The sequence below is a fragment of the Cannabis sativa genome, chromosome 7 (genome assembly GCF_029168945.1).
Source record: "Cannabis sativa cultivar Pink pepper isolate KNU-18-1 chromosome 7, ASM2916894v1, whole genome shotgun sequence".
Classification (NCBI taxonomy): domain Eukaryota; kingdom Viridiplantae; phylum Streptophyta; class Magnoliopsida; order Rosales; family Cannabaceae; genus Cannabis; species Cannabis sativa.
Window position 1 is genome coordinate 39,464,115 of NC_083607.1, and position 72,089 is coordinate 39,536,203.

The following is a 72,089-nucleotide window of genomic DNA, read 5'->3' on the forward strand; positions in this document are numbered from 1 at the left end:
GGTCCCCATACTAGTAGAGACCATACTGCTTGTAAGACTCAATTAATTGATTTTAATTAATTAATTATAATTCTAAAAGTTAGACTATGTCTACTTTATGAATTCTCACAGTTTAAGGATGAAATCGTAAAGAAAAGGGTTTCTAGGTTTAATTATTAATTAAGAGACTTTGTATGTCTAATTAATATTTATTTTAAATGACAATATTATTTAATAATCTATTTTAGTTATTAAATAATTAGTTTTGGCATTTAAATGATTAGAATTGGAAAAATGGCATTTTTGGAGAAATTGAAATAAAATTGAGGAAACTGCAAAATCCAAGTGAGGCCCATATCACCCTATGGCCGGCACCTCTTTGTGTGTTTCCCAATTATTATTTTCAATTTTAATTACCATGTAATTTCTAATCAAAGCCTAGCAAAAATAGGAAAGTGGTTGATCACACTAAATAATGCAGTTAATTGATTACACAGTAAAAGAGGAAACTGTTTTATTTGTAAAGTTGTGCTCTCCCTTCTCCCTATATAAAGCAACCTTTGTGTCTCTTCTCTTGCATGCATGAAGCCATAAGCCACGAAATTCAAGAGAGAAAAAGAGAGAAAAATTCGAAATCCTTGTGAGATGAGTAGTGCCCACACACATCAAGTGGTATCTCAATCATAGTATGTAAGACTATGGAAAATCTGCATCAAAGAAGGAGAAAAGAAAATTCAGGTTCAGATCTTGGTGATGCTCTGCTACAGAAAGGAATCAAGGGCTAGAGATCTGAACGGAAGGAGTCATATTATTTCGCTGCACCCACTGTAAGGTTTTCTAACTTTATATGTGTTTATTTTCATTGTTTTAGAATTCATATTAGGTTGTTAATCCAACATACTTGTTAGTAAATCTAGATCCTGGTAAAATAATTTCCAACAACTGGCACCAGAGCCATGGTAATGATTTACTTTCATGTAATATGAATTAAAACGATGATTGATATGTTCTGTGTTGATTTGGATGGTTTCATGTGGTTTATGTGTTAATTGATGATTGTTGATGTTGTACAGTTTCGTTTTCCATGAAAAATATTTTTTCAATTTTTGAAAATATTTTATTTGGATTCCTTGTGAAAAATTAAGCAATTTTTTTTACGGAACTCAATTCCGATAAAAATTGAGAAAGTTATGAATTTTTGAATTTTGGATGCCATGGCTGTCGAGTGGGTGCATCGAGTGCACCAGGCACTCGGACGAGCCAGGCACGCGCGCGCCCATCACCCTGCAGCTGACCGAGGATTCTCGGTCAGGCACCCTGCAGGCGTCGAGAATTCTCGGCAGTTCCCCCCCATCCGCGCGCGCATGAAGGCTGTGTGCAGCCTGTTACACGCCCAATTCTGGGCAGTTTCCCAAAAGTTGCGATTTTTGGGGTTTTTCCCCAAAAATCAAATTTTTTCATGGGTTTGTTTCCCAAAATTCATTTTTTCCTTTCTTAAATATTTCTAAATTGAAATGTTTCCAATTTTAAATATTTTTAATTTGGAATTTTTCCAATTTTTAAATATTTCTATTTTGGAATGTTTCCAATTTTAAATATTTCCTATTATGGTCAGATTTAAAAATTTGTTAACTTCTTTAATATTTATTTATTATTTAATTATAAGATTAGATATTTTGATATTTAATATATTTTAAATTAAAAGATAACTTTGTCTTTTTATTTAAAATATTATATTAAAATTATCTTAAATGACAAATTAAATAATTAATAAATTTGAAATTAACATAGATATTTTTATAGATATACTTACCATAATGTTTTCAAATTCAAAAATTTGTTATTTTGTTAAATATTTAATTATTTATAAATTATAAGTTTAAAAATGATATTTTTTTTATATATATCATTTTTTCCTTATTAGAAATTTATAAATCATATCTTAAATATTTAAATAACATAGATATTTTTGTAGAGATTTGAATATTACTTAATTTGAGATATTTTCACATATAATTATGGTAATTATTATTTATTTATTATTTTATTCCTAAAATAATAATTATCTAACCAAATCTATTTTAAAGTTGGTTTATTTTATTAAATTATAAGATCTGAAAATGATATTGAAGATTCTTTCCTTTCAAATCATTGATCTTATTAGATATTTAATTTAATTTGATTCAAATAAACCTAGATATTTTAAAATTAGTTTCCTTTATTTGGTTAGTTTAAGAATAATAATTTAATTATATTAATATCTTGATTCACATCTGTTACATGGACAATGTTTGTTTATTTATATTATTTATTCAAAACTTTTTAACAAACCTATTATTTATCTGATTTAAATTGCTATGATTAACTTGTTGACAGATCATGATCCAATGATCTGATTTTAATCATAGTCCAATTGACGATAGATCTTATAAATAATTTGTAACAGGTAAATTTTGTACTTCTTTCATCTGTGTAAACCTAGTAACATGATAGGGCCCATCCAAATCATTTGACCTGTGTGAACCTATATGTTTGCTTTTGGGCTTAGATGCATATAGGAAGCCCATTTAAGTTTTTACTAAGAAAATGGACTAGGTTGCTAAAATAAATTTTGACATAAGGAAATTTATTTAGGTCCAATTAGATTTGGGCTTATTCAATGAATAACAATTGTTTATTTTAAGGTTAAATTCCTCTCTTTTGGGCCTTGTGTGAGAGTTGGGGGCCATAGAAGTGGGTACGACATACTGGACCCAGCTCCCCCTCACATGAACTACCCCAATTGTGAAGGCCCATTTGCCTTATTTAAATAATTGTATTAGGTTAATTATATTAGTCTAACCTAATTAAAATTGAATTAGCAACATAATTAACTTTTAAAATATATGAAATTTATTTTTCATGTAATATTTTAAAGTTAATTTTAGAAAAACACTTAGTCAATGATATATTCTAGATAGTTATTTCTAGTACTAGTTATTATTTCTAATATTAAATAGGAAAATATCATTGATTGTGAAATTAATTGTCTCATAATTAATTTTGGTACAATCTAAGTTTACAATATTTTCCTAGTATTAAACTAGAATTAATAATTAAGTTTCCTCTTTACTTAATTATTTATTTCTTGAATTTAATACATTTAATTAAATTGAAAATTTCAATATCTAAGTTGATTTTCATCATGATACTTAAATATTGTTATTTTCATGTTATTTAATTAAAGTTGAAAATTATTTTAAGTTTGGAATCTTATTTCAGAATAACTTAAGTTTGAATAATTTTCAAAATATATTTTATTTTCTTTTATTAATCATTTCCCAAAATTTCGAAATTGCATCACCTTGATGCAGAAATTTCGAATTTTATTTGAAAAATAGATTAAAGTTGAAAATTATTTATTTAATTTTGGACCAACTTAAATCAATGACTTTTTCATTTAATGGTTAATTAAAATAAATGAACTAAAATATATTATAATTAGAAATTGGATTAATTAGTCTATGAAAGTCTAGATAGATATTATCTGTTTTGCTTGAAGTATTTTTTTAGTGTATTTAATTAAATAGAAAATTAATATTTAAGTTGATTTTTTAATCATGATACTTAAATATTTGAAATTTTTCTTAGATATTTAATTAAATAAGGAAATTATATTTTTTGTTGAAAATTAATTTTGGGCCAACATAAAATTAGAGTAATTTTCCAGGATTTATTTTTATTTTATTTTAAAGCATTTTTCGAAATGCAATATATATTTATAGAAAATTAAATTTGAGTTGTAAATTAATTTAAATTAATTTTGAAACAACTTAAATTGAATAATTTTCTAAATATTTATGGAAATTATTACTAAGATGGAAATAATTCACGTTATTTTCATATCCATCTAAGTATAATTTATAAATATTACATTAAAATTTATATTTAGAATTTTTCATTCTAAATTGGAAATTTTAATTAAATAAATATATATATTTAAAATAAATTGATTAAAATAAATATTAGAAGAAAATACAACCCTTCATTAAATAATGAGCTTTATTATAAGGATATTAGATCTCCATTGTTGGTTTTACATAGCTATTGTTTTAGTGAGTAATCCTCCCTAATGGAGGAACGTTCATTAGCAAGTTAGCACCGTTTAATCTCGAAAGATAAGTAATCTTGTAAGTTTTTTATATAGTTTATGACCACCCTAATGGTGGCGACTGTATAAGACTTGCAAGAATATGAAACAATGGTGGAAGCTCATAAGATAGAATAGCCTTGACTCTCGCCTAAACGGGACAACGCAGATTTCAATCTTGATCGAATAAAAGGTTGCTAGAATGTTGATCATTTTAGATGAGCTGACAACTCTATTCAATGGATGGTAGCTTTGACTCTCGCCTAAACGGGACACTGATATCATTTTGTTGAAAACCTTGGAAATTATTTAGGATTGTATGTTTTAGTATTTTCACTTGTCATTCCTACTTGCTATGTGCTTCATAATTTCTGAATTGTGTATGAATTTGTATTGAACCATGTTATTTTCTGTTATTAAATTGTAGTTTAATTTCGAATCTTCATTGTTGGTCTAACTTGATTTGTTTTTCTAATGAGATAAATCCCTAATGGATTTTCACCATTAGACTAACATAATAGTGTTAGATCTCGAAAGATAAATATTGTATATGCAACATTTAGTTGTTCATCAATTGATGACACCTTAGACTAGTGTTTTACAATATGAAACAAAAAGATTGTATAAATAAGATTACTTTGACTCTCGCTAATCGGAGCATCGTTGGATTCTTATTTAAAACGAAATTATCCTAATTCCTCTTAGCTTATTCATTTCGAATCAGCTTAATGACATATCATTGGATGAACGGTCTATAAATCATATAAAGTCTTATTTTCTCTTAAGAAATTACATGACGCATATGATTATATTCCCGGAATTCTATCCCTAAATGATATAAATCCTCAATCTTAGATATCTCCTACTTGTATAGGCAAATCATAGAGTTAGATTAGTAGTGGTGGTCCAAGAAAGAATTACTAATTATACAGTTACACTTTCACAAGTGTTTCATAACCATTTTCAATCAATGGATTTAAACTGTATGAGTTTAGTATTCTGTGACCAGAATCCTCTTGCACTATTCTAAGAACTCTTTGATGTAACTAACCTAAGTCATCAAAAGATACAACCACATATTTTATAAATCTATGGCATTTGTATCTTGTTCATAGTGGTTTTGACAAGATCATTCTCTGCAAAGAGTTAATATGCCTATATCCACTGAAAGTAATTTCATCTCATTCGCAGATGGATGTACATTCAGGGGTGGATATGAGTTTTCGTTGTATTCTTAAAACGATCACTCTAGATTTTACCTTATGCAAAAGAAATTTGAAATGCTTGAAAAATTTCATGAATTTCTAGCAATGGTGAAGGTAAGTGGTTAAAGATCTTGCGAACTGATAGGGGTGGAGAAAAAGTTAGTAGATATGCAGTTCAAAGATCGTTAATTTGATTTTGAATTATATCCAAACTTACCTCCCCAGAAACTCAAGTTGCATATTGATGATTAGTTACTAGTCGTTGCCTAAATCCTTCTATGGTAATAAAATTTCAGAATGATGCAATGGTTGTATACTTAATGTAAATCATTACTAGATTCATGGATGACCTAATCGAAATCTTAAGAAAAGCTAGAACTGCTAACCTTGGTTTGCATGTTTGTTAGCTATTCTAAGTGATTAGGGGTGGAGCATCCCATAGTCATTAGATAAGAAAGTGTTTGTTTAAACAAATACCAACTTTTCTAAGAAAATGACTAAATCTGAAAATAAAGTAGCAAATAAAGGAGATATTTTTTCTTGATTCCATAAGTGTTCTATCATCTTATTCGTTACAAGATGATCTCACTGCCTCTGTAGTCTTAACACAACTGAAGAGGTCTATACCATTTAGTTTTCTTAGACATAGTTCACGGTACCTTGTTGTAGTGGGAGAGTTTCTAGGAACTCACCTTCTCATAACTTGGAAGATACTAGTGATTAAAATCCATTGTGAGTTTAAACAAGTAATGGATTGTCAAGATAAGAAACTAAGAAGAAAGCCCATAGAACTATGGTTTGATCCATTCACATGGAGTAACCTAAAGTTTTCTATTACAAGGACATGAAAGGAAATTTTCGTTAATGAGTCTATTCAATGGACTTAACAAAACTTCCTGTTCCTAGTATTATAGGTATGAGTTTATCTAAACCTATGGCTTGTGGTATACCTGGTAATTACTTACTTTAATGCAAGCATGAGATGCTGATGCATTTTCTTTCCAATGGAAATCTATAGAAGCTTCACAACTTCTTAGACATAGATTTTATTTATCTAAGGAAAAGTCTCAACTATTCCAGAGAAGATAAAGCCATGAAAGAATTTCTTAAATCAACAGTGAGAGGTCTCAGATATGCTTTAGTATGCCTTAGACCAGACACCTACTGTTGAGTGGGAGTAATGAATAGGTATCAGATTAATCCAGGAGAAGAACATTGGAAGACAATCAAGTAAATTTTAAGATTAAGAAGAGGAACTATATGTTAGTCAATAAGGGTGGTTTTGAAACTCTTAGACTACACCACATCAGATTTCGAGACTTGCCTGTGTGCTAGAAAGTCAGCTGATGAGATGGTGATTACTTTGGGGGTGGAGTAGCGATTTTTTGGAGAAGTGTAAAAACCTATCTGAAATCTCTTGGTCTACCAGAGAGAGACTGAATGTTAAAAGTTGCAGGAAAGATACTTATTCAGTCTAAGGAAAGTTCTATACTTTTGTGGCACCGTTCCAACTTGCCTTAACTACTGGGGTTACTTTCTGAATAACCAAAGAGTAGTTGCCGAAAAGTATAGAATCCAGTATCCCAAGAAAGTAGACATATAGAGAGGAATTTCACATTATCAAGGATTTTGTGATTAAGGAAGAGTAATGGTGGAGAAGAGGTTGTGTTTAATTCAACCTGTCAAATCTTATTACGAGGAGTTTACTACTATTACACTTGATTGGTATATCAAGGTGTTAATGATTATTTGAAATGCACTTTTTGTTTTATATTAGTGCAAGTGGGAGTTTGTTGGGTTTTATGCCCTAAATAAAACTCATTTCATATAATCAGATTTACTTATTAATAAAGATCAGAAATAACATTTTATGTTGCATGGTTCACATGATTTATTTCATGATTATATGTATATAATGTATGAATTCCTTTTAAGTCCAGAACATATGAGTTTGTTAAAGATTATAGTGTTGTCAAGACAAAGGAATATAATCTTTATTATATGTTCAAAAGTTTATTCCCCGATTTGTCGAACACCGGATTTAGACTGACATGGTATAATCAGCGATAGGTATTCTTACACCTTGGAAAAGTGTTATGTCCTTTCCAGGACATTGGCAAAGTTTACCAGTATCGGATGTATGGAGTATACATCGGAAGGGACCGATATTGAACTTTGATTAGATATGTTAAAATTTACCGTAATATCTATTCAATTCAATATCACCTGTTGATCCTAGATCACATGATCGAAATCCTGATATGGTTAGGCTCAATTTCAAGAGTGTTACTCGTGTTCTTTGATTTGTTAGTTAAGCCTAGTTTTGTATCAGGGTGATACGTACATTTTGGGAACACGGTAATGCAATTGAGTGGGAGCGCTAACATAAATATGGAATCTATAGCTTCTATTTGGCAAATAGAAGTAAAGGATGATTTCCTTCGAGCTTAACCAAACGAAGATAAATGGTGGAGATCTCATTTCACTTAGGTGAAATATCATTTATACAGGGTTAAGTGTTTTAAGGATAAAATACATTGTAGGGTGTGACGGTAATTTAATCCCCGTACGGTAAATCATCTATATAGAGGATCATTGATCACATTAGGGTTATAACAATGGATAACTAATGACGTGTCTATATCGTGGAACATATAGAGCGTTTCTATATGACTGAGAGTGCAATTCCAAGTTCTAAGTGTGGATTCAATGAGGAATTAATAAGTTAGGGAATTTACTTGGTAAATTCGGTTCGACTTATTGGAAGCTCGGTTATATAGACCCATGGTCCCCATACTAGTTGAGACCATACTGCTTGTAAGACTCAATTAATTGATTTTAATTAATCAATTATAATTCTAAAAGTTAGACTATGTCTACTTTATGAATTCTCACAGTTTAAGGATGAAATCGTAAAGAAAAGGGTTTCTAGGTTTAATTATTAATTAAGAGACTTTGTATGTGTAATTAATATTTATTTTAAATGACAGTATTATTTAATAATCTATTTTAGTTATTAAATAATTAGTTTTGGCATTTAAATGATTAGAATTGGAAAAATGGTATTTTTGGAGAAATTGAAATAAAATTGAGGAAACTGCAAAATCCAAGTGAGGCCCATATCACCCTACGGCCGGCACCTCTTTGTGTGTTTCCCAATTATTATTTTCAATTTTAATTACCATGTAATTTCTAATCAAAGCCTACCAAAAATAGGAAAGTGGTTGATCACACTAAATAAGGTAGTTAATTGATTACACAGTAAAAGAGGAAACTGTTTTATTTGGAAAGTTGTGCTCTCCCTTCTCCCTATATAAAGCAACCTTTGTGTCTCTTCTCTTGCATGCATGAAGCCATAAGCCACGAAATTCAAGAGAGAAAAAGAGAGAAAAATTCGAAATCCTTGTGAGATGAGTAGTGCCCACACACATCAAGTGGTATCTCAATCATAGTATGTAAGACTATGGAAAATCTGCATCAAAGAAGGAGAAAAGAAGATCCAGGTTCAGATCTTGGTGATGCTCTGCTACAGAAAGGAATCAAGGGCTAGAGATCTGAACGGAAGGAGTCATATTATTTCGCTGCACCCACTGTAAGGTTTTCTAAATTTATATGTGTTTATTTTCATTGTTTTAGAATTCATATTAGGTTGTTAATCCAACATACTTGTTAGCAAATCTAGATCCTGGTAAAATAATTTCCAACAGAAGATTGTGTAGAATCCAATCAAGAAGGAGAATCAACATCAAAGGAAGGAGAGAAAGAGATCCAGGTTCAGATCTTGATTATGTTCTGCTACAGAAAGGAATCAAGGGCTAGAGATCTGAACGGAAGGAGTCATTATATTCCGCTGCACCCAATGTAAGGTTTCCTAAACTTTATATGTGTTTATTTCATTGTTTTAGAATTCATATTAGGATGTTAATGAAACATACATGGTAGTAAATCTAGATCCTGGTAAAATATTTCCAACAACAATGAGGACTACTCTACTTCTCTTGAGAGAGAGCTTTCTTGGAATTTCAGCAGAGTGACTGTAAGTAAAAAAAATTCTCTCTCTACCTGAAGAAAGATAGGACTATTTATAGGCACACATGGGGTAAAGGGCATACCCTTTACCCACCTAGGGTTTCGTACCCCATACGCTACTAAGGTTAGTACTGTGAGATGACGATCTGACAATTGGCTGGTAAGAACCTTCTTCATTATGTGGTGTACAACAGCTTGTGAGGGCTTTTGTACGAACCTGGACACGCATTGCGCAAAGGTCTTTCCTTACAAAATACTCCCTAACCAAGTCGTTGGGCAAAAAGCATATTTGAGGGTGCATACGCTCACTATCATGACCTGACACGGGGGACAAAATCTGATCCTTTGTTAGAAAAAGGTGTAATCGTCTATGGAGTGATATTTGCAAGATGCTGACGTGGCCAATGTCTCTAAGACCCTCAACGCCTTCTGGGTTCTTTACTAAGGGAAGTTACTTCCGAAGGCCATCGCCTCTCGTTGCCTTCCAGGTCCGTAAAATCGTTCCTTTTCTTGGTTACCTCAAATAATTCTTGTTGTGGCTGTATCCTTCCCTCTGATCATGGCTAATGAAAACTTGGATAACAGGCCCCATGCGTATTAAAGAGTTGTCACTTCATTATTTTGCCACCAGTTGAGTTTCCCAGCAACAAACGCACTTAACATAGGCACGTATGACTCACGGGTTTGTGAAATATTTGACACGCATGTACCATTAAATAGTTCACGAAGGCCCTTAGACTTTTCAACTGCCAAGTGTCAAAGAGATACTTCCGCATCTCCAGAGTTCATCCACGTATCCTAGAGCATGTCCTAACAATTCAAAGGGAGGTTGCAAACTTCCACCACTCAAGAGTCCTGAAAGCTTGGGGGCTAAATTTTATCCGCATTTCGAGATGAAGGACACGTGGTGAACAATAGAAGGGAGTCTCCAGAATAATGCTGATTAAGTATCCTTAATCACGGAAGGTCATGGAGAGTTCGTAGAGAGTCGCCACAAAGAAAATGACCATTCGGGACCCAGAAGCTTTACCATTGCTTAGGGATCCAGAAAAGAGAAACTTACCTATAAGTGCAGACAGATGCCAAAGAGCCATGCTAAGAGTCTAAGACAGATACCCTCTGCGGACGGAGAACCAGAAGCCACTCACGAGGTAAAAGTCAGATGACTTTATGACAATTATTCTTTTCTAATACATGATCAAATCTTGTCCCCTGTGTCAGACCATGGTAGTGCGCACAACACCATCTAAATACTCTTCTTTGTCTGACGGTGCCTCCAGGTATTTTTTCCACCCAATGCAGGCCTTTCCCCAACACATGCCCTGCACCAACAATGGTCCTCACTGTATGGATGACTCACCACACGAGAAAGAACCATCTCGGGGGTCCAATAGTCAATTATTTAATGTATTTTACCCTAATAGTGGGCCTTTTTTGTAGAAACCCTGGACGGGTCATGGGTATGCCCATGCACGTACTTTAGCCTATAAATACCCTTTTATTCCCACACAAAAGGGGGATGATAAATGTAATAGTCGAAGCTCTGCCAAAATCTCTCTAAGCTTTCTTCTTCAAGAGAGAGACCAATAGTACATAGGGTTTTCCACTGTAAACACCACTGTAATCCATCATATAAGTCTTCTAAGGCCAATATACTGATTCGTGGACTAGGGTTCATTAATGCTCGAACCACGTAAAAATTCTTGTCTATTTTCTTTATTGGTTCATTAATTTTTTAAGCTCTAATTAAATTTGTTTATAAAAATCTCAGTAAACAATGCCTAATAAAACCATAATGAGCACAATCATACCGAAAATAAATTGTAATTTATTTCTGTATTAACCACATTGTATGGTGTAATGATTGAGATGTCTTTGTTGGCATCCTTCATCCTCTTTGCTTTGCTTGAGTCAAGGGTTTAAATCGCACTATAGCCCCTCTTGGCAGAAATTATACTTGAGCATTTGAAAAGTTAGCTTGTTGTAGCAAGGATTAAAACCTTTAAGTGACGTTTGGTTGGAGGTAATGAAATGGAATAGAATTGAATGGAAATAATTTTCATTCCATTCCTTTGTTTGGTTGCATATAATAGTATTGGAATGTCATTTCAATGGAATGACATTTTCACTATTTTAGTGGAATGGCTATTCTATTTTGAAATGGAAGGAAAGATCATTCTAATGCATGATAAGAAAAAATTTAATAATTTCTTTTATCAATTTTTTTAAACATTTTAAATTTTATTCCATTCCTATTTTTATTTTCATTCACATTCTTATTTTTATATTTTCATTCCTCCCAAGGCTTTAAGATGCATTATTACGAGTCTCTTAATAAAGAAAACAACACGTAAAGAAAACCAAGAAGGTATATTTTACACGTGTGCGATGGATAGCGCCAAAAGCTAACGAAAGATGTTTCAATCGTTGCAAAACTCTAATGTTTAATTTTCTTATCTCATCATCTCCTCCAACAACACTAAGGAAATACTACTATTTCCGTAGCCATCTCCAAAACTTGATTAAATACGTACTTGTTTATCCAGTTTTCTCAGCCAATTTCAACAATGGCGTGTTCTCGAAACCCAATCTCCGCACTTTCTTTCACCAACACGTCACTGCCCAAAAGAGTTTCTTCACTTTCTATTCTAAACCCAAAGGCAATGGCCAAAGAAGTCTACTTTAATCATGACGGTTCAACGAGAAAAAAGCTTCAGGTAAATTCAAAAGACACTTAACTATTTTCTGTAAATTCTTTTATCTGGGTTTTAATGGAAAATCAAATATAATCGACTAGTTTTGGTTCTCTGCTTCAGGCAGGGGTGGACATGGTGGCTGAGTTGCTTGGGGTTACATTGGGCCCCAAAGGAAGGAATGTAGTGCTGCAGAATAAGTATGGACCCCCAAAGATTGTCAATGATGGAGAGACTGTTCTCAAAGAGGTCCTATTACTACTTACTCATAATAGCATCGAGTTCTTTTATTATTATGATGGCTAGCTCAAATTTTGCATATGAGTTGCTTTTGCTTTTTGCAATCTACAGTACGAAAGCTTTCATAATTTAGAAAAAAGGATTTTACAAATGAAAGTAATTACCATAACGTGTTGTGAATTTTGTTTATTAATTTTGAAGATTGAGTTGGAAGATCCTTTGGAGAATGTTGGAGTAAAATTGGTAAGGCAAGCTGGGGCCAAGACAAATGAACTTGCTGGTGACGGTTCTACCACATCCATAATTCTTGCTCAAGGCCTTATTTCTGAAGGCATGAAGGTATGAAAATTGTAGAAAATTCAATCCTAGTTACACGATCAAACACTCACTCTCTGGCCTCAAGAACAATGGCAGTTATGCCAATTACACACACAACACAGATCACACACTCTAGCTCACATAAATTAATAAGTAACTCTCTTTATTGATCTGAAAATGTTTACAAGAGGTTAGTTTTACACTGAATTAGATTGGTCCTATTTATAGACATAGGCCTTAGAGTACATCCTAGAGGAAGTGGTTACGTTGGTTGTTTAACTAACTAAACCGCCACTATACAATAGATAATGTACACGTGTAAACTAACACAATACATTGGAAGCCAGCACCTATATACTATGAAAACACATAGTTTGCCTCTTTAAGTATAGAGAAGAAATCTTGTATCTTTTAATTTCATGTGTTCTATCAGAGAAGCGCTTGTACTGGACTTATAAAAAACCATGAACCACAGACTAAAAGTAGAGATGAGAGACAGAAACAAGAATCTGAGATTTTTTAAAATTAATTCTAAAATGAGCTACTGAAATCTCATTGAACTAAATAGAAGCTGAAATGAAAATAATAAAACACTAGAAACTTGTCTAGCAATAATCTTACTAACTGAGAACAGGTAGCATACGATTGGGTATAATGCAGGATTTCAAGTAGGATGTTATCTTATTGTGCTATGAAAAACTTTCATTTTTCATAATTGAATGCTGATTAAATATACAAGCGTTGCATAGGTTATTTCAGCTGGCATGAATCCAGTTCAGATCGCTCGTGGAATCGAAAAGACTGCAAAAGCCCTTGTTTCTGAACTTAAAATAATGTCCAGAGAGGTAAGAAGTTTGTCATTCTTTCTTAATCTTATTTTGAGGAATAAAATTACTAGATATGTATTGGAAGTAAAAGTCAAGCTGAGCCAAACTATTTGATAAAATAGTAGTAAATTTCACATTTAACAAATTTTAATGTTTCAGGTTGAGGATCATGAGCTTGCACATGTCGCTGCGGTTAGTGCAGGGAATGATTATATGGTTGGGAACATGATTTCTGATGCCCTTCATCAAGTAGGAAAAAGAGGTGTTGTCACAATTGAAAAAGGGAAGTCTACAGAGAACAGTCTACAAGTTGTCGAAGGAATGCAATTTGATCGTGGGTACTTATCTCCTTATTTTGTCACCGATAGACGGAAGATGATGGTTGAATTTCATAATTGTAAGGTAAGGACTGAGGTTTTATTTAGCCTGAATGTGCCTGCTGTATAGAGTGATTAGAGGTCTTTAAATTCTTTGGCTGCAGTTGCTTCTGGTTGATAAAAAAATTACAGACCCAAAGGAGATGTTTAAAATATTGGACAATGCAGTAAAAGAAAAGTATCCCATTGTAATAGTTGCAGAGGGCATTGAGCAGGAAGCTCTGGCTCCAGTTATCAGAAATAAACTCAAGGGTGTGCTGAAGGCAGCTGCTGTTAAGGCCCCTGCCTTTGGTGAGCGTAAGAGCCATTACTTAGATGACATTGCCATCTTAACTGGAGGTAGTATATTTAATGAGAACTTGGATTTTAAGTTTATTTCCTTTTTTTCCTAATTCTATTTTGTCAAACCTTACATTTAAGTTTATTTTAAGATTGTGACTATTTGGAGCAATACGTATTTATAACAATTTAAGCATTGATAACATTTGAAAATGTATGATTAATTGGGAAAAATGGATATAACTAGTACTCAGATGTTATGTACCTAATATTGAGAACATTGTTCTGTTTGTTTTGGCCGAATGAACACTTACTTCACTGTCACTCCTGAATGAAGTGGTCTTTCATGTATTGTGCAGCAACTGTAATCAGAGATGAGATGGGTTTTACTCTTGATAAGGCTGGGATAGAGGTATTGGGCACTGCTACAAAGGTTGTGATAAGTAAGGATTCTACATTAATTGTGACTGACGGGAGCACTCGGGATGCAGTCAATAAGAGAGTTACTCAGATCCAGAGACTTGTTGAGGTTCAGTTAACATCCTAAATCTATGCCATGTTGAATGTCATGCCTCATTCCAGCTCCATTTTACATAACAAATGCAACACTTGTCTCAATACATGGTTTTGTATTCTCTTAATGTGTAGAACACTGAAGAAAATTTTCAAAAGAAGATACTGAATGAAAGAATAGCTAGACTATCAGGAGGAATTGCTATTATTCAGGTAAGGAATTTTTTTTTAACATATCTACTAGAGATGTAAACTTTGTGACTGCCCTCTAACCTTATGGTGTTGTTTATGTCAATTAAATCACAGGTTGGGGCCCAAACACAGGTTGAGTTAAAGGATAAACAACTTAGAATTGAAGATGCACTGAATGCTGCTAAGGTAGCTTCTGCCTTCTCTTTATCAACTCCGATATCGATATCTCAATTACCAAAGTCTTTTTCAAGCTATGTTTATCATAGGCTTCAATTAAGGAAGGAGTCGTAGTTGGCGGTGGCTGTAGCCTTTTAAGGTTATCAACCAAGGTGGATGGTATCAAACAAGACTTGGATAATGATGAACAACGGGTACTTCTTGTTTCAAATTTTACTGACCACTGGCCAACTGGCTCTGAATATTTACATTGTTTCCTTTATATATTGGTGCAGATTGGAGCTGAGATCTTCAAAAGAGCTTTAAGTTATCCAGTGAAACTGATTGCAAAAAATGCAGGTGTTAATGGCAATGTTGTTGTGGAGAAGGTTTGTGCAATTACTGCATCCTTGCTCTATGAATACGGAACTGAAATTTTTCATGTCTTCCATGGCTTCCATGTATATTTTCATCTAGATTTCCATGGCTTTCAAACATATTTGTGAATTGTGCTCTATTATATATCATGAATCTAACAAACTACCAGCTTATCATTGCCTACAGATTCTACAAGATGATAATACAATGTTTGGGTACAATGCCGCAAAAGATTGCTATGAAGATCTTATGAAATCTGGGATTATGGATCCAACAAAGGTAAATCACATTATCATTTTTTGTTTAGATATATTATCAACATAGACTTTCGACTTTGGTGGTAGGAAAACATATATTTAATTCCAATTCACATAAGAGTAAGTAACAGCTGATGAAACGATAACTTTTGGAGAGTTTCCATGAAAATATCTCGCAAGAATTTCAATTAAAGAAAAACATTTAAAGAATAATTAGCCTTTTGTCCCTTAAACTTATAATATTATCAGATTGTGCCCTCTAAAATATATAATTTTTTTATAAATATGCCTCTATATTTAACACTCATAGAAATGTTGTCCTTCTATTAGTTTTATATACATTTTGTCATTATCTCAAACGACAAGTATCCACCTATTTATTGGTCCAAAAAAAGATATTTTCAAATTATTTAATTCATTAAAAATATAAACTTAATTAAAAAATACATAAAATATTATATAATATAAATTAATTTAAAATAAAATATATAAACATTAAAAATTAACCATTTTTTTGAGTATCAACCACGTTTTGTTTACTGTTTTCTTCCCTTTCCACTCTTTTGTACTTCCTCAATAACAAAAAAACAAGTTATTCTACCTCCCAAAAATATATTAGATCTCGTCGCAAGAACACCCTAACTGCTTGAGCTTCCATTGAATCCCTCACTGAGCCCCACCCATTCTCTGTCGTTCACACCTTAACAAGTAGAGGGCGAGATTGGGAGACAAAGAGGGGAGGAGAGAGACGAGAGATTAAGAGTTTGAGCAAATCTAACGGGATCAGGACTGACTACTTATATTTCTCTTTCATAATTTTCTCATCTTTTCATTAGAGTTTTATGTGAACTCCATGTGAATCTTTCATATATATGGGGGCATTGATGGGAATGATGGATTCTTCGGGTTTGGGGGGTTTTTGTTTTTTGTTATCCGTATTTTTAGCAAGCGACACGTGGATTCTATATAGAAGTCAAGGTCCATTAGTAGGCCCAAACGACATGAATTGGGCTGAGCCCAATGCCAACCTGGCCTTCCAGGAAGACAATCACACTTCTCGTTCAAACGAGTCTCCGCCAAGGCTTGTTCGTGTCTGGGAAGATCCTAGCTCTGTGTAACTAGAAGAACCCTCCAGTGTGTACCTGGAAGCCATCTGTAGTTTCCTATTTATTGTTCGTGCAGAATTAGAAAATCACTTTCCTAAGATCTCTAACAGAGAATAAATATCAAGCTAGAATAGGAAACTATATAATTGAAGATTAAGTAATTGATATTGCATTAATTATCCACAATCAGAAGACACAGTATAAATAGTTGTAACCGTGATCAACATACCAAGTCAGCATACAGTCACTGCCTCATGAGCTAGGCTTCACTTGATAAGTCCAAAGAAATGTATTATCTATAAACACCCCATTAGAGGAAAAGAGTAACTAAGTACAACCTCCATACTCATAAATACGCATTGAATCCTTCATGCAAAGGATTAGAATTTCTTACCTCACAAGCTTGAGAAGAGAATAGAGGGTTCATATTCATTGTAATCCTTTAGGCTTTTGTAGCCTATCTGATAATAATGATGACTCGTGGATTAAGGCTCATTACTACCCCAACCACGTAAAATCTTGAGTGTTCTCATATTTGATTCTTTTAATCGTATTTTCTTTAGTCCTAATATTGAATAATTCGTTTTTCAAAAATATCAGTAAACATTTTAATTTTGGATTTAATTGATCTTAGATTTAATATAATTATTTGTATTTAAGGGGCACAATCTTATAGTATCATAAATTAAAAGGGTAAAAATACTCATTATTCTTTAAAGAAAACTCAAAATGAAATGTGAAAGAATATGCAAGTATGGTATACTTTCCACATTGAAGAACGTAACCAGAAAGTGTGTTAATAAGAAGTTTAGATCTAGACACCTATGTTGTTTAATATTTAGTTCAGTGATAACACTAATGACAGCAAAACATTCGGATATATATTTGAATTCCAATTTGCAAATTTCATATTCTCTTCCTGTAAAAAATTATGGGATGAAATCACATTTTGCAACATATATTTAATGTATTGACTATTGAGCAGGTAGTTAGATGTTGTTTGGAGAATGCAGCCTCAGTAGCCAAAACCTTTCTGACGTCCGATGCTGTTGTAGTTGACATTAAAGAACCACTTCCGTTTCCAAGGAGAACGCCAATGCCCATGCCAGTTTCTACAAGAACACCAATTCCATTGCCCACAAGGGCACCAATACCAATGCCCACGAGATTGCCAAGACAAGCACCGATGCCGATGCCAATGCCACCACCAGGTAATTTCTTACTTATTATTTTCTAATTATTATCTTACTTATTGAACTGTTAATCTATTTGGTCATCACATACCTAACCAAATGAGTTTACTTCCAAATTATTCAGGTTTTGGACCAACTGGTTTGTAGAATGACAGATTAATAAATGGATATTACTCGATAAGAGCTCAAAATACCCTTATTCAAATTTTGTTCATCCACGGTAAATGTCAAAGGGGTTCATACATACAAAAGGATCTAGTATTGAATATAAGACTTCTGTTTATTGGTTCCTATGAAAGTTTAATTTTTTCATTGAGTTGTCATTCGAGCAATGTAAATATGTCAAGAGCCCGTTGGTGGCAGGTAATATAAGTGGCTTGTTACCACTATCGCTAAGTGTAAAGAATTTGATTGGTCATGAAAATGATCAGAATTAAGGCTCCACACTGATTTTATTTAAAAGGAATGAAAATTTATTGTATGGTATTCATTCCCAGGAGAATTTTGTGGGTACATATAGATTAAAGAAAAAAGTGAAATAAAATAATTCGCCAATATTTTACAAGGAATGACATTCTATTTCATGATTTATTTTATTTTAATTTAACTTTTAATTAATAAAAATTGAAAACATATGTTAAGTAAGAACCATCAATTTGTAAAACATACGGTAGTCATGAAGTTGAACTGCATTTTATTTGATGTTTTAAAATATCAAATTGTTAACTTCCTTACCCAAAATGAAAAAAAGAGCAAAGTACAGAAAAGGAAGACAGGGGCTGGTGGAAGTTACTCGTATAGTTTTTCCATTGTACTTTTCAAGAGTTGGGCGTCAGCTCCTATTACTTCGGCTGCCTTCTTCCCATTTTGGAAGAATTGAAATGTTGGCTGGCATAAAATGCATGATTCAGAATTAGTATCTTTTGTGAAGTTAAAATGATTAAACACATTCCATTCTCTTGTACAGTATCCCTAACCCTATTTTCTAATCAAAGTATGTGTCTTAACCTCTTAAAAGATAATAAGTGAGATTTGCAAAGCTAGTTTCTGCTTGTGAAATTTGAGTAAGACGTGTAAATTGACTAAAATATAATAAGTATAACAAGGTAACATCTTGATAAAATTCTATGCAAGTAAAAGATCACCCAGAAATATAAAAGAAATAACGTACACAATTGCAAAAAGTCAAAAAGAAACATCAACCAAAATAAATGTCCAGGAAAAATGCTTGTCCCTGTATATCCTTGTGATCTATTAAAGAAACCAATAAAAGCTCCTATTTACTTGAGATCCTACAATTCTATATTTTAATAATCAATTGAAATTAAATTAAAGAAATCAATAAAAGCTCCTTGTGATCTATTAGAAGAAACATGAGGTTTTTTTTCACACACATACACCCATCATTTATTCCCAGTTATCAATGATATACTGGTCAAGATGTTTATAACATTGGTAAAAGGTCAAGAATTGACAATGGATCACAACGTCTGGAAAGGAAAATTAAATTTTTTTAAGAGAATTAGAGGGGATTGGGCTAGTCTTTACTCAAAAGAATCAAGTATTGGGTGGCTCTTTGGGGTGTTTGATACCATACGATTTCAAAGATGATATCATTTTCCGAATTTATTAGGGATTGGTGTACCTTTTATAAGCCCTAAGACATGACATCTAATCATTTATCATTTATAGCTTGTGCTAAATTATATTAAACTTTTGGCACTCGCCTATTATCACGTATTTCAGCTAGCTTTTTAAGATTTATGGAAATTTCTATTTGCTTCTGAAAGATTCTTTACTAGCAGCTTGGGTTAAGTATTCTATCACTTCAGTTAGTTGCTTGCAAATAATGCAATGACACAAACACAGCAATATAAGTAAGCATGTAAAAAACAAAACAAGTAATTTACCACAGAGGTAATATTCAACTCGCTCAAAGTCTTTCCCAGATCTTTCTGCATAAAGAAATAAACAAATATTAGATCGTAACTAAGATTATGGCTTGCATTCCCTCAAAAAAAAAACATTTGAAAAATTTCCAAATTAGTTCACTATGAAATTGTACAAAGAAAAATCGTACAAGGCTATACACAACCAATAATTTAAGCATATTTTAATACCACGTTTACAGAGTCTATCAATATTCCAATAATAACAGATGGTTTCTTTAAACTGATTAACCTTTTGCACTGCAGATATATACTAGTTGCTTCTTACACAAATGTTCTAGTCTAGGTTGTTCAAGAATTCCTTCTAAAAAGCAAAATAAAATTATGTTACGGCCATTAGAACAAACAATGGTTTAAGTTCCGAAAGAAAGAACAAACACAATTTTAAGTCTCAAAGCAAGAGTAGAGCTGTGATAAATAATGACAAATTTCTTGCACCAATAAAAAAAAGGTCATTATATTAGAGTCCTCATACTATCCCTTCCTTCTCTAAACCACAAAAGCTGTAAAATCAGTTTGATGCTTGAATGCTTCCTTACAATTTCAATTTTTCAGAGAACAAAAAATCTATCACATAGAGTAATTGAATAGTAAGGTAAGGGAACAAAACAGTAATTCAGATGATTTAACCTTAAGTACTAACAACAATAATGGAAAATACTTATCCTAAAATCTAGTGATTGTTAACAGACCACCATTTCATAAAACCACAGAACCTTCATACCTCATCAATGTCAATCTTATATGTTGTTACATGAGGATACTGCTCGCTTAACTGTCCAATGATTGGAGATATCAACCTACCTAGACAAGAAAAAGTATAAGTGAACAAGACTTCAATCAACATTTCATAGAGAACATATTAGAAACAAATCAAGATAAACTCTAAACTTAACATTCTACATGGAAGTGCATGATTAACAACTTACAAGGCCCACACCACACTGCAGTGAAATAGAAAATTGCTGGCACAGACTCATCTGTTATGATAACAAGTTTAGAGACAGAGTGAATTTAATGATTTAAAGCTGATAAGATTACATGTATAAAGCAGTACCTTGAACTTTTTTAAATGCACTTTTAAATCCCTCCTCGGTATTAATCATAACAATGTTTGAAGAACCTGGATCAAACTCAAAGACATTGTACATCATATTTTCCTGATAAAATTGATTTTGACACTTTATTTAGTTGAGACTTTGTCGCTTGCAAAAACAATTATAGATAGAAAATTATAAACTATGACCTGAAACATATATTCTCCTATATTTGTATATGCCATAATGCAAAATAATGGTGAGAGAATTTAATATTAAAATGTCAGTGCATATTCAATTAAAAAAAATAATGACATAAAACACTATTTTTTGTAAAAAATTTATTTTTACGTTCAAATATATTTTTTTTTTTTTTACACTTTCAAGGTGTTCTATAAAAACAACATGAAAAAAACAAAATAATTATATAAAAGTAATAAAAAAATAACATCCAAACAATATCAAAACAACAACAAAAAATAACATACAAATAACAACAAATTAACAATAATACAACATAAAAATCTATAAAAAAAAGTATTTTTTGTAAATAAAAACATAAAAATATTTAAAAAATTTTACAACCGTATTTCTGTAATTTTTTTATTGTTTTCGTGTATTTTTTAAATAATCCCTTAAAAAATCCTAGTCAAATAAAAGGTTTAAATCCATTTGTGTGTGTATTTAAATCCAAAAGCTCTTACTTTTTAAACCATTTCGGAATTAAAATGGTAGGAAGAAGTACCACAGGGGACTTCCAGTGCTTTGCCCTCTATTTTACAAGGCCGTTTATTTCGTACTCGTTTGGTACGTTGTATTAGGTTGTATTGTATTATATTATATTAAAGGGGTTTTTTCATTTTTACACTTCAAAATAGTTTTTTTTTTCTATTTTTACGGAACTCTACGTAGAAATTCCTATTGCAACTAACAGAGCAACCTAAATTGCAACCAAAATCCATATATCACAAGAAAACTAACCAGCTAGTAATGCATTTAAATATATCATATTTTTATATATTATATAAAATATAATAGCCGTACCAAACGAACTAGCACAAGAAAACTAACCAGCTAGTAATGCATTAAAAAAAAAAGAATGTGAATTATCTCTTGATTTATATTGTCACAGGTTTGCCCATATGTATGTATAAGAATATAATTAAGCCTACACTATGCATATATGCATATTCATAAATCTATATAGATAGATATCTAAATGGGCACATGTATATCAAATGAAGAAATGAATACAAGAACCAACCGAGATCAACGTGAAATTAGCCCTTCAATAGAATCCACGAAATTAACTTCATATTAAGTTCATCTATACAAAATAACAAAGGAGACCGACGGAAATTCATAATAATTATAATGAATACAAAATCTAGAGAGCAATTTCTATGAATATGTTTCCTAAAGCACGCCCAATCGAAGAAACCTAAGAGTCAACAGAGTTAGAGACGAAGATAAAATAAAGAATACCTGAGGAAGTTGATAGGAATCGGCATGGCGGAGAAGGAAGGCTAGAGAAGTGAGAGGTTTTGGATAAAGGAAAGGAAGTAAATGTAATCGGTGAAGATGAAGTTGCAATTGAATTAGAAAATTGAGGTGAATTGGAAGGAAGATAAGGAAGACGATAAGCTGAGCAGCAGAGCTTGCTACGGTTGGCAATCAGTTGTCTCAACAGCAGTGCTGGGTTTCTCCCCATCTCTCTCCTCTTTTCTTACTGCCTGCCTTAGGGTTTGATGTTTAACCACCGTTTTATGCCTACGTCCTCAATTTAACACAAGCGTTTGGTAGGGGCGGCCTATTTAGGGAAATTTGCTAAGCATACTTAAAAATTTAACAAATCTCTTAATATAACATATTTAAATAAATACACTAATATTCTTTAAAAACAGATATCCATTATTTGACCCTAATAAAATACCTCATATCAAAATTTATACTCTCCATTAATTTGTACAAAACAATTTTACTATTACTCATTTCTACCCAAAATACCCTTCAAATTTAATTTTCCTATTCTCTCTCTCTTTCCGTCTTTCCCTGTCGTTCCCTCTCTCTCTGTCGTTCCCTCTTCGACTTCGACGCTGCCCCACGACGATGACCCAACGACCCAACAACGCAGTCCACGACCACGACCCCTCTCCGGCCATCCACCCACGACCCCGACCCAACCCTCTCTCTATCTACTGTTCTCTTTCTCTCTTTCTCTCTATCTCTTGCTCTGGAGTTCGACCCACACACCCACGGCCGACATTGGAACCCAATCAAATTTCAGAGAAACCACCACGAAGTGTCGCCACCACCAAGGACCGTGTTCGTCGAAACCGAACAGAGGCCGTAGCCACCACAACTACGAACCGTCGCCACCACAACCACTAACAGTCAAAGGTAAGTTTTTTTCTTATTAAAAAACAGAATTTTCATAGATTTAGATGGGAAATTGTGTATGTTTATTATGATTAGATTGTTTTAGATTGTGTATACGAATTTAGATGTTTTTCTGCATGTTAATCAGTAGTGTTTGTTGTTCAAACAAGTTATCGATAGGTTATCGATATAATGTCGACCAAGATTGAAAGTTGTTTGACTATTAGAATTGTCTGTGTTGTTAGTGTATATCGATAGGATGTCGTTGGTGTATCGATAGGATGTCGACCTATTTTGGAATGAAAGTGCAGGTCTATAATGTCGATAGCATATCGACCGTATGTCAATATCTTGTCGACAAGTTGATTGAATTACGTTATGTTGGTTATATCGACTTCATGTCAACATGATGTCGACAGGTTAACGATACTTTTATGTAGTTGATGTCTGTTTGATAATGTCGACCGCATGTCGACATGATTTTGACCTTATGTCGACGATTTTTGTTTACTGCAAATATAGTCCAGTTTTCTTTGGATGTCGACAGTTTGTCGATATGCTGTCGACAAAGTTATTTTGTTGCTGCTTTCGTGATAATGTCGACAACATGTCGACAGTATATCGACAGTTTGTCGACCAAATTATGTGTTTACTAACTGTTTGATAATGTCGACTAAATATCGACATGATGTCGATGTGATGTCGACCATTTTTTTAATTTTTTTGGCAGTATTATTGATTTGTTTTTTGTTTTTTCAGATGGCTCCAGGACTCATAATTCCAGCACCTGAGCATTTTACTGGCCGCGTGACATATAGAGGAACCAGAATTTTTGCAAAAATCAAGGCTCGGTTTGAGGAGTACAACTTGAATAACACGGCGAAGGAAAGCCGTTTCGGCAACTTTTGGAATGCCGTACCCCTGACATTCTCCTCGGTGTTATTTCACCAGCTGATGCTCCACAAAATGAAGGTGGATGCTCAGGAGGAGTTGAAGATGCGGTTTTACATTGGTCGGAAGGAGGACAGATTCGGAGTGCTTGAGTTTGCCCTCATTACAGGCCTGGGCTTCTCCTCGGGGCCAACAGAAGAGGAGAAGGCTGCGCAAGTTGCTCGCTCAGAGTCAGACCGATTGATCAACAAATATTTCAACCGGTCTGGTAGTGTGAAGACAGAAGCACTCCAAGATAGGTTCACAAACTGTCAGAACTTGGAAGACTTGTACAAGCTTGGCTTGTGCTTGTTTGTCGAGTCAGTGCTTTTGGGTCGCGAGGCTAACGCGCTGATTACGCCTGACATACTTAGATATGTCGAAGATCTCGAGTTCTTCTTCTAGATTCCTTGGGGGAAGCAGTCATTCGCCAGACTCATGCACTCGCTTCAAAAAGACATGTTGAAACAGAAGGCCAACTACGAGAAGAAGCTGAGTTCGGATGTTCAGCATGAGTGCAAATACACAGCTTATGGCTTCGTACCTGCAGTACAATATTGGGCGTATGAGGCCATTTTGGAGGTTGGGAAGAGGTATGGCACGAATCATGGGATTCGGTTTCCCAGGATGCTTAGTTGGACGAGCAAGGGTGATATTGGGAAGAAAGAAGTCAGTTCGATATTTTCTAGACGGGTATGAGTTTCACTTATGTTTAGAGTAATTATTTAACATAAATGCTTGTGATAATTGCTAAATAGTTTTACTCTGATATTTTTTGAACCATAAACAGAATCTTGAAGTGGTGAAGGGGCTACTTCCATGGACAGAAGAGGAGGCATTTGTGAGGACCATCTCTTACGATGGTGTGGAAAACCTGGTTGATGATGGTGTGGATGACACAGAGGCTGAGGCAGATACTCAGGTACCAGACACTCAGGTACCAATTTTTGGAACTTTTTTTTATGATTGTATAACTTGATTGTTTTATTGTTTTTGTTCTGTGATAAAGGTTACATTGTGGAATTGTCGTATGCTTACCGTATTTTTTTGGTATATATTTTTTCAGGCCACTGATTCAGACCCTTAGCCCAGTGCACCATCTTCATCAGGCGTTCGCGGTGCCGAGTACAATGATTTAGTGGGGAGGTTGGATAGGATCGAGGCTGACCAGAAGGGTATGTACGTTTGTCATGTCGAGCTGAAGAAGGCATATGAGACCAGCCATGTAGAGTTGAAGGGTGGTCAGAACGCAATTATGGAGCAGCTCAAAAATATATTGGCCATGTTGAATCGTCCGCCAACGACAGCTTCAGCACCGGAGGCCCCAACAGATCCATCTACCCCACTACCAGCTGCATCACCCCCACTACAAGAGGAGGAGGTCTTTCCTGACGGGTACGATCCTTATGAGGGAGCTCCAGCGACTCCCATCGATACAGGTGTTATCCATGTACAACCTGCAGGGGTTAAGAGTCGGAAGAGGAAGAGAAATCCTCCTGTATGGTTTCGTGACTACACGAGATGAAGAAAAAACAGAGGCCTTCTTCGACGTTTGATCCCTTGGCGCCACTGGATGAGAAATTGTTGGATACTTTCTGAAAGTGGTGTTGTGGACTCATTCCGAACCACCGACTTCAGGATTTGAGAAGTGGTGATTACGGTCCATCATTCTTTTGGAAGCTGCTGATACCACAGGAATGGCTTACAGATGACGTAAGTAAAGTATTTTATAATTTTACTTTACTTTACAACTAATGTGCAATTAATATATTTTGTTGTCTAACTAATTTCTCTAACCTTTATATGCAGCATATAGATGCAGCAATGCATATGCTGAGGAGGCGACGCACTGACTATCCACTGACATTTCCTCAGAAGGGTATCATTCTCTCTACATTCGTGACCACCATGATCAGCAGTGCATGGACGAATCACAGGGGTGCGAGGAGAAACTTTGTGTGGGAGGATTATATCCTGGAGTACTGTAGAGGGGTTCATAAGATATTGTTTTAGTAAGATTTTAAATGTTGAATTATTATTATAAGTTTATTATGGTTTGTTAATTGTTTTAATTTTCTCCATAATTACGGAACCAGTTCTTTCCGAGATGGATGGGTAATGAGTTCATTTACTTCATTTTGCATCTTCCCGACCAAAGGCACTGGGTCACAGTTGAAGTTGACATAGAGTTGTGGAAAATTAATGTGTACGACTGTGATTCCAGCGTTTGTCATTGGTTCGCCATGGCACCCGTCTTGAAGACTTGGGAAGAACTGCTGCCCTCGCTAATCCATGCAACCGGGGATTTTCCACGTAACTGTTGGAAATTTATTTTACCAGGATCTTAGATCTACTCACAAGTATGTTGTTTAAACACCCTAAATATGAACTTTCTAAAATGATAAATTAAACACATATAAAGTTAAGAAAACCTTACATTGATGCAGCGGAATTAATGTCTCCTTCCACTCAGATCTCTAACCCTTGTATCCTTTCTGTAGCAGAGTATAATCAAGATCTGAGCCCGAATGTCCTTCTTCTTCAAGTTTGATCATTCACAGTCTTCCAATCTATGATTGAGTTACTGCTTGTTGTGTGTGGGCACTTACTCTCTCACTAGGGTTCGAAATTGATGAAGGAGAAAAGATAAGAGAGGGTTTCGACCAGGTATAGAAAGTGGGGAAGGCTCAGTTTTTCTGAAGAGAGAAAAATCTGTCAGAAGATGATATGAAACTTGTGATTTGACTGAGCCATCACTTTCTATTTATAGGCAACTACTAGGTTTAGGTTAGGAATTATTTGGCATTAAAATAATGAAAATATTAATTGGAAAAACCCTTAATAAGTGGCCGGCCATGGTGTTATAGTGGGCCCCAATTGATTTTGCAGTTTTATCAAATTTTATCTCTATTTTCTCAAAAACGCCAATTTTCTAATTCTAACATTTTAAATGCCAAAACTAATTATTTAATAACTAAAATAGATTATTAAATAATATTGTCATTTAATTTAATTATTAATTAGACATATAAAGTCCATTAACAAATAAATAAACCTAGAAACTCTTTTCTTTACAATTTCACCCCTGCTTAGTGAAAATTCATAAAATTAGACTTAGTCTAACTTTAGAATTATAATTGATCAATCACGAATCAATTAATGAGTCTTACAAGCAGAATGTTCTCAACTAGAATGGGGACCATGGATCTATATGCTGAGCTTCCAATAAGTGAACCAAATTTACCAAGTAAATTCCTACTTATTAATTCTTCGTTGAATCCACTCTTAGAACTTAGAATTGCACTCTCAGACTTATATAGTGTTGAAATTTATTTTACCAGGATCTTGATCTACTCACAAGTATGTTTATTAACACCCTAAATATGAACTTTCTAAAACGATAAATTAAACACATATAAAGTTTAAGAAACCTTACATTGGGTGCAGCGGAATAATATGACTCCTTCCGTTCAGATATCTAGCTCTTGATTCCTTTCTGTAGCAGAGCATTATCAATATCTGAACCTAGATCTCTTTCTCTGAATCTTTGATGCTCAAACCTCATTCTTGCTGAAAGTCTTTCTTCACGATCTTCCTCACTATGATTGAGGTATCACTTGCTGTGTGTGGGCACTACTCATACACTAAGAATTTCGAAATTTGAGAAGAAGAAAGAGAGAGTGGGTTCGGCCAAAGATAGGGAGAGAGAGAGAGAGGCACAGTTTTTTCTGAATCAGAAGTGTCAGAAGAAGTGTATTTTTCCTGAAGCCTTCACTATCTATTGATAGCATTCCACTAGGGTTAGGTTTGAATTATTTGGCATTAAAATAATGAAAATATCAGAGGGAAAAACCCTACAAAAGTGGCCGGCCCTACATAGTGGATTTGGGCCTCACTTTTTGTAATTTTGCAGTTTTATCTTTTCTGCATATGATTTTCTCAAAAACGCCAATTTTCTAATTCAACCATTTAAATGTCAATTCTAACTATTTAATAACTATAAATAATTATTAAATAATATTGTCATTTATCATATTTATTAATTGAACCATACAAAGTATCATAATTAACAAATATGCCCATATAAACTCTTTCTTTACAATTTCGCCCTTACTTAGTGAAAAATTCACAAATAGACATAGTCTAATTTGAGAATTATAATTGATTAATCAAAACCAATTACATGAGTCTTACAAGCAATATTATCTCAACTAGTGCGGGGACCATGGGTCTATATAACCGAGCTTCCAATAAGTAGATCAAGAATTTAGCACTAAAATTCACTAACTTATTAATTCTTCGTTGAATCCACGCATAGAACTTAGAACTGCACTCTCAGTATATAGAATGCTCTATATGTTCCACCATATAGACACATCATTAGTTATCCATTGTTATAATCCTAATTTGATCAATGATCCTCTATATGAATGATCTACACTGTAAAGGGATTAAATTACCGTTACACCCTACAATGTATTTATTCCTTAAAACACTTAACCCCGTATAAATGATATTTCAGCTTATGTGAAATGAGTACTCCACCATTTATGTTCGTTTGGTCAAGCTCGAAGGAGATCATCCTTTGCTTACTATTCGCCAAATAGAAGCTATAGATTCCATGTTTATGTTAGCGCTCCCACTCAATTGCACTACCGTGTTCCCAAAATGTACGTATCACCCTGACCTAAAAGTAGGCTTAACTAACAAGTCAAAGAACATGAATAGCCTCTCGAGATTGAGCCTAATCATATCAGGATTAAGATCATTTGATCTAGGATCAACTAGGCGATATTGACTTGAATAGATATTACGGTAAGTTTAATAAATCTAAGTCAAAGTTCAATATCGGCCCCTTCCGATGCATACTCCATGCATCCAACCTGAGCTTTACTTTAACCAATGCTCTGGAAAGAACATAGCACTTCTCCAAATGCAAGTAAACTCTGTTGTAGATTATCATATCAGTAAAACCCTGTGTCTGATAAATCTAGGAAACTTTATTCACATAGTCATGTTTACTTTCCAATGTGTTGACAACACAATAAACAGGATCAAGTATGTGAAAAGGGTTTCAGATGAATTTATACATTATGTACATATAATCATGAAATAAATCATGTGAACCATGCAACATTAAATGTTATTTCTAATCTATATTAATAAGTAAATCTGATTATATTGAAATGAGTTTTATTTAGGGCATAAAACCCAACAAACTCCCACTTGCACTAATATAAAACAAAAAGTGCGTTTCAAATAATATCAACACCTTGATATACAAATCAAGTGTAGTAGTAGTAAACTCCTCGTAATAGGATCTGAAAGGTTGAATTAACCACAACCTTTTCTCCACCATAACTCTCCCTTAATCACAAAATCATTGATAATGTGAAATTCCTCTCTATATGTCTACTCTCTTGGGATACTGGATTCTATATCTTTGGCAACTACTTTTTGGTTAATCAGGAAATTAACACTAGTAGTTTAAGGCAATTTGAAATGGTGCCAAAGATGTATAGAACTTTCCTTAGACTAAATAAGTACCTTTCCTGTAACTGTAACATTCAGTCCCTTCCTGGTAGACCTAGAGACTTTAGATAGGTTTTTACACTTCTCCAAAATCACTATTCCACCCCCAGAGTAACCACCATCTTATCAGAAAGATTTACTAGCACAAAGGCAAATTTCGAAATCTGATATGGTGTAGTCTAAGAGTTTTAAACACACCCTTATAGACTAACATATAGTTCCTCTTCTTAATCTTAAGATTTACTTGATTGTCTTCCAATGTTCTTCTCCTGGATTAATCTGATACCTACTCATTACTCCCACTCAACAGCAGGTGTCTGGTCTTAGGCATACAAAAGCATATCTAAGACCTCTCACTGTTGATATAAGAAATTCTTTCATGGCTTTATCTTTTCTGGAATAGTTGAGACTTTTCCTTAGATAAATAAAATCTATACCTAAGAAGTTGTGAAGCTTCTATAGATTGCCATTAGAAAGAAAATGCTTCAGCATCTTACTAAAGTAAGTTGCTTGCATTAGAGTAAGTAATTCCCAGGTATACCACAAGCCATCGGTTTAGATAAACTGAAACCTATAATACTAGGAACAGGAAGTTTTGTTAAGTCCATTGAATGGACTTATAAACGAAAATTTCCTTTTATGTCCTTGTAATAGAAAACTTTAGGTTATTCCATGTGAATGGATTAAACCATAGTTCTATTGGCTTTTCTTCTTAGTTTCTTATCTTGACAATCCATTACTTGTTTAAACTCACAATGGATTTTAATCACTAGTGTCTCCCAAGTCATGAGAAGGTGAGTTCCTAGAAACTCTCCCACTACGACAAGGTACCGTGAATTATGTCTAAGAAAACTAAATGGTATTAATCTGTTCGGTTGTGACAAGACAACAGAGGCAGTGGGATCATCATATGTCATATAAGATGATAGAACACTTTTGGAATCAAGAAATAAATATCTCCTTTATTTGCTACTTGTTTTTCAGACTTAGTCATTTTCTTAGAAAAGTAGTGTTTGTTTGAACAAACACTTTCTTATCTATTGACAATGGGATGGTCCACCCCTAATCACTTAGAATAGCTAACAAACCATGGTTAATAGTTCTAGCTTTTCTTAAGATTTTGATTAGGTCATCCATGAATCTAGTAATGATTTACATCATTCTGAAATTGTATTACCATAGAAGGAATTAGGCAACGACTAGTAACTAATCATCAATATGCAACTCGAAATTTCTGGGGAGGTAAGTTTGGATATAATTCAAAAATCAATTTAATGATCTTTGAACTGCATATCTACTAACTATTTCTCTACCCCTATCAGTTCGCAAGATCTTTAACCACTTACCTTAATGGTTTTAACCATTGCTAGAAATTAATGAAATTTTTAAACATTTCAAATTTCTTTGCTTAAGGTATAATCTAGAGTTATCGTTTTAAGAATTCAACGAAAGACTCATATCCACCCCTGAATGTACATCCATCTGCGAATGAGATGAACTTACTTTCACTGGATATAGGCATATTAACTCTTTGCAGAGATTGAACTTGTCAAATCCACTATGAACAAGATACAAATGCCATAGATTAAAAAAAATGGTAGTGTCTTTTGATGACATAGGTTTAGTTACATCAAAGAGTTCTTAGAATATTGCAAGTGGATCCTGGTCACAGAATACCTAACTCATATTCCATACAGTTTTAATCCATTAATAGAAGATGGATATTAAACACTTGAGAAAGTCTAACTGAATTGTATTCTGGAATTAGAAATATAAGAAAATTTCTATTTGGAATCTAAAATTAAAGTCAAAGACTTAAATTTATACCAAATATAATGAGTAATTCTATCTTGGACCACCACTACTAATTTAACTCTAAGTCTGATTTGCCCATACAAGTAGGAGATTTCTAAGATTGAAGATTTATATCAATTGGGAATAGAATTTCGGGATTATAATCATATGCGTCATTTAATTTCTTAAGAGAAAATATAATGACATGAAATGATTTATAGACCATTCATCCAATGATATATTAATGAGCTAATTCGAAATGAATAAGCTAAGAGGAATTAGGATAATTTCGTTTATAAATAAGAATCCAACGATGCTTCGATTAGCGAAAGATAAAGTAATCTTATTTATGTAATCTTCTTGTTTCATATTGTAAAAATACTAGTCTAAGGTGTCATCAATTGATGAACAGCTAGATGTTGCATATACAATATTTATCTTTCGAGATCTTACACTATTATGTATGTCTAATGGTGAAAATCCATTAGGGATTTATCTCATTAGAAAAACAAACATGTTAGACCAACAATGAAGATTCGAAATTAAACTACAACTTAATAACAGAAAATAACATGGTTCAATATAAATTCATACACAATTCAGAAATTATAAACATATAGCAAGTAGGAATGACAAGTGAAAATACTAAAACTTACAATCCTAAATAATTTCCAAGATTTTTCAACAAACTGATACAGTGTTCCGTTTAGGCGAGAGTCAAAGCATCATCCATTGAATAGAGTTGTCAGCTCATCTAAAATGATAACCATTATAGCAACCTTTTATTTGATCAAGATTGGAATTCAACGTTGTCCCGTTTAGGCGAGAGTCAAGGCAATTCTATCTTATGAGCTTCCACCATTGTTTCATAATTTGCAAGTCAAGTATGGTCGCCACCATTAGGGTGATCTATACCATACAAAACACTTACAAACTACTTATCATGCGTGGTTAAACGGTGCGAAATTGCTAATGAACGTTCCTCCATTAGGGAGGATTACTCACTAAAACAAACGCGGTGTAAAACCCACAATGGAGATCGAATATCTTAATAATAAAGCTCATTATTTAAAGAGAGTTGTATTTTCTTTGATTCTCTTTATTTAATCTATTTATTTTAAATATATATTTATTAAAATTTCCAATTTAGGATGAAAAAATTCTAAATATAAATTTTAATTTAATATTTATAAATTTTACTTAGATGGATATGAAAATAACATGAATTATTTCCATCTTAGTAATAATTTCCAATAAATATTTAGAAAAATATTTAATTTAAGTTGTTACAAAATTAATTTAAATTAATTTACAACTCAAATTTAATTTTCTATAAATATATATTGCATTTCGAAAAATTAAAGTATTCAAGGACACAATTTTCGAAAATGCAAGTTAAAATAAAAAATTAATCCTGGAAAAATTATTCTAATTTAATGTTGGCCCAAAATTAATTAATAAAATTAATTTACAACAAAAAATATAATTTTCCTATTTAATTAAATATATAAGAAAAATTTCAAATATTTAAGTATGATGATGAAAATCAACTTAAATATTAATTTTCTATTTAATTAAATACACTTGAAAAATACTTCAAGCAAAAATATCATCTATCTAGATTTTCCTTTGACTAATTAATTCAATTTCTAATAATATATTTTAATTCATTTATTTTTAAATAAATCAATTAATGAAAAAATCATTGATTTAAGTTGGTCCAAAATTAAAATAAATAATTTACAACTTTAATATATTTTTCAAATAAAATTCGAAATTCCAGCATTTAAGAAATGCAATTTCGAAATTTTATTAATAAAATAAAGAAAAAATATATTTTGAAAATTATTTAAATTTAGTTGAAAAAATAAATTTCAACTAAAAATAATTTTCTATTTAATTAAGTGTCATGAAAAAGAAATATTTAAGTATCATGATGAAAATCAACTTAGATATTTAATTTTCAAATTAATTAAATGTATTAAATTAAAGAAATAAGTAATTAAGTGTAGAGAAGGCTTAATTATTAATCTCTAGTTTAATACTAGGAAAAATATACTTAAAATAAATTGTACCAAAATTAATTATATAAATAATTATTTTCACAATGTATATTATTTTCCTATTTAACATTAGAAATAATAAGTAGTCTAGAAATAACTATCTAGAAAATATCTTATTTCACTAAGTATCCTTTCCACACAATTTGAAAAAAAATATCTAATTTAAGTTGTATTAGAAAAAAGAAATCTAGAACTTAAATATTTTCAAATTTAGATTTAATTAAATATCAAAAATTAAGTTGTAACCACTTAATTTGAAAATATTCCATTTTAAGTTAATATTCGAAAAGATATTAACTTAAAAAATATCTAAAATATTCCATTTTAAGTTAATATTCGAAAAGATATTAACTTAAAAAATATCTAAAGAATCTTAATAACCAATGCCTAAAATTCCTCAACTTAATTTTGAAATTTTAAATCCAAAAGATATTCAGATTTAAGTTGGTTAGTTGTAGATAACTAAATATCAACTTAAATAGGAATATTTAATGAAAAATTTAAATTAAGCTCCAGAAAGAATCTAAATGGTTATAATTCTATATTTAATTAAATACAAGAAAATACATATAGTTTAGCTTAGAATAAAAAATTCTTTAAACTATAATTTTCTTAAATTAATTTCAAAATAAATGAAATTAATTATGTTGCTAATCAATTTTATTAGGTTAAACTAGTTTAATTAACTTAGTACAGTTATTCAAATCAGGCAAATGGGCCTTCACAATTGGAGTGGTTCATGTGAGGGGGTGCTGGGTTCAGTATGTCGTACCCACTTCTATGGCTCCCAACTCTCACACAAGGCCCAAAAAAGAGGAATTTAACCTTAAAATGAACAACTGTTATTATTTGAATAAGCCCAAAAACTAAATGGGCCTAAATAAAATCTATCAAGAACTATGATATTTTATTTAGCAACATTAACCTATATGCATCCATAATGAAATTAAACACATAGGCTCACACAGGCACACTTTGGATGGGTCCTATCATGTTGCTAGGTCATACACAGATGAAAGAAGATTGTAAATATACCTGTTACAAATTATTAACTTGACCAAGGGAGCCATCAGATCATTAGATCTGGCAAAAAGTAACCATGGCTATTTACAATCAAGTAATAATAGGTTTTGAAAACTTACACATAAGCTAAAACACAAACTCCTGCCACAAGGTTAGCTGGATAGTTGGATGTAGGATTTATTTAATTTTAAATTAAATTATTAATTTTGAAAATAATTAGTTAAATAAAAAATAATAATTTTTCGAAAATTTAAAAAAAATATTTCAAAAATTCGAAAATTGAAAAAATAATTTAAATTTAAAATTAAACCTACAATTTTGAAAAATTAGGTTTCAACCAACCTAAATATCATTTCAAAATTTGCTAACTACTTTTAAAATTTAAATGTTATTTTATAAATAAAAAATAAGAAAAGATAAATGAATATCTTTTTCAGATTTTAAATGTAATTTAAATAAATAAAATAACAAAATTTAAAAGTTAGCAAAATATCTTATATCTATTTAAAATTACATGATTATAGTTATCTTATTTTAAATTTAAATAAGGTCAAATTATTTAAAAAAAGATTTAATTTAAAAATTTAAAATCTGACCTTAAATTTAAAAATAAGATAAGATATAATCAAATTTAAAAATAAGATAGATAATTAAGCAAAAAAGATAGATATTTAGTATTTTCAAATTCAAATTACACTAATATCATGAATTAAATTTAAAAAATATTAAATTAATTCATAATGATAATTGAAATTGAATTAGGAATAGTAATAGTATAAATGTAGAACTACACAAAAAATCGGAAGTTAATTCCATGAAAAAGCATGAAAAATCGAAGAAAAACGAAAAAATTGTGAGTTGTACAGACAGCTTTCGCGATCGCAGGAAAATTTCAGCACAGCCACGATTTTTTCGAATCTTCAAAAAATCACAACTAATACAAATTAAATCGAAATTGAGTTCTGTAAAAAAGTAACTTACTTAATTTTTTCCATACTATCCAATAAAAATAATTCCAGAAATAGATATTCAATAATTTTTAACGAAAATTCACAAACACCAATTAATCATCAAATAACACTCAATACAACATGATACCATCCAAAAACAAACAAACAATCGTTTTAAAGTCCAAATTTCTTGCAAGTAAATCAATTACCATGGCTCTGAGGCCAGTTGTTGGAATTTATTTTACCAGGATCTTAGATCTACTCACAAGTATGTTTATTAACACCCTAAATATGAACTTTCTAAAACGATAAATTAAACACATATAAAGTTTAAGAAACCTTACATTGGGTGCAGCGGAATAATATGACTCCTTCCGTTCAGATATCTAGCCCTTGATTCCTTTCTGTAGCAGAGCATTATCAATATCTGAACCTGGATCTCTTTCTCTGAATCTTTGATGCTGAAACCTCCTTCTTGCTGAAAGTCTTTCTTCACGATCTTCCTCACTATGATTGAGGTATCACTTGCTGTGTGTGGGCACTACTCATACACTAAGAATTTTGAAATTTGAGAAGAAGAAAGAGAGAGTGGGTTCGGCCAAAGATAGGGAGAGAGAGAGGCTCAGTTTTTTCTGAATCAGAAGTGTGAGAAGAAGTGTATTTTTCCTGAAGCCTTCACTATCTATTTATAGCATTCCACTAGGGTTAGGTTTGAATTATTTGGCATTAAAATAATGAAAATATCAGAGGGAAAAACCCTACAAAAGTGGCCGGCCCTACATAGTGGATTTGGGCCTCACTTTTTGCAATTTTGCAGTTTTATCTTTTCTGCATCTGATTTTCTCAAAAACGCCAATTTTCTAATTCAACCATTTAAATGCCAATTCTAACTATTTAATAACTATAAATAATTATTAAATAATATTTTCATTTATCATATTTATTAATTGAGCCATACAAAGTATCATAATTAACAAATATGCCCATATAAACTCTTTCTTTACAATTTCGCCCTTACTTAGTGAAAAATTCACAAATAGATATAGTCTAATTTGAGAATTATAATTGATTAATCAAAACCAATTACATGAGTCTTACAAGCAATATTATCTCAACTAGTGCGGGGACCATGGGTCTATATAACCGAGCTTCCAATAAGTAGATCAAAAATTTAGCACTAAAATTCACTAACTTATTAATTCTTCGTTGAATCCACGCATAGAACTTAGAATTGCACTCTCAGTATATAGAATGATCTATATGTTCCACCATATAGACACATCATTAGTTATCCATTGTTATAATCCTAATTTGATCAATGATCCTCTATATGAATGATCTACACTGTAAAGGGATTAAATTACCGTTACACCCTACAATGTATTTATTCCTTAAAACACTTAACCCCATATAAATGATATTTCAGCTTATGTGAAATGAGTACTCCACCATTTATGTTCGTTTGGTCAAGCTCGAAGGAGATCATCCTTTGCTTACTATTCGCCAGATACAAGTTATAGATTCCATGTTTATGTTAGCGCTCCCACTCAATTGCACTATCGTATTCCCAAAATGTACGTATCACCCTGACCTAAAAGTAGGCTTAACTAACAAGTCAAAGAACACGAATAGTATCTTGAGATTGAGCCTAATCATATCAGGATTAAGATCATTTGATCTAGGATCAACTAGGCGATATTGACTTGAATAGATATTACGGTAAGTTTAATAAATCTAAGTCAAAGTTCAATATCGGTCCCTTCCGATGCATACTCCATGCATCCAACCTGAGCTTTACTTTAACCAATGCTCTGGAAAGAACATAGCACTTCTCCAAATGCAAGTAAACTCTGTTGTAGATTATCATATCAGTAAAACCCTGTGTCTGATAAATCTAGGAAACTTTATTCACATAGTCATGTTTACTTTCCAATGTGTTGACAACACAATAAACAGGATCAAGTATGTGAAAAGGGTTTCAGATGAATTTATACATTATGTACATATAATCATGAAATAAATCATGTGAACCATGCAACATTAAATGTTATTTCTGATCTATATTAATAAGTAAATCTGATTATATTGAAATGAGTTTTATTTAGGGCATATAACCCAACATATAGAGCATATTGTATGTTCCACGATATCAATACACTATCTCATTTAACCATTGTTATAATCTTATTGTGATTTAAAGATCCTCTATATAGATGATCTACATCGAGATGGGATTTCTTTACCGTTCTCACCCCTCAATGTATTTTGCCCCTTAAAACACTTAGCTACCTGTAAATAGTGTTTAGTGATCTAATAATTAGTCAGTTAAACAAGAGCTCATCCATTTACTTCTATTTGCTAAGCTCGAAGGGAATCATCACTTGACTTCTGTACACCAGTAGACGCTATAGATTCCATATTTATGTTCAGCACTCCCACTCAATCATACTATCATGTTCCTAAAATATACGTATCACCCTGACCCAAAAGTAGGCTTAACTAATAAATCAAAGAACATGAATAGCACTCCTGAGTTGAGCCTAAGCATATCAGGATTTAGATTCTTTTAATCTTAAGATCAACTACTGATATTGACTTGGAAAGATATGTATAACGGTAAGTTTGTAATATCTTAACTTAGTTGCAATATCGGTCCAGTCCAATGTATACTCCATACATTCGAAACTAGTATACTTTACTAATGTCCTGGAAAGAACATAACACTTACTCCAAGTGTAAGTACACATCATCGCTGATTATCACATTAGTGTAAACCCAATAACACTGATGAAACAGGGACCAAGTCTTTTGATTCATATGATCACAATCACATTCCACTGTGTTGACGATACTGTAATTGTGAATAAACATATGATCTGGATTTAACTGATTCTGTGTGTAAATGTAATAAACATATTTAAACCATTAGCATGTAGAATTCATGCAAACATCAATCACTTCAAATTTCTTATATTGATAACTAATCAGATTGTAAAGAGTTTTATTTAGGGCATAAAACCCAACAGTAACAACCAGATCATGGCGTTAACTAATAAGGATATCACCGCGCTTCTGAAAATGCATGCGAGTCGAGTCACTCACGACTTAGTTCCGAAGGCAACAGTCAGGTACATAGCGATAAAAAAGTACTATAGTATTAAAATATGTTTTACATTGGACTAACTTTATATTTTATGTTGCATTTAGTGGTGATTGTGGCGTTTATTGCATTGAGTATGTGGAGCATCTCATGATGCAACGTGGAGTAACCGATGTCACGCAAGGCCAGATCAAGTTGTTTCGTGAACGGTGGTGTGTTGATTTGTTTTACCAGAATATCGGCTGATTATATGTGTAATTATGGTGACATTGTATATTTTGTGATTAAATTACAGTTATGTATATATAGACTTTCTCTTCTTTTGGATGATACTTCGTGGTTTCAAATTTTTGTCGGCTGAGAAGTCATATCTATCTAATTTTCTTATATAATAAAGAGTTTTTTGGGGAAAAAATAAAAAACTATTTTGATAATAAATTTTGTAGTAAAACCTTTTCAATTTTTGTTTTACTTGTATTTAATTATTCGTTCAAATTTTGATAATTATTCGTGGTTTTAAATATAAAATATTGATATATACACATATATTCCCATACAAAAATAACTATTAAACCTAAAATAATCACAATATTCAAAAAATATTCAACCTCAACATTATTTTAAAGCAGTTTCGAACCTGAAATAGAAAACATGTTATTACAACGAATAAGTATACTACGCCTCAAATGCGGGCTTTGCATGTTGCTCTGTTGTGGCCTGAACTGTCACAGCGGCTGCAGTTTCGAGGTACAGATCCTTTTTTATCACTAGACGGGAAACGGTTCTCCCGTCTTCTTCCAGCGTTGCTTTTTCTTGGACGACCTACAGGCTTCTTTTCCACAGGTACCCCAACTTTCATATTCTTGATGTGTTCTGGGAGAACCCAATCATCCTCGTCACCAGCAAGATTGATGGTATCATCGTAAATCTTCTTCCACATTTCTTTTAAATAATAAGGTGAGCAAATCGTGTACACACTTGTATTCGTTTTCAATGCTGCGGCACATGCATGAAGGCAAGGGAGTTTCAATAACGTAAACACGCCGCAGGTGCATGTTCTTTCATTTAGGTTCACATCACCACCTCTTTCGCCGTTATGTCCCCTACCAACGTTATACAAATTGGCTCCATTTCGTTGGACGCGCCTGTACCTTGCATTTTCATGAATTTTTGCCAAGTTTTTTTCAAAGAGTGTGGCCAAAGGGGTTGTACATTTGTCAGTATTTTCGAGGCGATCATCGAACCACGATTGCAGTGTGAACCTAATAAATTCAACCAAAGTAGTTATTGGATATTTCCTGAACTCTTCTGTAACACTATTGAAGCTTTCAGCAGCGTTGCTGGTCATGATGTTGTATCTATCGCCCAAACAATAAGGGTGAGCCCACTTCTCAAACCCTATACTCTCAACATATGCAGCAATGGCCGGATTCATCTTTCTAAGCTTCTCGAACTCTCTATCACATTCAGTCTTCGACCATGAGTAAGCAACATTATATATTTGGTTGTGAAAAGCATCAGTCTTGAACTTGGCGTTCACGTTCATAACAATGTGGTGATAGCGTGCACAGAACACTGCTTCGGGAAAAATGAGTTCAACAGCATGATCAATGCTTTGATGCCTATCTGACACAAACACTAAGTTTTCAACCACGCCAATTGCTACCCTCAACTTCTGTAAGAAATACGTCCAAGAGTCGCTATTCTCACTGTCAACGATACCATAAGCAACCGGCAACAATTGGTTGTTCGCATCGTATGCCACAACAACTAACATTATACCGCCGTACTTCGTCTTCAAGAAGGTGCCATTGATACTCAAAACAGGACGACAATAAGAAAAGCCCCTTCTACGTGCACCGAGTGATATAAAACAGTACTTGAATCACTCATCCTCTAAATACAAGTCAGTAATGGTACCTGGATTCTTCTGCTCCAGCATGTACACGTATCCAGGAAGCTTCATGTATGAAAACTCAGGCGTACCCCTAGCATACGTAAGTCCCATCTCCCTGCACCTCCACGCCTTCACATAACTCATCTGGATACCATAGTTGTAAAACATGTCCCTCTATATGTCTTTAGCCTTGTACTTAGTTCCATCTTGGGTGTACTTCCCCTTAATAAGGTGGACAACCACCCATGGTGCTGCTTGACGGTGATCTGAACGTCTCGCATTCAAGTTACATGTGTGTTCATTGTGAAATACAGTGACCTCGAAGTTGTCAGAATGCGTCTTCTTCTTCCCCCTCAATCTCCATTTACAATCTGGAGCCTTGCCTGTAACGTACAACACATCAGGGGATGACTTCTTCACCATCCACTCAAAATTGTTATTAAGTGCAAACCTACCCACTACTTGTCTCAGTTCTTCCTTGTTTTCATAAAAATTACCAAGCTCTATCACCCCTGCTTCCTTACTTTGTAAACAAGTAGTTAGCTCATGATTTTCCATTATATCTTCCTTTGTCCACATAGGAGCTTTGAACTTGGTACAAACTTCAAAAGAGGAGAACGTTGAGAAGGTTGCATGACAAGAATGAGCATGTTCTTCAGTTCTGCCTTGTCGACTACTGCTAGTTCCAGGTGTAGTACGATTTTCACTACGAGGTTGTCATTCTCGCTGTGTACCATGGTTACTCGGTACACACTCTAACCTCAAGGAAGGTCCCGCTACGGCTTCATCGACTGCCAAATCATGTTCATCGTCCATATTCAAATCTACAATAGGATCGTTATTGTAGAAGGTTGTATCGAACTCCTCAAACTGATGAAATCCTGTCGCTTCTTGTTCTTGCTCTACATTGGTCGGAACCTCTACATTGGTCGGAACCTCCTCATTCACACCAATCCCAACATCTATTTCGGGAATGTAAGATCCTACCACACTCCAAGGGAGAGGATTAGTAGGCGGCGTAGGCTCCGAATTACTAACTTTTCTCACCTTGGTCACGAATAATGGCATAAACTCTGTATTTGACATTGTTGCCCTCATCTCTAAGAACGTTCTCAGTTGGCGTTCTTTCTTAATAACCTCTGGGGCAACCATTTGTCCCTTCATGTACAAGGAACAAATCTCCAACTTTAAATCATACGCTAAAGGATCAACCTCCAACTCTTCATATAAAATTTGGCGCAATTTTGTAGGGTTGTCTCAGTTGTAACTGTCAACGTCAAGCTGCTATCTGCTTTGTAAATCCAATTATAATTCTCACATAACCAAACACCATCGTACGATACAACAAAAAACACTTTGTCTCCTGCAATTTCAAACCAAACAAGGTGAGTACAGGAAAAAAACACCAAAAAAAAACAAATATCGACATCCCATAGATATCAATCGACATAATGTCGATAACAACAACAGCAGAAAGTATGACACGTATCATCGACAATGTGTCGACATACTATCGACATTATGTCGACAACATTACCAAACATGTAGGTGGCAGTCCTCATCGATATATAATCAACACACCATCGACATAATATCGACATATACTCCCAATGGAATTTGCATGTCAGACAAGTGTACAATGGTAATTAATCCATTCCTATATCGACAAGCTATCGACATAGTATCGATATTTACTCAACAAATACACATTGCATGCGTTTCATTTTTTACAGTTACACATTTAATGTTAATAAATTTTAACTACGTTCCCAACAACCCTTCCCAACTGCCACGTTGCATATCAAACATGTTGGGTTTTATGCCCTAAATAAAACTCATTTCAATATAATCAGATTTACTTATTAATATAGATCAGAAATAACATTTAATGTTGCATGGTTCACATGATTTATTTCATGATTATATGTACATAATGTATGAATTCATCTGAAACCCTTTTCACATACTTGATCATGTTTATTGTGTCGTCAACACATTGGAAAGTAAACATGACTATGTGAATAAAGATTCCTAGATTTATCAAACATAGAGTTTTACTGATATGATAATCTAAAACAGAGTTTACTTGCATTTGGAGAAATGCTATGTTCTTTCCAGAGCATTGGTTAAAGTAAAGCTCAGGTTGGATGCATGGAGTATGCATCGAAAGGGACCGATATTGAACTTTGACTTAGATTTATTAAACTTACCGTAATATCTATTCAAGTCAATATCGCCTAGTTGATCCTAGATCAAATGATCTTAATCCTGTTATGATTAGGCTCAATCTCAAGAGGCTATTCGTGTTCTTTGATTTGTTAGTTAAGCCTACTTTTGGGTCAGGGTGATACGTACATTTTGGGAACACGGTAGTGCAATTGAGTGGGAGTGCTAACATAAACATGGAATCTATAGCTTCTATCTGGCAAATAGTAAGTAAAGGATGATCTCCTTCGAGCTTGACCAAACAAAAATAAATGGTGGAGTACTCATTTCACATAAGCTGAAATATCATTTATACGGGGTTAAGTGTTTTAAGGATAAAATACATTGTAGGGTGTAACGGTAATTGTAACACCCTAACTACCTTAGGCGTATTACGTGATTTTTAAACGTACTGTGCAGCTCGTTGCTAATCAACGAGGTTTATGGAAAAACGTGATTAATTAAAATTTTGCTTTTTGATTGAACTTGTAAAACATATTATAAAAGACTCGGGATCCCGATTATAAAAATATTTACAAAAAGTTTCACTGTTTAACTATTACATCAAAATAAAAGTCGTCTAACGACAGTTACAAAAATCTCAGCCTTGCTGTCCCGAGGATCGTACGCTATAGCCTTGCCTTTACCTACACATGAACATAAACTGTGAGTCGACAGACTCAGTAAGAAAAGCATAATAATATCATACATAACTAACTGCCGTGTCCAACACGATACTGAGTCCCGCTACTGCCATGTCCAACATGGTACTGAGCCACTACTGCCATGTCCAACATGGTACTGAGCCACTACTGCCATGTCCAACATGGTACTGAGTTTTGAACGTTCAGGGGACGGTACTATTGACAAGTATCCTCCTGATCGGTCGAACCGGTCATACTTCGGCTGCTGGTCATACTCCAGCCTGTACCGACGGGATAGGTCAATAGCACTGAACCACCAACCAAGTGTCAGCCTGATCGGTCGAACCGGTCATACTCCGGCTGCTGGTCATACTCCGGCACTGTACCGACGTGACGAGGTTGGATGGTTCGAAGCCTAAATACATACTAAGGTAATCTAGCAGGCTTCCTACATGCACGCTAAACATGTAATCTACATATGCATACCGTTATACTAATCTTACCCGGATTCCGATTTCAGTGTGCTACCAACCCGACCGGAACCGAAGCCGAGCGGCGGACATCGGCTCCTAAACCATAAAAATCACAACGCTATAAGTGACACGCTAAATCACTTCCCGGGGACTAAAACTTGAAACTAAAAGTTTCCCTATCGATAAAAAGCATGGCAATACCCCTAAAAACCTAAAAACGAGGAAAACTAGGGTTCGGAAAAATTCCCCAACCTACAGGTTGCCAGCAACCGAATTCCGGTTCGGGAATTATCGAACCCTCATCCGGAATTCCGGATGCACAACCGGAATTCCGGTTCCTCGCAGGCAGCCAACTAAAATTCTCATAACTCGACCAATTCAACCCCAATTGGTCCCAAACTTTCCAGACCTGTTCTAAACTATCCCTAGAACAAATCCAAGGCATCAAACCACCCAGAAACCTCAAACATGAAAAATGCCATTGGAGCTCAAGCTTGAGTTCTAAACTCAAACTTGAGCAAAAACACCTAAACATGCAATCAAACCAACTTAATTCTACATAACTAAGCATAATATCACCTCTGCAAACTAATAGAAACAACAGCAACATCACAGAACGGATTCACAATATTTTCCTTCCAAAAACCACATTTTTACATAGAAAACTCAAAGCTTGAACAACCTAACTAATCATGCTTCAAACAACTCAATTAACATCAATTAAACATGCTTTGAACCTCAGAAATTAACACAAAACTACAGCAGCAACAGCAACTATAAATCATGCAAGAATTATCACATTTTCATCAAAATTTCAATAAAGTTCAAGAGAAAACCAAAGAGCTAACCTAGCTTGAAGATTGCTTGGCTTTGGATGAGAATCCACTAAGAAATCAAAGCAAAAATCCCCCCTTTGCACCCACATGCACAGCCGAGAGAGAGAGAGGAAAAGAGAGAGAGTTTTGAGTGAAATTTTTGGAAATTTTCTTTCTTTTTCTAACTTAGAGATTTTTTTGCTAAAAAGAGAAAAAAGAATGACTATAGGCAATAAACATTTCAGCCAAGTAATAATAAAATAAACATTTATTTTTCCATTTCATAAAGCCACAAAAGACAAAACACTAATGGGGCAAAAAGACCATTTTGCCCCTCCACCATAAAATCACATAAATCATACTAAAGGGGTATTTTTGGGAAATTCTAAATTCCCGGCCATTCCCGACATTCCCAATGTCTAAAACCTGTCCCCGAACTACTAACATACTAAGTTGTGATTTCTACTGAGCCAAACGCCGAGTCCAAAATACCGGACACCGGAAATGCAGAATATGCAAGCTACTGAATAACATAAATAACAGTAATAAATTATTTAAATAGCTATAAATAATTTCATAATTAAACATAAACAACTGCTAATTTCCAAATTAACTAAGCGGGCTTTACAACTTTTCCCCCCTTAAAAGGATTTCGTCCCTGAAATCTAACCTGAATAACTCTGGATATTGAGCTCTCATATCTGACTCTAGCTCCCAGGTGGCTTCTTCCACCTTACTGTTTTTCCAGAGAACCTTGACCAAAGCTATGGTCTTATTCCGAAGGACTTTATCCTTTCTATCCAGGATCTGCACTGGCTGTTCCTCATATGACATGTCCGGCCGAGTGAAGACTCTCATAACTGAGTATATGAGAGGGGTCTGAAACGTATTTTCTCAACATTGAGACATGGAATACGTTGTGCACTGCTGATAAGGCTGGAGGCAATGCTAACCGATATGCCACTTGACCTATCTTCTCGAGAATCTCGAAAGGTCCTGTAAATCTAGGGCATAACTTGCCTCTTTTCCCGAAACGTTTAATCCCCTTCATCGGAGATACTCGTAAAAACACATGTTCCCCTACTTGGAACTCAACATCTCTGCGTTTCGGATCTGCGTAGCTCTTCTGTCTGCTCTGTGAGGCAAGCATTCTAGCTTTTATCTTTTCTATTGCCTCATTGGTCCGCTGAACTGACTCTGGACCTAGGTATTTCCTCTCCCCTGTCTCATCCCAGTGGATAGGGGATCTACATTTCCTACCGTACAACAGTTCATAGGGAGCCATCCCTATCGTACTCTGATAACTGTTGTTGTACGAAAATTCTATCAACGGTAGATATTTACTCCATGAACCCTCAAAGTCCATAACACAGGCTCTCAACATATCCTCCAATATCTGAATTGTCCTTTCAGACTGACCATCTGTCTGAGGATGGAATGCTGTACTGAATTTCAGCTTCGTACCCATTGCCCGTTTCAAACTTTGCCAAAATTTGGAGGTGAATTTCGGATCCCTGTCCGAAACTATAGACTTCGGTACCCCGTGAAGTCTCACTATCTCCCTGACATATAACTCTGCCAACTGATCCACTGTAAATGTTGTTCTAACCGGCAGAAAATGAGCAGATTTCGTAAATCGGTCCACCACTACCCAGATGGAATCATACAAACCCGTGGTCCTAGGTAACCCGACCACAGAATCCATCGTAATATCCTCCCATTTCCATTCTGGTAGGGTTAGAGGCTGCAACAACCCTGCTGGTCTCTGATGTTCAGCCTTGATCTGCTGACAAGTGAGGCATCTCGATACGAATTCTACCAAATTCTTCTTCATACCGTTCCACCAGAAGTACGGTTTCAAATCTTGGTACATCTTGGTGGTGCCGGGATGCAGAGAATAGGGGGTAGAATGAGCCTCCTCGAAGATCTCATTTCTAAGTTCCACACTGTTCGGAACACAAACCCTGGCTTTATACAAAAGCATCCCACTGTCTGACACTGAAAAGTCCTTGGCTTGACCAGCCAATACCTCATCTCGGATTTTCACTAACTCCGGATCTGTCATCTGAGCGACTTTCATTCTTTCCAATAGATCAGATTGCAGCGTTAAGTTGTGAAGCTGACCTACCACAAACTCAATGCTGGATCTAACCATATCCTCTGCTAGCTGAGGTGAGATCTGAACCATGCTAGCTACTTGCCCGGGACCCTTTCTGCTCAGGGCATCGGCCACTACATTGGCTTTTCCGGGATGATAGAGGATCTCACAATCGTAATCCTTCACTAATTCCAACCAACGCCTTTGTCTCATGTTCAAATCTTTCTGAGTGAAGAAATACTTGAGACTTTTATGGTCGGTATAGATCTCACACTTCTCCCCATAAAGGTAATGCCGCCAAATCTTCAGTGCAAAAACCACTGCGGCCAATTCTAAATCATGAGTCGGGTATCGCTGTTCATAATCCTTTAACTGACGGGAGGCATAAGCGATAACCCGATCGGCTTGCATCAATACGCACCCCAAACCCTGTTTGGATGCGTCACAGTAGACTACGAACTTCTCCTTGTCCGAAGGCAAAGCTAGCACCGGAGCAGTACTTAATCTCTGCTTCAGCTCCTGAAAGCTAGCTTCACATTTATCTGACCAGATAATCGTTGATTCTTCTTTGTAAGCTCGGTTAGGGGCATTGAAATTTTGGAGAACCCCTCCACGAACCTACGGTAGTACCCAGCTAATCCCAAGAAGCTTCTGATCTCTGTCACTGTCTTCGGTCTTGGCCAATCCCTGACGGATTCAATCTTCCCGGGATCCACCTTGATCCCATCTTTACTCACAATATGCCCTAGGAAGGACACCTGAGACAACCAGAACTCACATTTCTTGAACTTGGCGTAGAGCTTATGTTCTCGAAGTCGTTGCAGTACCATCTGAAGATGTAACTCATGCTCCTCTTCTGATTGAGAGTACACGAGGATGTTGTCGATAAACACAATCACACAGATATCGAGGAAATCCTTGAATACTCTATTCATCAGGTCCATAAATGCTGCAGGAGCATTGGTTAGTCCGAATGACATAACCAGAAACTCGTAGTGTCCATACCTAGTGCGGAAAGCCGTCTTCGGAATGTCCTCCTCTCGGATTCTCAACTGATGATAACCCGAACGGAGATCAATCTTAGAAAAGACCGTCTTCCCCTGAAGCTGATCGAACAAGTCATCGATCCTAGGTAATGGATATTTATTCTTCACCGTCAACTAGTTCAACTCTCTGTAGTCGATGCACATTCTCATAGATCCATCCTTCTTCTTGACAAACAAAACCGGGGCTCCCCAGGGTGACACACTGGGCCGAATGAACCCTATGTCAAGCAACCCTTGGAGCTGAATCTTTAATTCCTTAAGTTCAGCTGGAGCCATCCTATACGGGGCTTTGGAAACCGGATCCACCCCTGGTGCCAAGTCAATCACGAAATCGATCTCCCGCTGAGGTGGTAACCCTAGAAGTTCTTCGGGAAAGACGTCCAAAAATTCCCGAACCACTCTGATGTCCTCTGGCCGAATGGTATCTGGCCGAGTGGTGTCCACCACCACGGCCAGAAACCCTAAGCACCCACCGTGCAATAATTCTCTCGCTGACATAGCCGAGATCACCAGGATCCGAGATCCCTGAACCGAACCCACAAATACAAACGGTTCTTCACTTTCCAGTTGGAAGACCACCATCTTCCTCTTACAGTCAATGCTCGCCGAATATTTAGATAGGAAATCCATTCCTAAAATAATATCGAATTCGACTAAGCTCATCTCTATCAGATCAGCGCTTAACTCTTTACCATCTATCCTGATCGGCATAGACCTAATCCACCTATTGGAGATAACCAATTCTCCGCCAGGTAACAGGGTTCCAAACCCTGATTCATATCTATCAAAGGGTCTACCCAACTTACTAAAGACTCTGGCCGCCACATAAGAATGTGTAGCCCCAGAATCAAACAGCACTGAATAAAGTGAGTTGTTAATAAAAAGCTGACCTGTGACAACTGATGGGCTGGCATCTGCATCAGCCTGCGTGATAGCGAACACCCTGGCTGGAGTGGGTATCGCTGGAGCTCTCGATGCCTCTGGCCGGAGCTGGGGACATTCCCTCTTGAAGTGTCCGGGCATGCCACAATGAAAGCATCCCTGACCCTTGCACTCACCCCGATGATGCCTCTTGCAGCTAGGGCACTCGGGATAGGAGAATCGGGTCTCAGTACCACCAGGACGACTCCCTCTCGTTCGGTTCCCCCGAACCTCTTGTTCGACTCGAGCCGCCGGAGCGATGGGTGCCCTCTTCCTCTCGATCAATGGCCGAACCACTACTCCCCCGCTATAGCCTCGATGCGGGAGGGGTAGGAGCTCCGCCACTAACCGAGTACTCGCCGATTCGACATGCACCCCACCGCGCCCTCGGCCGCGTGCCTTCTCCACCATCCGAGCATAGGTGGTGCCGTCGTCGGTGGTAATCATCGGGTCATGCCCGATCTTGGGATTCAACCCGTCCGGATATTTCTCCTTCTTGCCGAAGTCGGTCGGCACAATTCCCGAGGCTAACCTCGCCAACCAGGTCAAGGCGAGTAGTATACTCAGTGACGCTCATGTTCTCCCGCTGGGTCAGGTGAACGAACTCTTTCCTCTTGGCGCTTCTGACCGCCTCATTGTAGTATTTCGCATTAAAGAGTTCCTGAAACCTTTCCCAGGTCATGGTGGTGACATCGTGAATCTGAGACACCATGTCCCACCATACCAGGGCGTCCTCCTGGAACTGAAACGTGGCGCACACCACTCTGTCGTTACCGGTGACACCCATGAAGTTCAAAATCCTGGTGATCACCGTCAGCCACTGCTCGGCTTTCATCACGTCCGACCTCCCGGGAATACCGCAGGTGCTTGCTTCCGAACCGCTCATACAATGGTTCCAATCTATGGGCCGCCACCACTATCTCGGCACAGGCGGCGAGGGCGAGGTGCCCTTTGGAACTACGGGCACAGAACCGGCAGGAGCACCCCGCCGTCTCAACCTCTCGAATCTCGAGGTCTTGTTCTTCGATCCGGCTTGCATCTCCGCAAACCGTAACTCCCGGCGGGGCTCCCCGATCGGCCGGGGAGCTGGGCGGCTGTGGCGGGTTCTCATCACCCCGGCCACGAGCCCCGCCTCGGGGACCTCTACCTCGCCCCCGCGGTGGGGGAAACTGAGCTCCCTGTCCCTGATTCGACCCTACGGAGTTGCCCTGACTCCTGGTAGTCCGCCTGGCGTCCATCTGATTAGAACCGCCTGCGAAACCAAGAGTTGGCATATCAGGTCGTATTCAAGGCGAGCTTACTAATGCCGCTTAATTTGGAAATTAGAAATGAAACATGCGCCTATTCTACTATCAGGCTACTAACATGCTTCCTAACAGGCTTTTCTCTTTTTCATAACTGAATAAAATAAACTACTAAAGCAATAAAGGCTTACTGAACCGTGAACCGAGCTAACTGCTGATGATGATTGTACATGTCGTGACGATCTTCGGAAGACAACCTGGCGGCTCTGATACCAAATTGTAACACCCTAACTACCTTAGGCGTATTACGTGATTTTTAAACGTACTGTGCAGCTCGTTGCTAATCAACGAGGTTTATGGAAAAACGTGATTAATTAAAATTTTGCTTTTTGATTGAACTTGTAAAACATATTATAAAAGACTCGGGATCCCGATTATAAAAATATTTACAAAAAGTTTCACTGTTTAACTATTACATCAAAATAAAAGTCGTCTAACGACAATTACAAAAATCTCAGCCTTGCTGTCCCGAGGATCGTACGCTCCAGGCCTAATCGCCCCGACATGTACAACCTCATAAGCTCGCTCACGGTCCATCAGCTATAGCCTTGCCTTTACCTACACATGAACATAAACTGTGAGTCGACAGACTCAGTAAGAAAAGCATAATAATATCATACATAACTAACTGCCGTGTCCAACACGATACTGAGTCCCGCTACTGCCATGTCCAACATGGTACTGAGCCACTACTGCCATGTCCAACATGGTACTGAGCCACTACTGCCATGTCCAACATGGTACTGAGTTTTGAACGTTCAGGGGACGGTACTATTGACAAGTATCCTCCTGATCGGTCGAACCGGTCATACTCCGCCGTCGGTCATACTCCACCGTACCGACGGGATAGGTCAATAGCATCGAACCACCAACCAAGTGTCACTGATCGGTCGAGCCGGTCATACTCCGCCGTTGTTGGTCATACTCCGGCTGTACCGACGTGACAGGGTTGGATGGTTCGAAGCCTAAATACATACTAATGTAATCTAGCAGGCTTCCTACATGCACGCTAAACATGTAATCTACATATGCATACTGTTATACTAATCTTACCTGGATTCCGATTTCAGGTGTGCCGGTCAACCTGACTGGAACTGAAGCTGAGCGGCGGACATCGGCTCCTAAACCATAAAAATCACAACGCTATAAGTGACACGCTAAATCACTTCCCGGGGACTAAAACTTGAAACTAAAAGTTTCCCTATCGATAAAAAGCATGGCAATACCCCTAAAAACCTAAAAACGAGGAAAACTAGGGTTCGGAAAAATTCCCCAACCGGCAGACCGGTTGCCCAACCGGAATTCCGGTTCTGGGAATTACTGAACCCTCATCCGGAATTCCGGATGCACAACCGGAATTCCGGTTCCTCGCGAGCCAACTAAAATTCTCATAACTCGACCAATTCAACCCCAATTGGTCCCAAACTTTCCAGACCTGTTCTAAACTATCCCTAGAACAAATCCAAGGCATCAAAACCACCCAGAAACCTCAAACATGAAAAATGCCATTGGAGCTCAAGCTTGAGTTCTAAACTCAAACTTGAGCAAAAACACCTAAACATGCAATCAAACCAACTTAATTCTACATAACTAAGCATAATATCACCTCTGCAAACTAATAGAAACAACAGCAACATCACAGAACGGATTCACAATATTTTCCTTCCAAAAACCACATTTTTACATAGAAAACTCAAAGCTTGAACAACCTAACTAATCATGCTTCAAACAACTCAATTAACATCAATTAAACATGCTTTGAACCTCAGAAATTAACACAAAACTACAGCAGCAACAGCAACTATAAATCATGCAAGAATTATCACATTTTCATCAAAATTTCAATAAAGTTCAAGAGAAAACCAAAGAGCTAACCTAGCTTGAAGATTGCTTGGCTTTGGATGAGAATCCACTAAGAAATCAAAGCAAAAATCCCCCCCTTTGCACCCACATGCACAGCCGAGAGAGAGAGAGGAAAAGAGAGAGAGTTTTGAGTGAAATTTTTGGAAATTTTCTTTCTTTTTCTAACTTAGAGATTTTTTTGCTAAAAAGAGAAAAAAGAATGACTATAGGCAATAAACATTTCAGCCAAGTAATAATAAAATAAACATTTATTTTTCCATTTCATAAAGCCACAAAAGACAAAACACTAATGGGGCAAAAAGACCATTTTGCCCCTCCACCATAAAATCACATAAATCATACTAAAGGGGTATTTTTGGGAAATTCTAAATTCCCGGCCATTCCCGACATTCCCAATGTCTAAAACCCGTCCCCGAACTACTAACATACTAAGTTGTGATTTCTACTGAGCCAAACGCCGAGTTCCAAAATACCGGACACCGGAAATGCAGAATATGCAAGCTACTGAATAACATAAATAACAGTAATAAATTATTTAAATAGCTATAAATAATTTCATAATTAAACATAAACAACTGCTAATTTCCAAATTAACTAAGCGGGCTTTACAGTAATCTAATCCCTTTACAGTGTAGATCATTCATATAGAGGATCATTGATCAAATTAGGATTATAACAATGGATAACTAATGATGTGTCTATATGGTGGAACATATAGAGCATTCTATATACTGAGAGTGCAATTCTAAGTTCTATGCGTGGATTCAACGAAGAATTAATAAGTCAGTGAATTTAGGTTATAAATTCTTGATCTGCTTATTGGAAGCTCGGTTATATAGACCCATGGTCCCCCCACTAGTTGAGATAATATTGCTTGTAAGACTCATATAATTAGTTTTGATTAATCAATTATAATTCTCAAATTAGACTATGTCTATTTGTGCATTTTTCACTAAGTAAGGGCGAAATTGTAAAGAAAGAATTTTAGGGGCATATTTGTTAATTATGATACTTTGTATGGTTCAATTAATAAATATGATAAATGACAATATTATTTAATAATTATTTATAGTTATTAAATAGTTAGAATTGGCATTTAAATGGTTGAATTTGAAAATTGGCGTTTTTGAGAAAATAGAAATAAAATTTGTGAAAACTGCAAAATCCATGTAAGGCCCATTACACTACATGGCCGGCCACTTGGGATGGTTTTTCAAACTGATATTTTCATTATTGTAATGCCAAATAATTAAAACCTAACCCTAGTGGAATGCTATAAATAGATAGTGAAGGCTTCAGGAAATTTACACTTAACTTTCTACTTTTTCCTTCAGAGAAAAACCTGAGCCTTCTCTCTCTATACCTAGCCGCCGCCTATACTCTTCTTCTTCCTCTTGAAATTTCGAAATACTTAGTGATTAGAGTAGTGCCCACACACAGCAAGTGATACCTCAATCATAGTGAGAAAGATCGCGAAGAAAGACATTCAACAAGAAGGAGTTTCAGCACTAAAGAAGGACAGAAAGAGATCCAGGTTCAGATATTGATAATGCTCTGCTACAGAAAGGAATCAAGGGCTAGATATCTGAACGGAAGGAGACATTTAATTCCGCTGCACCCAATGTAAGGTTTCTAATACTTTATATGTGTTTATTTCATAATCATTTTAGAAAGTTCATATTTAGGGTGTTAATCAACATACTTGAGAGTAGATCTAAGATCCTGGTAAAATAATTTCCAACAACTGGTATCAGAGCATTATCAATATCTGAACCTGGATCTCTTTCTCTCCTTCTTTAGTGCTGAAACTCCTTCTAACCTTGTTGCAGGAGTATTAAATAAATCCTACATCCAACTATCCAGCTAACCTTGTTGTAGGAGTATGTGTTTTAGCTTGTTTGTAAGTTTTTAAAACCTATTATTGCTTGATTGCAAATAGCCATGGTTAACTTGTTGACAGATCCAATGATCTCATTTTAACTCATGGTTCCCTTGGTCAAGTAAATAATTTGTAACAGGTAATTTTCACAATCTTCTTTCATCTGTGTATGACCTAGCAACATGATAGGATCCATCCAAATGTGTGCCTGTGTGAGCCTATATGTTTAATTTTGTTATAGATGCATATAGGTTGTTGTTGCTAAATAAAAGATCATAGTTTTTTGATAGATTTTATTTAGGCCCATTTAGTTTTGGGCCTATTCAATTAATAACAATTGTTCATTTTAAGGTTAAATTCCTCTCTTTTGGGCCTTGTGTGAGAGTTGGGAGCCATAGAAGTGGGTACGACATACTGAACCCAGCACCCCCTCACATGAACCACCCCAATTGTGAAGGCCTATTTGCCTGATTTGAATCACTGTACTAGGTTAATTAAATTAGTTTAACCTAATAAAATTGATTAACAACATAATTAATTTTATTTATTTTGAAATTAATTTAAGAAAACCATAGTTTAAAGAATTTTATTCTAAGCTAAACTATATGTATTTTCTTGTATTTAATTAAATATAGATATATAACCATTTAGATTCTTTTTGAAGCTTAATTTAAATTTTTCATTAAATATTCCTATTTAAGTTGATATTTAGTTATCTATAACTAATCAGCTTAAATCTGAATATCTTTTGGATTTAAAATTTCAAAATTAAGTTGAGGAATTTTAGGAATTGGTTATTAAGATTCTTTAGATATTTTTTTAAGTTTATATTTTTTCAAATATTAACTTAAAAAGGAAAATTTTCAAATTAAGTGGTTACAACTTAATTTTTGATATTTAGTTAAATTTAAATTTGAAAGATATTTAAGTTGATCTTTTAGATTCTTCTAAAACAACTTAAATTAGATATTTTTTTTTTCAAATTTTGTGGAAAAGATATTTAGTCAAGTAAGATATTTTCTAGATAGTTATTTCTAGACTACTTATTATTTCTAATATTAAATAGGAAAATATTATACATTGTGAAATTAATTATTTAAATAATTAATTTTTGTACAATTTATTTTAAGTATATTTTTTTTCCTAGTATTAAACTAGAAATTAATAATTAAGCCTTCTCTACACTTAATTATTTATTTCTTGTATTTAATACATTTAATTAAATTGAAAATTAAATATCTAAGTTGATTTTCATCATGATACTTAAATATTTCTTTTTCATGACACTTAATTAAATAGAAAATTATTTTTAGTTGAAATTTATTTTTTCAACTAAATTTAAATAATTTTCAAAATATATATTTTTTTTCTTATTTTATTAATCAATTTTTGAAACTGCATTTCTTAAATGCAAAATTTCGAACTTTCTTTGAAAAATAGATTAAAGTTGTAAATTATTTATTTTAATTTTGGACCAACTTAAATCAATGATTTTTTCGTTTATTGATTAATTTAAAATAAATGAAGTAAAATATATTTAATTAGAAAATGAGTTAATTAGTCCATGAAAATCTAGATAGATATTATCTGTTTTTGCTTGAAGTATTTTTCTAGTGTATTTAATTAAATAGAAAATTAATATTTAAGTTGATTTTCTTCATCATACTTAAATATTTGAAATTTTTCTTATATATTTAATTAAATAGGAAAATTCTATTTTTTGTTGTGAATTAATTTTATTAATTAATTTTGGGCCAACATTAAATTAGAATAATTTTTCCCAGGATTTATTTTTATTTTATTTTAACATGCAATTTCGAAAATTGTATTCTTAAATACTTCAATTTTTCGAAATGCAATATATATTTATAGAAAATTAAATTTGAGTTGTAAATTAATTTAATTAATTTTGTAACAACTTAAATTGAATTTTTTTTTTTAAAATATTTATTGGAAATTATTATTAAGATGGAAATAATTCATGTTATTTTCATATCCATCTAAGTAAAATTTATAAATATTAAATTAAAATTTATATTTAGAATTTTTCATTCTAAATTGAAAATTTTAATTAAATAAATATATATATATATTTAAAATAAATAGATTAATATAAGTATCAAAGAAAATACAACTCTCTTTAAATAATGAGCTTTATAATTATTAAGACATTCGATCTCCATTGTTGGTCTTACAATAGTTAAATGTTTTCAATATAACCTCGAGACGCTAGACTTCGTCCCCCTATGGATGGTTATTCGTTGAACGCATTTAACACCGTAAGATCTCATTTGATAAGTGTTTTGTAAGTTTTCGTCTCTATTAGACTCTCCCCTACGGTCACTACTTAGAGATAAACACTTATAAAACATGAAACATTGGTGGAAGCTCATAAAATGAGAATAACCTTGACTCTCGCCTACCGAGACAACGTTGGATTCTTATTTTGATCGAATAAAAGGTTGCTAGAATGGTTTGCATTTTAGATGAGCTGACAACTCTATTCAATGAATGATACTTTGACTCTCGCCTACCGGGACAATGTATCAGTTTGTTGGAAACCTTGGAAATTATTTAGGATTGTATGTTTTAGTATTTTCACTTGTCATTCCTACTTGCTATATGTTTAATAATTTCTGAATTGTGTATGAATTTATATTGAACCATGTTATTTTCTATTATTACATTGTAGTTTAATTTCGAATCTTCATTGTTGGTCTAACTTGGTTTGTTTATCTAATGAGATAAATCCCTAATGGATTTTCACCATTAGACATACATAATAGTGTTAGATCTCAAAAGATAATATTGTATATGCAACATCTAGTTGTTCATCAATTGATGACACCTTAGACTAGTATTTTTACAATATGAAACAAGAAGATTGTATAAATAAGATTACTTTGTCTTTCGTTAATCGAGGCATCGTTGGATTCTTATTTAAACAACGAAATTATCCTAATTCCTCTTAGCTTATTCATTTCGAATTAGCTCAATAACATATCATTGGATGAATGGTCTATAAATCATTTCATGTCATTCTATATTTTCTCTTAAGAAATTAAATAACGCATATGATTATAATCCCGAAATTCTATTCCCAATTAATATAAATCCTCAATCTTAGAAATCTCCTACTTGTATGGGCAAATCTGACTTAGAGTTTAAATTAGTAGTGGTGGTCCAAGAAAGAATTACTCATTGTATTTGGTATAAATTTAAGTCTTTGACTTTAATTTTATATTTCTAATTCCAGGATACAATACAGTTACACTTTTACAAGTGTTTAATAACCATTTTCTATCATTGGTTTCAAACTGTATGGAATATGAGTTTAGTATTCTGTGACCAGGATCCACTTGCACTATTCTAAGAACTCTTTGATGTAACTATACCTAAGTCATCAAAAGACTCAACCACATTTTTTATTAATCTATGGCATTTGTATCTTGTTCATAATGGTTTTGACAAGATCCATCTCTGCAAAGAGTTAATATGCCTATATCCACTGAAAGTAGTTCATCTCATTCGCAAATGGATGTACATTCAGGGGTGGATATGAGTTTTTCGTTGTATTCTTAAAACGTGACTCTAGATTATACCTTATGCAAAGAAATTTGAAATGTTTGAAAAATTTCATTAATTTCTAGCAATGGTTAAAACCATTAAGGTAAGTGGTTAAAGATCTTGCGAATTGATAGGGGTGGAGAAATAGTTAGTAGATATTATTGGAAATTATTTTACCAGGATCTTAGATCTACTCACAAGTATGTTGATTAACACCCTAAATATGAACTTTCTAAAACAATGAAATAAACACATATAAAGTTTAGGAAACCTTACATTGGGTGCAGCGGAATATAATGAATCCTTCCATTCAGATATCTAGCCCTTAATTCCTTTCTGTAGCAGAGCATTATCAATATCTGAACCTGGATCTCTTTCTCTGAATCTTTGATGCTGAAACTCCTTCTTGCTGAAAGTCTTTCTTCACGATCTTCCTCACTATGATTGAGGTATCACTTGCTGTGTGTGGGCACTACTCACACTAAGAATTTTGAAATTTTGAAGAAGAAAAGAAGAGGGAAGTGGCGGCTAAAGATAGGGAGAGAGAGAGGCTCAGTTTTTTCTGAATCAGAAGTGTAGAAATTTTAGTGTAAATTTCCTGAAGCCTTCACTATCTATTTATAGCATTCCACTAGGGTTAGGTTTGAATTATTTGGCATTAAAATAATGAAAATATCAGTTTAAAAATTCAAACCAAGTGGCCGGCCATGTACAGTAATGGGCCTTACTTGGATTTTGCAGTTTTCTCAATTCTGCATCTGATTTTCTCAAAAACGCCAATTTTCAAATTCAACCATTTAAATGTCAATTCTAATTATTTAATAACTATAAATAATTATTAAATAGTATTGTCATTTATCATATTTATTAATTGAACCATACAAAGTATCATAATTAACAAATATGCCCCTATAAACTCTTTCTTTACAATTTCGCCCTTACTTAATGAAAAATTCACAAATAGACATAGTCTAATTTGAGAATTATAATTGATTAATCAAAACCAATTATATGAGTCTTACAACCAATATTATCTCAACTAGTGTGGGGACCATGGGTCTATATAACCGAGCTTCCAATAAGTAGATCAAGAATTTAGCACTAAAATTCACTAACTTATTAATTCTTCGTTGAATCCACGCATAGAACTTAGAATTGCACTCTCAGTATATAGAATGCTCTATATGTTCCACAATATAGATGCATCATTAGTTATCCATTGTTATAATCCTAATGTGATCAATGATCCTCTATATGAATGATCTACACTGTAAAGGGATTAGATTACCGTTACACCCTACAATGTATTTTATCCTTAAAACACTTGACCCCGTATAAATGATATTTCAGCTTATGTGAAATGAGTACTCCACCATTTATGTTCGTTTGGTCAAGCTCGAAGGAGATCATCCTTTGCTTACTATTCGCAAGATAGAAGCTATAGATTCCATGTTTATGCTAGCACTCCCACTCAATTGCACTACCGTGTTCCCAAAATGTACGTATCACCCTGACCTAAAAGTAGGCTTAACTAACAAATCAAAGAGCACGAATAGCCTCTCGAGATTGAGCCTAATCATATCAGGATTAAGATCATTTGATCTAGGATCAACTAGGCGATATTGACTTGAATAGATATTACGGTAAGTTTAATAAATCTAAGTCAAAGTTCAATATCGGTCCCTTCCGATGCATACTCCATGCATCCAACCTGAGCCTTACTTTAACCAATGCTCTGGAAAGAACATAGCATTTCTCCAAATGCAAGTAAACTCTGTTGTAGATTATCATATCAGTAAAACCCTGTGTCTGATAAATCTAGGAAACTTTATTCACATAGTCATGTTTACTTTCCAATGTGTTGACGACACAATAAACAGGATCAAGTATGTGACAAGGGTTTCAGATGAATTTATACATTATGTACATATAATCATGAAATAACTCATGTGAACCATGCAACATTAAATGTTATTTCTGATATATATTAATAATTAAATTTGATTATATTGAAATGAGTTTTATTTAGGGCATAGCACCCAACAAACTCCCACTTGCACTAATATAAAACAAAAAGTGCACTAATATACAAATCAAGTGTAGTAGTAGTAAACTCCTCGTAATAGGATCTGAAAGGTTGAATTAACCACAACCTTTTCTCCACCATTACTCTTCCTTAATCACAAAATTATTGATAATGTGAAATTCCTCTCTATATGTCTACTCTCTTGGGATACTGGATTCTATACCTTTGGCAACTACTTTTGGTTAATCAGGAAATTAACACTAGTAGTTTAAGGCAATTTGGAATGGTGCCAAAGATGTATAGAACTTTCCTTAGACTGAATAAGTACCTTTCCTGCAACTTTAACATTCAGTCTCTCTCTGGTAGACCTAGAGACTTCAGATAGGTTTTTACACTTCTCCAAAATAACTATTCCACCCCCAGAGTAATCACCATCTTATCAGAAAGATTTCCTAGCACAAAGGCAAATTTCGAAATCTGATATGGTGTAGTCTAAGAGTTTTAAACACACTCTTATAGACTAACATATAGTTCCTCTTCTTAATCTTAGGATTTACTTGATTGTCTTCCAATGTTCTTCTCCTGGATTAATCTGATACCTACTCATTGCTTCCACTCAACAGCAAGTGTCTGGTCTAAGGCATACAAAAGCATATCTAAGACCTCTCACTGTTGATTTAAGGAATTCTTTCATGGCTTTATCTTTTCTGGAATAGTTGAGACTTTTCCTTAGATAAATAAAATCTATGCCTAAGAAGTTGTGAAGCTTCTATAGATTGCCTTTAGAAAGAAAATGCTTCAGCATCTTACTAAAGTAAGTTGCTTGTATTAGAGTAAGTAATTACCAGGTATACCACAAGCCATAGGTTTAGATGAACTCAAACCTATAATACTAGGAACAGGAAGTTTTGTTAAGTCCATAGAATAGACTTATTAACAAAATTTCCTTTTATGTCCTTGTAATAGAAAACTTTAGGTTACTCCATGTGAATCGATTAAACCATAGTTCTATTGGCTTTTCTTCTTAGTTTCTTATCTTGACAATCCATTACTTGTTTAAACTCACAATGGATTTTAATCACTAGTGTCTCCCAAGTCATAAGAAGGTGAGTTCCTAGAAACTCTCCCACTACGACAAGGTACCGTGAATTATGTCTAAGAAAATAAATGGTATTGATCTCTTCGGTTGTGACAAGACAGCAGAGGCAGTGGGATCATCATATGTTATATAAGATGATAGAACACTTTTGGAATCAAGAAAAATATCTCCTTTATTTGCTTTTTCAGACTTAGTCATTATCTTAGAAAAGTAGTATTTGTTTGAACAAACACTTTCTTATCTATTGACAATGGGATGGTCCACCCCTAATCACTTAGAATAGCTAACAAACCATGGTTAACAGTTCTAGCTTTTCTTAAGATTTTGATTAGGTCATCCATGAATCTAGTAATGATTTACATTAATTATACAACCATTACATCATTCTAAAATTGTATTACCATAGAAGGATTTAGGCAACGACTAGTAACTAATCATCAATATGCAAATCGAAATTTCTGGGGAGGTAAGTTTGGATATAATTCAAAAATCAATTTAATGATCTTTGAACTGCATATCTCCTAACTATTTCTTCACCCCTATCAGTTCGCAAGATCTTTAACCACTTACCTTATTGGTTTTAACCATTGCTAGAAATTAATGAAATTTTTCAAACATTTCAAATTTCTTGCTAAAAGGTATAATCTAGAGTTATCGTTTTAAGAATACAACAAAAAACTCATATCCACCCCTGAATGTACATCCATCTGCGAATGAGATGAACTACTTTCAGTGGATATAGGCATATTAACTCTTTGCAGAGATTGATCTTGTCAAATCCACTATGAACAAGATACAAATGCCACAGATTAAAAAAAACGTGGTAGTGTCTTTTGATGACTTAGGTTTAGTTACATCAAAGAATTCTTAGAATAGTGCAAGTGGATCCTGGTCACAGAATACCAAACTCATATTCCATACAGTTTGAATCCATTAATAGAAGATGGATATTAAACCCTTGGAAAGTGTAACTGTATTGCATCCTGGAATTAGAAATATAAGAAAATTTCTGTTTGGAATCTAAAATTAAAGTCAAAGACTTAAATTTATACCAAATATAATGAGTAATTCTATCTTGGACCACCACTACTAATTTAATTCTAAGTCTGATTTGCCCATACAAGTAGGAGATTTCTAAGATTGAGGATTTATATCAATTGGGAATAGAATTTCGGGATTATAATCATATGCGTCATTTAATTTCTTAAGAGAAAATATAGAATGACATGAAATGATTTATAGACCATTCATCCAATGATATGTTTTGAAGCTAATTCAAAATGAATAAGCTAAGAGGTTTAGGATAATTTCGTTTCTAAATAAGAATCCAACGATGCTTCGATTAGCGAAAGTCAAAGTAATCTTATTTACATAATCTTCTTGTTTCATATCGTAAAAATACTAGTCTAAGGTGTCATCAATTGATGAACAGCTAGATGTTGCATATACAATATTTATCTTTTGAGATCTAACACTATTATGTATGTCTAATGGTGAAAATCCATTAGGGATTTATCTCATTAGATAAACAAACCAAGTTAGACCAACAATGAAGATTCGAAATCAAACTACAACTTAATAACAGAAAATAACATGGTTCAATATAAATTCATACACAATTCAGAAATTATTAAACATATAGCAAGTAGGAATGACAAGTGAAAATACTAAAACATACAATCCTAAATAATTTCCAAGGTTTTCAACAAACTGATACAGTGTCCCGGTAGGCGAGAGTCAAAGTACCATTCATAGAATAGAGTTGTCAGCTCATCTAATATAGAAACCATTCTAGCAACCTTTTATTCGATCAAAATAAGAATCCAACGTTGTCCCGGTAGGCGAGAGTCAAGGTTATTCTCATTTTATGAGCTTCCACCATTGTTTCATGTTTCATAAGTTTATCTCTAAGTAGTCACCGTAGGGGAGAGTCTAATAGAGACGAAAACTTACAAAACACTTATCAAATGAGATTTTACGGTGTTAAATGCGTTCAACGAATAACCATCCATAGGGGGACGAAGTCTAGCGTCTCGAGGTTATATTGAAAACATTTAACTTTTGTAAGACTAACAATGGAGATCGAATATCTTAATAATAATCAAGCTCATTATTTAAAGTGAGTTGTATTTTCTTTGATTCTCTTTATTTAATCTATTTATTTTAAATATATATTTATTTAAAATTTCCAATTCAGAATGAAAAATTCTAAATATAAATTTTAATTTAATATTTATAAATTTTACTTAGATGGATATGAAAATAACATGAATTATTTCCATCTTAGTAATAATTTCCAATAAATATTTAGAAAAATATTCAATTTAAGTTGTTACAAAATTAATTTAAAACTCAAATTTAATTTTCTATAAATATATATTGCATTTCGAAAAATTAAAGTATTCAAGGACACAATTTTCGAAAATGCATGTTAAAATAAAAAATGAATCCTGAAAAAAATTATTATAATTTAATGTTGGCCCAAAATTAATTTACAACAAAAAATATAATTTTCCTATTTAATTAAATATATAAGAAAATTTTTAAATATTTAAGTATGATGATGAAAATCAACTTAAACATTAATTTTCTATTTAATTAAATACACTAGAAAAATACTTCAAGCAAAAATATCATCTATCTAAATTTTCCTTTGACTAATTAATTCAATTTCTAATAATATACTTTAATTCAATTTATTTTAAATTAATCAATAAATGAAAAAATCATTGATTTAAGTTGATCCAAGAATTAATTAAAATAAATAATTAATTTACAACTTAATCTATTTTTCAAATAAAATTCGAAATTCCAGCATTTAAGAAATGCAATTTCGAAATTTGATTAATAAAATAAAGAAAAATATATTTTGAAAATTATTTAAATTTAGTTGAAAAAATAAATTTCAACTAAAATAATTTTCTATTTAATTAAGTGTCATGAAAAAGAAATATTTAAGTATCATGATGAAAATTAACTTAGATATTTAATTTTCAAATTAATTAAATGTATTAAATTCAAGAAATAAATAATTAAGTGTAGAGAAGGCTTAATTATTAATCTCTAGTTTAATACTAGGAAAAAATATACTTAAAATAAATTGTACCAAAATTAATTATTTAAATAATTAATTTCACAATGTATAATATTTTCCTATTTAATATTAGAAATAATAAGTAGTCTAGAAATAACTATCTAGAAAATATCTTATTTGACTAAGTATCTTTTCCACAAAATTTGAAAAAATATCTAATTTAAGTTGTATTAGAAAAAATCTAGAACTTAAATATTTTCAAATTTAAATTTAATTAAATATCAAAAATTAAGTTGTAACTACTTAATTTAAAAATATTCCATTTTAAGTTAATGTTCGAAAAGATATTAACTTAAAAAAAATATCTAAAGAATCTTAATAACCAATGCCTAAAATTCCTCAACTTAATTTTAAAATTTTAAATCCAAAAGATATTCAGATTTAAGTTGGTTAGTTGTAAATAACTAAATATCAACTTAAATAGGAATATTTAATGAAAAATTTAAATTAAGCTTCGGAAAGAATCTAGATGGTTATAATTCTATATTTAATTAAATACAAGAAAATACATATAGTTTAGCTTAGAATAAAAAATTCTTTAAACTATAATTTTCTTAAATTAATTTCAAAATAAATGAAATTAATTATGTTGCTAATCAATTTTATTAGGTTAAACTAGTTTAATTAACCTAGTACAGTTATTCAAATCAGGCAAATGGGCCTTCACAATTGGGGTGGTTCATGTGAGAGGGTGCTGGGTTCAGTATGTCGTACCCACTACTATGGCTCCCAACTCTCACACAAGGCCCAAAAGAGAGGAATTTAACCTTAAAATGAACAACTGTTATTAATTGACTAAGCCCAAAAACTAAATGGGCCTAAATAAAATCTATCAATGACTATGACATTTTATTTAGCAACAACAACCTATATGCATCTATAATGAAATTAAACACATAGGCTCACACAGGCACACTTTGGATGGATCCTATCATGTTGCTAGGTCATACACAGATGGAAGAAGATTGTAAATATACCTGTTACAAATTATTAACTTGACCAAGAGAGCCATGAGTTAAAATCAGATCATTGGATCTGTCAACAAGTTAACCATGACTATTTGCAATCAAGCAATAATAGGTTTTGAAAACTTACACATAAGCTAAAACACAAATTCCTGCAACAAGGTTAGCGGATAGTTGGATGTAGGATTTATTTAATTTTAAATCAAATAATTAATTTCGACAATAATTAATTAGATAAAAAATAATTTTCGAAAATTAAAAAAAAAATATTTGAAAAATTCGAAAATTTTAAAATAATTTAAATTTAAAATTAAACCAACAATTTTGAAAAATTAGGTTTCAACCAACCTAAATATCATTTCAAAATTTGCTAACTACTTTTAAAATTTAAATGTTATTTTATAAATAAAAATTAAATAAAAAATTAAGAAAAAGATAAATGAATATCTTTTTCAGATTTTAAATGTAATTTAAATAAATAAAATAACAAACTTTAAAAGTTAGCAAAATATCTTACATCTTTTTAAAATTACATGATTATAGTTATCTTATTTTAAATTTAAATAAGGTCAAATTATTTAAAAAAAAAATTAATTTAAAATATTTAAAATCTAACCTTAAATTTAAAAATAAGATAATATATAATCAAATTTAAAAATAAGATAGATTATTAAGCAAATAAGATAGATACTAACTATTTTTAAATTCAAATTACACTAATATCTTGAATTAAATTTAAAAAATATTAAATTAATTCAAAATGATAATTAGAATTGAATTAGGAATAGTAATAGTATAAATACAGAACTACACAAAAAATCGGAAGTTAATTCCATGAAAAAGCATGAAAAAACGAAGAAAAACGAAAAAATTGCGAGCTGTACGGACATTTTTCGCGCGCGCATGAGAATTTCAGCACAACTCCGTTTTTTTCGAATCTTCAAAAAATATAACTAATTCAAATTAAATCGAAATTGAGTTCTGTAAAAAAGTAACTTGCTTAATGTTTTCCATACTATCCAATAAAAATAATTTTAGAAACAGATATTCAATTATTTTTAACGAAAATTCACAAACACCAATCAATCATCAAATAACACTCAATACAACATGATACCATCCAAAAACAAACAAACAATCGTTTTAAAGTCCAAATTTCTTGCAAGTAAATCAATTACCATGGCTCTGAGGCCAGTTGTTGGAAATTATTTTACCAGGATCTTAGATCTACTCACAAGTATGTTGATTAACACCCTAAATATGAACTTTCTAAAACGATGAAATAAACACATATAAAGTTTAGGAAACCTTACATTGGGTGCAGCGGAATATAATGACTCCTTCCGTTCAAATATCTAGCCCTTGATTCCTTTCTGTAGCAGAGCATTATCAATATCTGAACCTGGATCTCTTTCTCTGAATCTTTGATGCTGAAACTCCTTCTTGCTGAAAGTCTTTCTTCACGATCTTCCTCACTATGATTGAGGTATTACTTGCTGTGTGTGGGCACTACTCACACTAAGAATTTCGAAATTTTGAAGAAGAAAAGAAGAGGGAAGTGGCGACTAAAGATAGGGAGAGAGAGAGGCTCAGTTTTTTAATAGAATCAGAAGTGTAGAAATTTTAGTGTAAATTTCCTAAAGCATTCACTATCTATTATAGTATTCCACTAGGGTTAGGTTTGAATTATTTGGAATTAAAATAATGAAAATATCAGTTTAAAAATTCAAACCAAGTGGCCGGCCATGTACAGTAATGGGCCTTACTTGAATTTTGCAGTTTTCTCAATTCTGCATCTGATTTTCTCAAAAACGCCAATTTTCAAATTCAACCATTTAAATGACAATTCTAATTATTTAATAACTATAAATAATTATTAAATAATATTGTCATTTATCATATTTATTAATTGAACCATACAAAGTATCATAATTAACAAATATGCCCCTATAAACTCTTTCTTTACAATTTCGCCCTTACTTAATGAAAAATTCACAAATAGACATAGTCTAATTTGAGATTTATAATTGATTAATCAAAACCAATTATATGAGTCTTACAACCAATATTATCTCAACTAGTGCGGGGACCATGGGTCTATATAACCGAGCTTCCAATAAGTAGATCAAGAATTTAGCACTAAAATTCACTAACTTATTAATTCTTCGTTGAATCCACGCATAGAACTTAGAATTGCACTCTCAGTATATAGAATGCTCTATATGTTCCACCATATAGATGCATCATTAGTTATCCATTGTTATAATCCTAATGTGATCAATGATCCTCTATATGAATGATCTACACTGTAAAGGGATTAGATTACCATTACACCCTACAATGTATTTTATCCTTAAAACACTTGACCCCGTATAAATGATATTTCAGCTTATGTGAAATGAGTACTCCACCATTTATGTTCGTTTGGTCAAGCTCGAAGGAGATCATCCTTTGCTTACTATTCGCCAGATAGAAGCTATAGATTCCGTGTTTATGCTAGCGCTCCCACTCAATTGCACTACCGTGTTCCCAAAATGTACGTATCACCCTTACCTAAAAGTAGGCTTAACTAACAAATCAAAGAACACGAATAGCCTCTCGAGATTGAGCCTAATCATATCAGGATTAAGATCATTTGATCTAGGATCAACTAGGCGATATTGACTTAAATAGATATTACGGTAAGTTTAATAAATCTAAGTCAAAGTTCAATATCGGTCCCTTCCGATGCATACTCCATGCATCCAACCTGAGCTTTACTTTAACCAATGCTCTAGAAAGAACATAGCATTTCTCCAAATGCAAGTAAACTCTGTTGTAGATTATCATATCAGTAAAACCCTGTGTCTGATAAATCTAGGAAACTTTATTCACATAGTCATGTTTACTTTCCAATGTGTTGACGACACAATAAACAGGATCAAGTATGTGACAAGGGTTTCAGATGAATTTATACATTATGTACATATAATCATGAAATAAATCATGTGAACCATGCAACATTAAATGTTATTTCTGATATATATTAATAAGTAAATTTGATTATATTGAAATGAGTTTTATTTAGGGCATAAAACCCAACAGATATGCAGTTCAAAGATCATTAAATTGATTTTTGAATCATATCCAAACTTACCTCCCTAGAAATTTCGATTTGCATATTGATGATTAGTTACTAGTTGTTGCCTAAGACCTTCTATGGTAATACAATTTCAAAAGGATGTAATGGTTGTATACTTAATGTAAATCATTACTAGATTCATGGATGACCTAATCAAAATCTTAAGAAAAGCTAGAACTGTTAACCATGGTTTGTTAGCTATTCTAAGTGATTAGGGGTGGACCATTCCATAGTCAATAGATAAGAAAGTGTTTGTTTAAACAAATACTTCTTTTCTAAGATAATGACTAAGTCTGAAAATAAAGTAGAAAATAAAGGAGATATTTTTTCTTGATTCCAAAAGTGTTCTATCATCTTATTTAACATATGATGATCCCACTGCCTCTGTTGTCTTGTCACAACCGAAGAGATCAATACCATTTAGTTTTCTTAGACATAATTCACGGTACCTTATCGTAGTGGGAGAGTTTCTAGGAACTCACCTTCTTATGACTTGGAAGACACTAGTGATTAAAATCCATTGTGAGTTTAAACAAGTAATGGATTGTCAAGATAAGAAACTAAGAAGAAAAGCCAATAGAACTATGGTTTAATCCATTCACATGGAATAACCTAAATTTTCTATTACAAAGACATAAAAGGAAATTTTCGTTAATAAGTCTATTCAATGGACTTAACAAAACTTCCTGTTCCTAGTATTATAGGTTTGAGTTTATCTAAACCTATGGCTTGTGGTATACCTGGTAATTACTTACTCTAATGCAAGCAACTTACTTTAGTAAGTTGGTGAAGCATTTTCTTTCTAAAGGCAATCTATAGAAGCTTCACAACTTCCTAGGCATAGATTTTATCTAAGGAAAAGTCTCAACTATTCCAGAAAAGATAAAGCCATGAAAGAATTTCTTATATCAACAGTGAGAGGTCTCAGATATTAGACCAGACAGCTGCTGTTGAGTGGGAGCAATGAGTAGGTATCAAATTAATCCAGGAGAAGAACATTGGAAGACAATCAAGTAAATCTTAAGATTAAGAAGAGGAACTATATGTTAGTCAATAAGAGTGTGTTTTAAAACTCTTAGACTACACCACATCAGATTTCAAGACTTACCTTTGTGTTAGAAAGTCTGCTGATAAAATGGTGATTACTCTTGGGGTGGAATGGTGATTTTGGAGAAGTGTAAAAACCTATCTGAAGTCTCTAGGTCTACCAGAAAGGGACTGAATGTTAAAGTTGCAGGAAAGGTACTTATTCAGTCTAAGGAAAGTTCTATACATTTTTGGCACCATTCCAAATTGCCTTAACTACTAGTGTTATTTCCTGATTAACCAAAAGTAGTTGTCAAAGGTATAGAATCCAGTATCCCTAAAAGAGTAGACATATAGAGAGGAATTTCACATTATCAATGATTTTGTGATTAAGGAAGAGTAATGGTGGAGAAAAGGTTGTGTTTAATTCAACCTTTCAGATCCTATTACGAGGAGTTTACTACTACTACACTTGATTTGTATATCAAGGTGTTGAGATTATTTGAAATGCACTTTTTATTTTATATTAGTGCAAGTGGGAGTTTGTTGGGTTTTATGCCCTAAATAAAACTCATTTCCATATAATCAGATTTAATTATTAATATATATCAGAAATAACATTTAATGTTGCATGGTTCACATGATTTATTTCATGATTATATGTACATAATGTATGAATTCATCTGAAACCCTATTCGGCGTCTGAACGGAAGGAGATATTTAATTCCGCTGCACCCAATGTAAGGTTTCTAATACTTTATATGTGTTTATTTCATAATCGTTTTAGAAAGTTCATATTTAGGGTGTTAATCAACATACTTGTGAGTAGATCTAAGATCCTGGTAAAATAATTTCCAACAAAACACGTGTCTTGTCGATAAGCTATCGACATAATGTCGACATAGCATCGACAAATAAGTATGCCGTGTCATTAAATTGGCATGTTTTCGACATAATATTGACATAGTATCGATAATCTGTCGACAAATACACCATTTCATGCGTTTTACCTGGACAGTTACACATTTAATGTCCATTAAATTTTCTTACATTCCCAATATGTATACTGCTCTATAAAAGCAAATCCCTTTCTTATTCATAAGTGCTCTTGTCTTCTACTTCTCTCTTACACTTAAAAATTAAAGGCAAAATTCTCTTATTCTTAAGTTCCAAATATGGCGCCTAGAAAGAACAAGGGCAAATTCCCAATCCTAACTCCTGAAGAGCTCAAGGAGGAGCCTGATGTTGGCATAATTACTCCTCAAATGCAGAAAGTTCTAGACGCCGATAGAGCTTTCGAAAAAGACCGAAATTGGAACGAGTTAAGGTTGATACAACTTGACGCTCAATTTAGCAAAACTGGTGTATGGCCGGCTCCACCACCAGGGTTCCCCGAAGGATGCCGTCGTTGCAAATTAGACATCTTTAACGGTAATGTTGCTTAGTAAATTTGTCCCTTTCAGAATAGGAACGAAACCAGCTTTACACAAATCCATGTTGAACCTTTTGAGCACACGATTAACGTAAGCTTCTTGAGCTAAGCCAAGAACTTTTCGATTCCTGTCACGATGGATCTCAATCCCCAAAACATAAGATGCCTCTCCAAGATCTTTCATATCAAAATTAGTAGACAGAAAACTTTTGGTTTCATTTAGTAATGACAAATCACTGCTGGCAAGTAAAATATCGTCTACATAAAGAACAAGAAAAATATGATGACTCCCACTGATCTTCATATAAATACACTACTCAAACTTGTTCTCTACAAAACCAAACGATGTCACAACCTTGTCAAACTTCAAGTACCACTGGCGAGATGCCTGTTTGAGACCATAAATGGATCGTTTTAACTTGCAAACCAAGTTTTCATTTCCATTTTCCTCGAAGCCTTCAGGTTGAGACATATAGACTTGCTCAGTCAATTCTCCATTCAGAACAACAGTTTTAACAATCATTTGATGCAACTCTGAATCAGAGTGCACAACTAAATCCATAATAATTCTGAATGAATCTTTAGTGGAAACAGGTGAGAAAATTTTGAGTGTAATCAATACCTTCTCTTTGAGTAAAGCCTTTAGCCACTAAACACGCTTTAAACCTTTCAATCTGTCCCTTTTTATCCCTTTTAGCCTTTAAAATCCATTTACAACATATTGGTTTAAAACCATCAGGTAATAGAACTAACTTTCACATATACATTATTTTTGTCCATGAACTTAATCTCATCATCCATAGCTTCTATCCATTTTGAAGAATGTGGACAATTAAGTGCTTCACTATAAGTAAGAGGTTCCACAAAATGACCAAGATCACATTCACCTTCTCCAAGGTAAATAAAATTATCATCACACCTTATTGACATCTTTTGTCTTTGAGATCTCCATATAGGAGGTACTTCTGGAATAACCTCTATTTGTTGACCATCATTTTGAATGACATATTCCACAATTGGAATTTCTTCAATAACAGGATCTTCATTAACAACAGGAGCTTCTTCATTAATAGGCCCTTCATCAATAATAGAACCCTCATCATCTTCGATATCGGGAGCAATGAATTCATCAACAATGGGAGCATTACCAACTGGAGTAGGATTGAGACTACTATTATCATCTCTTGAAAATGACATAGGAATACAAATTCCTTTAGATGACTCCCCCATTTCAAGAGATATTGAAGGAATATTGTCAGCAACATCAAATTCCAGAAATTTAGCAGTCTGAGATTCGACAATTCGCGTACCACGAGTAGGACAGTAAAATCGATAGCCTTTTGAGCGCATTGAATAACTAATGAAATAACAACGATTTGTTCTCGGACCTAACTTTTTCAAATTAGGATCATAAATCTTTACTTCAGCTGGACAACCCCATACACGAAGATGATTCAGACTAGGCTTCCGCCCAGTCCACAACTTAAAAGGGGTTTTGGGAACAGATTTACTCGGAACACGATTTAAAATATAAGTTGCAGTCATAAGTGCTTCACCCCATAAAAAACTCTGGAAGATTTGATCTACGCATCATACTTCTAACCATATCCATGAGAGTGCGATTTTTCCTTTTAGCAACGCCATTTTTCTCAGTGAAGCTGACATATTGTATTGAGAAACTACACAATTTTCTGGAAAATATTCAGCAAAAGGCCTCATGTGTTGTTTAGATTCTGAATAACAACCAGAATATTCTCCTCCGCGATGAAAATAAACAAATTTTATGACTCTGCCCAATTATTTCTCAAGAACATTTTGAAAGATTTTGACTTTATCAAAAGCGTTGGATTGTTTTTGATCAGGTAAGTGAGACCATAAGAAGAAAGAAGAAAAAAAATATCGATAAAAGTTATAAAATACTTGTTTCTACACAACGTGGTGGAATAAGGTCCACTGATGTCATTGTGGATAATCTCTTATAAAGAG

The 72,089-nt window shown here is 33.6% G+C and overlaps 2 protein-coding genes across 6 annotated transcripts; one reads left to right on the top strand and one right to left on the bottom strand.

The window, feature by feature from the left end:
- Nucleotides 1-11,748: 11,748 nt before the first annotated feature.
- LOC115697386 (chaperonin 60 subunit beta 4, chloroplastic) lies at nt 11,749-18,361 on the top strand. 4 transcript variants are annotated; one of them, XM_030624368.2, is made up of 14 exons: nt 11,751-12,059; nt 12,159-12,284; nt 12,477-12,614; nt 13,343-13,438; nt 13,580-13,822; nt 13,902-14,136; nt 14,436-14,605; nt 14,725-14,802; nt 14,896-14,967; nt 15,048-15,152; nt 15,234-15,326; nt 15,502-15,594; nt 17,664-17,889; nt 17,996-18,361. In XM_030624368.2, exons 1-14 carry the CDS (start codon nt 11,910-11,912, stop codon nt 18,016-18,018), a joined length of 1,848 nt encoding a protein of 615 aa, XP_030480228.1. In that variant the 5' UTR covers nt 11,751-11,909; the 3' UTR covers nt 18,019-18,361. The 4 variants fall into 4 exon arrangements, 3 of the variants coding, with proteins under 3 accessions (XP_030480229.1, XP_030480231.1, XP_030480228.1); XM_030624369.2 differs by lacking the exon at nt 17,996-18,361 and having other exon boundaries at nt 11,749-12,059; nt 15,234-15,398; nt 15,485-15,594; nt 17,664-17,802; XM_030624371.2 differs by lacking the exon at nt 17,996-18,361 and having other exon boundaries at nt 11,749-12,059; nt 15,485-15,594; nt 17,664-17,802.
- A 181-nt stretch (nt 18,362-18,542) lies between these two features.
- On the bottom strand, nt 18,543-22,699 carry LOC115697387 (thioredoxin O2, mitochondrial). Of its 2 annotated transcripts, XM_030624372.2 has the most exons (6): nt 22,343-22,699; nt 20,878-20,943; nt 20,750-20,800; nt 20,545-20,624; nt 19,782-19,826; nt 18,543-18,759 (listed from the first exon to the last, which is right to left on the bottom strand). In XM_030624372.2, the coding sequence occupies exons 1-6, from the start codon at nt 22,566-22,568 to the stop codon at nt 18,661-18,663; spliced, it is 567 nt and encodes a 188-aa protein (XP_030480232.1). In that variant the 5' UTR covers nt 22,569-22,699; the 3' UTR covers nt 18,543-18,660. The 2 variants fall into 2 exon arrangements, with proteins under 2 accessions (XP_030480232.1, XP_060974829.1); XM_061118846.1 differs by lacking the exon at nt 20,878-20,943 and having other exon boundaries at nt 22,343-22,642.
- Nucleotides 22,700-72,089: the final 49,390 nt, after the last annotated feature.

Coding starts and splice junctions, on each gene's coding strand:
- LOC115697386 (XM_030624368.2), top strand. CDS start 11,910: ATGGCGTGTTCTCGAAACCCAATCTCCGCACTTTCTTTCACCAACACG. Junction 12,285..12,476: donor GAGAGACTGTTCTCAAAGAG/GTCCTATTACTA, acceptor TTAATTTTGAAG/ATTGAGTTGGAAGATCCTTT. Junction 15,595..17,663: donor GGATTATGGATCCAACAAAG/GTAAATCACATT, acceptor ACTATTGAGCAG/GTAGTTAGATGTTGTTTGGA.
- LOC115697387 (XM_030624372.2), bottom strand. CDS start 22,568: ATGGGGAGAAACCCAGCACTGCTGTTGAGACAACTGATTGCCAACCGT. Junction 20,944..22,342: donor ATTCCTATCAACTTCCTCAG/GTATTCTTTATT, acceptor AGTTTGATCCAG/GTTCTTCAAACATTGTTATG. Junction 19,827..20,544: donor ATAAGATTGACATTGATGAG/GTATGAAGGTTC, acceptor TTCTTTATGCAG/AAAGATCTGGGAAAGACTTT.